Source organism: Solea solea, chromosome 14, assembly GCF_958295425.1.
Source record: "Solea solea chromosome 14, fSolSol10.1, whole genome shotgun sequence".
Classification (NCBI taxonomy): Eukaryota; Metazoa; Chordata; class Actinopteri; order Pleuronectiformes; family Soleidae; genus Solea; species Solea solea.
Genome location: NC_081147.1, coordinates 7,102,675 through 7,174,763, shown reverse-complemented (window position 1 = coordinate 7,174,763; position 72,089 = coordinate 7,102,675). Strand labels below are relative to the sequence as shown.

General features: G+C 42.1%; 1 protein-coding gene and 1 long non-coding RNA gene across 2 annotated transcripts; one reads left to right on the top strand and one right to left on the bottom strand.

Moving 5' to 3' along the window:
• Positions 1 to 13,592: 13,592 nt before the first annotated feature.
• LOC131472732 (uncharacterized) lies at positions 13,593 to 19,877 on the top strand. Its single transcript, XR_009242121.1, has 3 exons — positions 13,593 to 13,867; positions 15,152 to 15,695; positions 19,790 to 19,877. It is a non-coding gene; the product is annotated as an uncharacterized LOC131472732 (long non-coding RNA).
• Positions 19,878 to 39,601: 19,724 nt separating this feature from the next.
• Positions 39,602 to 68,543, bottom strand: slc7a11 (solute carrier family 7 member 11). Its single transcript, XM_058650157.1, has 12 exons — positions 68,089 to 68,543; positions 61,149 to 61,275; positions 53,811 to 53,926; positions 51,330 to 51,455; positions 50,701 to 50,800; positions 50,516 to 50,560; positions 49,089 to 49,212; positions 46,725 to 46,828; positions 42,993 to 43,089; positions 42,744 to 42,893; positions 41,606 to 41,783; positions 39,602 to 39,938 (listed from the first exon to the last, which is right to left on the bottom strand). The coding sequence occupies exons 1-12, from the start codon at positions 68,375 to 68,377 to the stop codon at positions 39,883 to 39,885; spliced, it is 1,512 nt and encodes a 503-aa protein (XP_058506140.1). The 5' UTR covers positions 68,378 to 68,543; the 3' UTR covers positions 39,602 to 39,882.
• Between the last annotated feature and the right edge of the window lie 3,546 nt (positions 68,544 to 72,089).

The window sequence follows — 72,089 nt, the reverse complement described above, 5'->3', positions numbered from 1 at the left end:
ATGTAATTTAAGATGTGTTATATTTGTCATGTTGTGATTTAAGTGTTTATATATTTGGGGTTGGTTGTTTGTTTGTGTATTTACTTTCTCAGTATTATTTTCGAGTAATTTAGTTCCTTTTTCTTTTTTTTGTTTAACAGGTGCTGTGGGTCGACACGTGCGGCAGCCCAACTCCCTGGTGGTGGTATCTTTTCACGAGTCCGTGTTTGGTGTGTTGTGTCACGGGTGGTGTTGGATTTGCCCTTTTTGATTTTCTGCCGCCGTGGTAAGCCCCAGTCCTGTTCTTATATTGATTATTGGTTGTGCCTTTGGAATCATTGTTTTTATTGTGAGGAAACGTTATATGTTGTTAAATAAAATAAATTATATTTTGTAACATAGAAGCCGCTCTCTGTCCTGTGTGTCGACGAACCTGTGTTGCCCTTTTCAATATATTAATCTACAATTCCTGGGGGCGAAATTCCCCCAGGTGGCGTTGTCGCTGGTCTTCTCCCCTTGGTCCTGCCCCAACAGCTTATCACAGGAATTGCATTTGACGTAGCCAATGCTGCTGTCGTCTACTGCACTAACTACCTCACAGAAATTGTCCCAAACATGAGATTTAGCAGCTTGGCCTTCTTTTCTTTTAACTCTGTATTCTGCCGACCGTAATCTTTCCCTCACTTCTTCTTCCATCTTCCCGATTCTTTTGATTCTGGTTTGTTGTGGCCGCTGCTTGGCGCTTTTTGTGACGTCGGGTCCACCAATATGTCTGGTGGATTTACCAGACATATTTAATCCTTCATGTCCCGCCCCACCCGCCCCGCCAATAAAGTGAACATTTCTTGACCCGACCCAACCTGACCCGCGGGTTACGGGTCGGCCTGCGCATCACTACAGTGTATGACTGTTGTTGATTTGCTGCAGTAAAGACAGTCAAATGTCTGTCACTTACCCAGACCTCTCCTGACTTCTGTCTGCATCAGCACTGTCAGTGCAAGGCTAGGTTGAAATAAAAAGGCCGTCCGTGGTCACCTGGTCAAACAGCATTCTGAAAGTGTAATTACAAACATTTTAATTTCATAGGGTTATCATGCTATATAACACTGATTGTTGTCAACAATTATCACTTATGTTCAAAACAGTAATATAATGGACATGCCTATCAATAAAGTGAAAGGAATTATTTGAAATGTAAAGACACACACATTGTTACCTTCTTTGGTTTTCAGCATCGTCTGTTCCTGTGGACATTGTAGGCAAGTGCAGTAAGCAGAATTCTGGCCTCATACACTGGACAACTGAAGACACAGTTGATCTGGATGAAACAAAAGAATACAAGAAAAAGAGTTGAATAGTTTAGTACAGCTATGTAAAAGTTACTGCACAACTCCAGTAACTTACCTTTCTGCTCACATACACAAACACAGACCCACTGGAACAAGACTAGGTCAAAAAATGTACAATGTAACACAAAATGCTTGCAAAATCATGAATGTTATTATGTCAGAGTAGAATATTTGAGGAGTTTACGATGTTTCCATTCATACAGAGTTGAGGTGGCTCACGTTATGTGCAGTAGTAACTATACCCATGAAATAGAAACACAAGCACTGCTCTGTGTTCTAGTTAGAGACATAAAACTACACATAACATTTAGACAAGTACGTTAAATTACCTGTTCAGCAGGAAGCACGCAACATCAGCATCACTTTGTAGAAATGTGTCCCTCATCAGTGATTCCACTCGGTAACAGTGATGTTTACTCTTGTTATCTCCCGGCGTCTGCCGTGAACACGTTTTTCTGCGCCGTATATCCAGGTGCTGGTGCTCTTTCTTCAGCAACACAATAAATATCACCCTCCATCCTCAAAAACGCTAAAAACATGCTGTGTTTAACTCCTCTCAGCCCACTCTCCCTCTCCATCATCACTATAATTTCCTCCTCGTTCACGTGACATAATTTGTTCTTCATGGCTGGAGTTGGCTTTCCCAGTGTGGCATTCTGTGTTTTTGTCCCATGGATGTATTATACGAACTGGATAGAGCACCGCCCCTCTGCTTCTGTTCATTCCTATGGAGTTGCTCAACCAGCGCATATCATGGATGTATTATAAGAACTTGATAGAGCACTGCCTTGAAGGCAATTTTGTAATGATGGCCACTTCCAGAGTGACGTCACAGCTGTGTACGAGCACAGCAAAGCGTGGACAAAAGCCTTAATTTCAACATGTTAAAGCATCTGGAATTATAACAACGTTAATAACGTTTGTAAGAAACCAAACCATTTGTAAATCCGTCATGATTTCAGCGAGATAAGAGTATTTGCGTTTGTGCAGATCACTGACCTTACCTCAGGTTCCACAAATCCCACCAGAGAGATTGATTGTGGCAAGATGGCCGCCAGTGCAGACGTTTGACACTCCGCTGTAAGACATCTACCCTTTATATATCTATGGTGTGGCGATCATGGAGGACTTTGCGGTAGCGGCCCATGTTTTTTTTTAATTATAAATTGCCTTTTCTAAGGCATTATCATAGTTCTTACATTTATATCATATTCACATAATGATAATGTTAAAAGTAGTTTTACAACTCCACATTCTTTCACTCAACATGTTTATCTTCAACTCTAATTCATGTCTTCATTTCATTTTAATTTTCCATAAAGTTTTCATATCGTACAGTTCCCTGACGCCGTTCCTGAGACGCCTCATGACCGGGCTTTGCTGTGCTGGTACACACCTGTGACGTCACTCAGGGAAATAAGATTTTTCTGGGCTTTTAGGAAGGAAGCCTTTAGGAAGGAATTAAAAATGTTGAATATAAAGATCTATAAATGCCTATGTCCATGTCTCGAGGTGTCCTGTGGACAGTTTTACAGGCGTCTCTTTTACTATTGTGGTCTATATTTGTTGCAATACCACAAGTGGCCACTGGAAAAAATTAGCTGCAAAACACTGGTGGTGGAGCTCTATCCAGTACTTATAATACATCCATTGCAGGACTACACATCATCTCCTCCCGCTAAACTGAAGCTGCTGCCAGCTTATAGTAACAATTGCAAATGCTGATTTGGGCGACACAACGACCAAACTCGAACCCCCTCCTGCTTTGAACTATTTTGCATTCCCATGGGTTTTGTTAAAAAACGTCCACATTGTCAACACAAAAACCACGGTATGTAAACTATGTTGTGAGTGTGTAGGAAAGCACAGGGCAGGTGCAGAAGCAGTAAATTGTTTTGTTAAAAAACAAAGTCATGACTCAGTCTCAATAGCATCCTTTCTAAATGTCTGATCTTTTCTCTGACAGTTTAATGTTCAAACTATTACCAGAAATAATCTTCTCAATGCCATGATTCAGAATAACTGTTTTTGTTTGTTTATTTGGTTGGTTGGTTTTTATGATGTCACTTTGGCTTATAACCATTTGCATGACTACTCTTTTTGCGACAGAGCATTGACTTCCATTCATTTGGATACCATAAACAAAGCATTCTCCCTAATCTTAACCATAACCAGTTAGTGACTAACCCTAACCTTACCTGAACCACCATTCAAATCTTAGACCTCTTAGGTCCTATAGGTCTTAGACTTATCCAGTTCCCCAGAAATAAGGCTACCTCATAAGAACCAGTTTTTTGTCTCCATGAGGACTACTTGTCCTGACAACGTCAGTGTTTATGCCAGAAGGTCCTAAAGAGTTAACAAAATAGGAAAACTCACACACACACACACACACACGCACACGCACACACACACTCATAAACACAGCCCTCCCTCTCATTCACCATGTTGTTGTGAGAGAGGAAAATTAAATCATGTGTGCCCTGCGTTTGGCTGCCAATGGACTTATGTCTGCAAAAAAGTATTCACTTTTGACAAGACCTCATCTGTTTCCAATTTCCAGACTGTGGAAATATTTCTCTCCTTGCTCTTCACTTGTGTATTAATGTGTTTCCATCACCACTCTGGGCTTGCTTGTGCAGATACACACACACACACACACACACACACACAGGGAGAGCGAGAGAAAGAGACTAAGTGCTGGAGCTTAATTCCATAGAAAATCATATTGAAACAGCCAAGTTCCAGACTACTTTATCTTTTTGCCTCCACAGTAAACTATTGTGCATCAGAGCAAGACTGAGGAGAAATCTGGCAGAAGCCATTCTCTGATTTAACTGTACAAAGAGCTTGATGCAGCTAATTCATGAGAGAATGCACATATTTGGTGTCAAAGTATTTGCATAATTATGTAAAACAAAATGTGTGTTGCAAAAATTAGGATGTTTCAGTGCTAAAATAGGCCCAACACTGTCTCTTAGAAATATGAATCCCATACAGCTAAACATGTATGCAGTTATTCCTTTATTTTTTACATTTCTAATGAATGTTCTATACCCATGTGTTTAACTTTTGGTGGTGTTTTTTGTAGCATAAATGAGGAAAAGGGTGTGGTGGTAAAAATGTGTTTGGTCAGGGGCTTCCTGTCATGTAATGATGGCTATTCAGGATGTTAAGAGAGAGATACGCAACTTTTCTGGGCGCATGGACAAAGCCAAAGCACACATCAGCAGCATTGATGGAGATGCAGAAAAAATTAAGACAGAGAAGTTCAACAAGTGGCTATGCTAACCAACAAGCTAGACGACCTGGAAAATCGCTCAAGAAGATCTGGCTGGTTAATCTACCCGAAAACGTTGAAAAGAAAGACACGGTGGGCTTTCTCAGGCAGTTAAATGGCTGCTTGACACCTCAGTGACGTTCCAGACTCTTCATTAAGCGACCGCACTGGCTCCACGTCAGCCGAGCCTCCACAGGTCAGACCCCAGCACTGAGGGTCTTAATCTGAATTTTCAAGACAAGGTCTGGGTGATGAGTGCAGCGAGGGTGTTTTGATGCCGTGAAAAGAGAACTGAGAGCTCTGAACATTCGCTGCGGAATTGTCTACCTGCAAAGCTCGGATCACAATCGATGGTCAAACTCATGAGTTTCACTCTTCAACAGAAGTGGAAAAGTTAGTTCAAAACCTTAAAAGTTAAAACACTCAGGACAAATATTCTGACGTCACGTCAAGATGAAGGATATTGCCTCCTATAATAAGGGTAACGGTTTAAACACTATTTTAATATTCTATAAATAATATTTGGTTCACGTTTCACTGAGTGTAAAGTTTATTAATTATCTTTGAGTATATATTACGTTGTCGATGTTCTTATTAGTCGTCTTTAGATTAAACAGCTTTGTGTGGTTGATGCATTTCTCATTTATTGCCCAATTAAGTTTGTGAGATCCAGACCTGCTGCCGAGAGGCACAGATTTATTTGGATGGTTATGCTAAAGTAGAGTGAGGAGAATCTCACTGTAGTCTAAATCATCATGGCTGTTCCCTGGCATTGGACCGGCTCCTGCACATGACCAGTTTTCCGAGTGATTGGGTGTGTGGGGGGTAGTTAAGACTGTCTTGTTCAGTTTGATAGTCTTGTTGGACCTTTTTTTTTTTTTTTTGGCAGTATTTGAAAAACATTGTGGACACCATTTATTCTTCAAGTAAACTTAAATATTCCTCACAAAGTGTATATTGCAATATATGTACAATGCACATCATGTTTCTGGAATATTGTCAAAAAAATGCAAAAGAATAAGAAAATAAGGTGTCAACACTTACATCTTGGAATGTAAGGGGAATGTGTAAACTAGTGAAGCTGAAAAAAGTTATGACAAGACTGAAAGAGCTTGGTTACACCATAATATTTCTTCAGGAAACGCATTTAATTAAGGATGATCTAGTGAAGATAAGAAGTAGATGGTTGGGCCAGGTTTATTCCAGTCTTACGTCTCGTTCACAGGGAGTTGTGGTGTTGATTCACAAATCTGTACCATTCCAGGTTTATAATATAATTTCAGACCCAGCAGATAGATACTAGGTGGATTACATTACATGTTTTACATGAATTACAGATTACAGATCACAGATTAAAATTTTCTTTATGTAGCACAGTGATGTAAATAGACACACAGCTGCTGGCGTGAACACATGAACACACGTCAGTCTATAATGTTTTAAACACTCCAAAATAAAGTTACAGACTAATTTGTTGTAAGAAAATGGGACGTGAATGTTGAGTTGAACATTTTTTTTATCCCATTTTAATCCATACGATAACAAAATAACTGCTAAAAAGTTATTCCGCCATCACTGTGTCTTTCATCGGAAGAGAAAAATTTCTTGTTTCTGTTTTGTTTTTTTGTTTTTATTTTTATACATGCCTGTATATTTTTATATTTGTGTATCTATGGGTGCTAGCATCAAAAACAAACAAGGGGAAAGTTGTGTACATCCGTTCTTTGAATACTGCCAGTTGTTCTGTGTGTGTAAAAAATGTTTTGGGTATAGAGTAGGAACATTTTTTTATTTGTTCATAAGGTCAGCATCCAGCGAACTAGATTTATAAAGCACATTTAAAAACAATATTGTTTTTAAGTGTTGTACAATAATCATCAATCAATCAACGTATAACCCAAACAGAGACACACACCAAAAAACAGGAAGTGATGAGGCCTCTTTTATGAGAATTTATACATCATGACTTGATGCGCCGATGGATCCTGTGTTGTACTGGAAGCCAGAAATATGTTCATGCCTGTGTTTTGTTTTTGCAGCATTTGAACAACCTGAAGGTGAACGATGGAAACTTGGTTTACCCCAACAAGAAGAGCATTGCAGTCATCCAGTTGAGTTATAAATGTTTCTGAAAGATAGAGCCCAAGTGAAGCAGATACAATGTGAGTACAAGAGGGACATTATGATTAAACCCTGTAGCACTTGTCAAGCCTGGCTCAGATTACGCAGTGATGGCGTAATGCCACCATCACTACCTTGAAACCCCGCTCCTGCACGCATCTCAGTGAAACTACTCCTGTGTGTCAAAACAAAATCATCTGCTAACTCGGCCGTTAGCGCTGTAGCTGGATCTCTCTCATTTAAATAGGAGCAACATTTTTAAACCGTTCCATTATAATCAGTTCTGACAGATGCTCAAATGTGGTAACTTTCTCCGCGGCACACCAGCGGTGAAAGTGAGTAGATAAGTTACGCACAAATTCAACATTTGTCTGATAAGTTTTGTTCCTTCGAACCTGCTACATCATCTGTAGTTTAGCCTCCTCAAGAGTGATTTTTTGTTTATCACAGCATTTTCATAGCCTGATTATTTCTGTACTTGAGAAGAGGTTCACTAAGATCAGAATCAATAAAGTTTGATTACGAAGTACTTCCTTTGTGTCTGAGTCACTCTGGCCAGTATGGACTCAGCAGAGGCAAAGCCATTGTCAGAGGTTCTACGCAACCAAGAAACCCGCCTCCAGCCCAAGCCGGCCCAAGCCACCATGGCTAATTAAAGAGGGTCATCTCACCTCCCAGGTCCAGGAGCTGATGGATCACCTAATTACCACAGCGGTTCCCCCATCACACCTGGACCTCCTCTTGCAGCACTGAGGTGCTCTAACCGGTTCTCCGTCTCCCTTTCTTACAGGCCGGGGTCCCGGAATGTGGAGCCGGAGGTTCGGGAGTATGTGAGAGCATGTTCGGTCTGTGCCAGGAACAAATCGTCCTTGAAGTCACGCATGGGGTTACAGCCACTCCCCATATCCTCCAGACCGTGGGCAGAGATATCCAAGGACTTTGTTACAGGACTCCCGACGTCCCAAGGACACACTATGATACTTACGGTAGTGGACAGATTTTCCAAAATGGCCAGGTGTATTGCTCTACCCAAATTACCTTCTGCCAAAGAAACCGCTGAAATCATGATAAACAATGTTTTTAAAGTCCAAGTTTGTGTCCCAGTTCTGGAGGGAATTCAGTCGGCTAATCGGGGGCCAAAGCAAGTCTAACCTCGGGATACCATCCAGATTCCAACGGCCAGACCGAACGCCTGAATCAACAACTGGAAACCAGTCTCCGGTGCCTGGTGTCCCAAAACTCCTGCTCATGGAGTAAACACCTGGTCTGGGTCGAATACGCCAACAATTCTTTTGTTCTTAGAGTTTTCATAGCCTTTAGCCTCCTCGAGAGTGATTTTTTGTTTATCGTAGCATTTTCAGAGCCTGATTATTTTTGTACTTGAGAAGAGGTTCACCAAGATCAGAATCAATAAGTTTGATTACAAATTACTTCCTCTGCGTCTGAGTCCTGCCTTGAGTCCTAAACCAAGTTTACACTAGTAAATAAAGTTGATCAAACGCAAGTAGATCATGTAGGCCCAACATAATGACTTAATGCTGACAGAAACCCATTTAATCACATGGAAATACTTTCCATTATTTAGGTTTATTCAAAGAATAACTATTGAGTATAAACTTGAATAGTGAGTTTATAAAAATGAATATGACATTTATGAATATGACTTTTTATATGTCATTAACCTTGTTCTTTCCTCCCTCTCTCTCTGTGTCCTCATCTTGCAGGTTGCAGGATCCAGATCCACTTTAGAGGCTATTATTATCAGACATAAAAGTTTAATTTTATTAATCCCCTTAGGGAAAGTATTCCTCTGCATTTGACCCATCCTAGAATTAGGAGCAGTGGGCTGCCACACTGAGTTTGGGTACTTTGCTCAGGGGTACCCCAGCCCTTTTTGGCCAGGTGGGGATTTGAACCGGTGACCCTCCGGTTACAAGTCAAGTTCCCTTTCCACTTGGGCACAGGGTACCCCACAGACATATCATCACCATTATTATTATCTCTAATTAAAAGTCAATATCAGTATAATTTTAACAAACAATCTCTGCTGCTGCTTAAATAAATCATAGTTCTATAAACATGTCATCATTGACTCTAACTGTCCTGTATAATCTTATAACTTGATACAATTGTTTTATATCTGCTCCTGGTCTCCTTCTTCTGTCTCTACCTCATCTCCCTCTTGTCCTTTCTCTCCCCCACCTCTCCTCTGTCCCCCATTTTTCCTTTCACCCCAACCAGTAGAGGCAGATGGCTGCATATCTTTGAGTCTGGTTCTGTCAGAGATTTCTTCCTGTTAAAGAGTATTTTCTCTCCACTGATGCCTAGTGTTTGCTCATTGTGCGAATTGTTGGGTTTCTCTGCTCTCCTTGATGTTCAGAATCAGAATCAGAATCAGAAGAGCTTTATTGCCAAGTACGATTTGCACATACAAGGAAATTGTTCTGTTGTCATTGGTGCATAACAAGCATACACAATTTTAATATACACAGTATATAAATGTTTTTTTTTTTTTTTTAAAGATGAAAAGAGCACTACAGAAAGAGCAGTACAGCTGGGCAGAAGTGAGTAACAGTGAAATATTCACCAGGTGCAAAAGTTCACAGTAATGACGTTAATGTAACGCATAAAAAAGATGTAATGATAAAGTGACATGTAGAGGCAGAGGAGGAGTGTGAGGAGTCAGAGTGTCAGGGGGGGGCTGCGGGCCTTGTTGATAAGGCTAGTAGCAGACGGGAAAAAACTGTTCTTGTGGCGTGAGGTTCTGGTCCTGATGGACCGCAGCCTCCTGCCAGAGGGGAGTGACTCAAAAAGTTTCTGACCGGGGTGGGAGGGATCAGTCATAATCTTTCCTGCACGCCTCAGAGTTCTGGAGGCGAACAGGTCCTGGAGAGATGGAAGATTGCAGCCAATCACCTTCTCTGCAGACCGAATGACACGCTGCAGTCTGCCCTTGTCCTTGGCCGTGGCAGCAGCGTACCAGATGGTGATGGAGGAGGTGAGGATGGACTCAATGATGGAGGAGTAGAAGTGCACCATCATTGTCTTTGGCAGGTTGAATTTCTTCAGCTGCCGCAGGAAGTACATCCTCTGCTGGGCTTTTTTGATGAGAGAGCTGATGTTCAGCTCCCACTTGAGGTCCTGGGAGATGATAGTTCCCAGGAAGCGAAAGGAATCCACAGTGTCAATTGTGGAGTCACAGAGGTTGATGGGTGCAGGTGAGGCTGAGTTCTTCCTGAAGTCCACAACCATCTCCACTGTCTTTAGAGCCTTGAGCTCTAGGTTGTTACGGTTGCACCAAGTGACCAGCTGTTCAACCTCCCACCTGTAGGCGGACTCGTCACCATCAGAGATGAGTCCGATGAGAGTGGTGTCGTCCGCGAACTTCAGGAGCTTGACGGACTGGTGACTGGAGGTGCAGCTGTTTGTGTACAGGGAGAAGAGCAGAGGAGAAAGAACGCAGCCCTGGGGGGATCCGGTGCTGATGACCTGTGAGTCGGAGACATGTTTTCCCAGCTTCACATGCTGCTTCCTGTCAGACAGGAAGTCAGTGATCCACCTGCAGATGGAGTCAGGCACGCTCAGCTGGGAGAGCTTCTCCTGAAGCAGAGCCGGGATGATGGTGTTGAAGGCAGAGCTGAAATCCACAAACAGGATCCTGGCGTAGGTTCCTGCAGAGTCCAGGTGCTGGAGGATTTGGTGGAGGGCCAGATTAATTGCATCGTCTACAGACCTGTTGGCTCTGTAGGCAAACTGCAGTGGGTCCAGGAGGGGGTTGGTGATGGCTTTCAGGTGTGAAAGCACAAGACGCTCAAAGGACTTCATAACCACAGAGGTCAGGGCGACGGGTCTGTAGTCATTAAGTCCTGTGGTCCTTGGCTTTTTGGGAACAGGGATTATTGTCGAGGTCTTGAAGCAGGCTGGCACGTGACATGTCTCCAATGAGGTGTTGAAAATGTCTGTGAACACTGGAGACAGCTGATCAGTAGTCTATGTACAGTGCCTTGAGATAATGTATGTTATGATTTGGCTCAAGGCAAATAAAATTGAATTGAAGTGAAGTGAAGTGAATTGGATAAAACAAATACGAACATGTGGGTGTGCAATCCAACACGTTCAACACAAAGAAAAGTTTAGAAAACACAGATCCTTAAACTAACTCTGCCCAGAACACTTTTGCCTTTTACTGTAAGCTCATAAGAAGGTGTGCGGGTCGTACTTGGCTCCGGTCCAGTGCGTTGGAGCTGCGGAGCGTAGACGCGGCGTTGTTTGGATCACAGTGGACAGCTTTTGATCCTCTGGGTCTCTGGAGTTCGGGTGTCAGGTTTGGAGAGAGGTGTTGGCCATGGACATGCTAACTCATTGCACAGTTGAATCTTACAGCGACCCTCATTAGTGTTTGTACGAATATAAAAGTCAATGCTCCAGTTTCTAACAACCTGTTCAACAAACATAAAGACAAACTTCATTTTCATCATTTTGGTTGCAGTTTAATGTGTGTACACAATCACATCTCTGAAGCTAACAGCACACCATATAGACAGATGATAAACAGTTCTTTCTGTGTCTCAAAACTTCAGTCAGGATTATTTTTTTATTTAACTGACAGTACTGTTTAACTAATGTAATGTTCAGATCAGGGGCCAAAAAAGCTGACTGAAACATTCCCAGCTCCACTGCTTCCATGTCATATGATTAGACTGTCATGACATCACTATGGTGCAACAACGCAGCATGGAGACCTGAGATGTAAGAGCAAAGGCTCAGTGGAAGGAAATGTCTGAACTTACTGGATCTGAGCAGTGCAGTGTGCCGCCTCAGCAGAGTCACTGCCTCAACCAAATGTCACAAGCAACATAAAACCTCAGGGGTCTTTAAAAGAATCAACACTGTGAGAGAGAGAGAGAGAGAGAGAGAGAGAGAGAGAGAGAGCGCGAAATAGAGCCTCTTTCACTGTGAAAATGATGCTGGGAGCCATGTCTCAATAGCATCCTTTGCCTTCTTGACAATAGCCTAAACATGGGGGTTGTTGCTGGTGTGTGTGTCTGTGTTTGTGCAGTGTGTGTTAAGCTGGTCATATTCTGTTTCTCTCTATCATTATGACAAACAACATTTTCCATTCTTCATGTCTGTGCTCTGCAGGCTCTTCCATTAGTTTAGTCATTAAGCAGACTCTTCAGTGTGCCTCCTCTTCTATACTCATATTATAATTTTAGATTCATTATTGGCCCCCTTTGATTTCAGATTCAGATCATTTTTACCTTTAGTGAGTAATGTTTCCATTTCCTGAAATGGAAACATTAAATAATTAATTTATATATAAAAGACATATAATTAGTATATATTTTTTATATAATTATGGCTTACGATTATAGCAAGAGAGCATTATCTAGAACTATGGACTGCAACAGAGCTTCAAGGCGAGTGGAGCATTTTCAAACATCAGGACCTGGACACACACACAGAGTCTGTCCTCCTCTACATCAAGTAGAAAACGTTGCAGAGGAAAAACACATCTGGGTTTTTCAAAACAGGAAGCCCTGGATGACAAACGAAGTCCAGGCCTGATCAGAGCTCACCACTCGGCCTTCAGGGTGTGGGACAGCGCACTCTACAGCACTCCCAGAGCCAACCTGAGGAGGGGCATCTGCAATTGTGACACACCATCTGACCCAGACAATTTCTCATCCTGAAAACACAAACCTCTACAAGAGAATGTCAGATGTCGGGTCAGAATGGGTTTGATTTTTTACTGAGCTCTCAACAATGAATATTAGAGTTGAACCTTGTTTGGTTTCACAACACTGAAGATGATTTGTTCCCAACATCACCTGTTCAGCCACTGCCAAAACCAGTCTTTACAAGGTGACGTCATGTTTTGCTGTATTTTGTCTTCCTCTGCCATAGTGGGTTAACACGGTGGAATTTCATTTTGCAATTAATGCAACAGCCCTAATGGAGGTATTCAGATTTTAAATGTATTTTCTACTTTTCTTCATTGTGCACTCATTTTTTAATTCCTTCTTAAAATGCAGACAATAAATAACAAACTTAAATTCATCATTTCAACTTCCCATTCCTACGAATTCAATTCAATGCAACATACCATATGCCAGGCATTTTCTTCAAGTGGAGAGGACAGAAGATGCTTTTGGAAGAGCTGGGATTTCAAGAACTTCTTGAAGATAGACAGTGACGCCCCTGTTCTAGTAGCGAATAGTAGGTCATTTAGGAGAGCATTTAAGTAGGTGGGAGCAGACCCATAGAGCACTTTGTAGGCTAGCATCAGTGATTTGAATTTGATGTGGGTGCTGCCGCGTTCTGGACAATCTGTAGTAATTTCACAGCACAGGTCGGTAGGCCTGTTAGCAGGGCGTTGCAATAGTCAAGGCAGGAGATGACCAAAGCCTGTACTAGGAGCTGGGTAGTCTGTTGAGTTAGGTACGGGCTGATGCAAAGCGACATGACCGGGCGACAGAGGCAAAATGATCTGTAAAGGTCAACTGGTCACCAATCCTGACACCCAAGTTTCTTGCTATCTTGGAAGGAGCCAGAGATAGGGAGTCAATATTAATGCAGATGTTATGATGTATCATTGGCTTGGCTGGGAAGACCAGCAGTTCAGTTTTGGAGAGGTTTAGCTGGAGGTGATGGGTTTTCATCCATGCAGATATGTCAGAGAGACAATCTGATTTCCATATGTCTGTTCCATTTTTTGGCACCCAAGGTCAGGATGAAGATAGACCGGCTCCACCCTCAACAGTCAGCTGATTGGACAACAGAAAAACACCACTCCTTTTTTTGGACTGTCTTTCTCTTCAATGCCTATTCTGTACTGATACAAAGCTTGACGTCTTGTTAAGACAAACAGTCACAGACTAAGCAGGAAGAAAAGAGCTGCTGGATGTTCTTCATTGTTGTCTGTTGTATTATGTTCCATGTTGTCCACCACCGCTAAGATGTCACGCTACCTATCACGCTGATGCTGCCATCAGGAAAAGCTCACCCTACCTACCAAGTAAAGGTATTGTTCTCAGTCAAAATGCAAGTCTGTCCCAGGACTTTCCAAACCAAACCATGATGGAAACCAAACCAGGTCCTAATGAAACAGAACCTCATTACTAAGGAAGTGGATAAGGTAAGGGCTAATATTGAATTGTGATTAAGGTTAGAGTAAGGCATTAACTGGTGTGTGTGTGTGTGTGTGTGTGTGTGTGTGTCTGTCTGAGAGAGAAAGGGAGCGAGACAGAGGGAGTAACAATATACTGGTATTTAGTATGCTAATGTCGCACGGTTCTTCTGACTCCTTGAGATGAACCAAAATTATGGCACATTCGACTGACTTGGGTGAAGGCCCCTTTTAATGTCCAGACTTCCCAAAAATATTTACAATATTTAGAACACAAAATAGGGAAAATATTCAAAATGCTATTTACAAAAAAATATACTAGCAAAGCATTCCATAAACTTAACACACACTGACTTCTGAGGCTCTTAGCTTTAAATATCTTGCCCCTCCCATCAGGCTTAAAAAAATTAATGAAAAACACATGATAAGATTCTCTTAATTGTGCTCCCTCTACCTACATCTCTGTTAAAATAGAGGATATTTTATTCACAACATGAATAAACGATGAACAGGAAATTACCTTGGTCACCCACAAAGTTACGCTACTTTAACACGGAAGTAAAAAATGATCAGGTCTGACAGACGGTAGGAGGTGGGATGGAGTGGTGATGTGCTGGGATGATACCTACGTACATTCCAAAAAACTTTTAGTAAGATATGACAAAATAATTTAAAGCATGTCAGTCAAAGAAGAGTGGGAGTTTATCACTGCTGAACATAAAATATTATGACATGTCCAAGCTTACAGGACATTGGGACAGAGCTGATGCTGGTCTGGATGCATGCGACTCCGTGTTGAATGAGCTGATCCCAACTATTGGGTCCTCATTGAGCTGAAATTCAATCATAACATACATTATCTCAAGGCACTGTACACTGAAAAAAGTAAAACAAAGTTGTCATTCGAGTTTTTTTCTCATTTTTTTCATTTTGATCAAAGCATTTTTATTTGATTCAGTATTGCACATGTGCAGTGTTTGAAACGTGGCTTTATTTGTGTTTGGTTGCTTGTGTGTTGTGTGTTTATTTTTGACTAAGTTGTTTGATTTGAACAAATGCATGTTCTCTCGTTTTGATTCATTTGGTTTGATTATTTTGTTTTGCCTTGACAAATGATTTAGATTGTGTTTGTGCATGTTATTGTTTTGTTTCTTTGTAATCTGTTTATTTGTATGTTTATTTTGATTTATTCTATTCCATATTGTAATAGTGAGTTGGGTATGTGGGTGTAGTTGTGAGCTGCTCGAGTTGACTACACTGATCATTTCTGTCTCTTTGCTATCTGTGGGGCAGATAGCGGCTGGTCCCCTGGTGGTGGTGTCCGTCATTGGTCCCTCGACCGAATCCGGATGGTTGATGGTAATCACTGTGGTGTACATTAGGACCCCTTTTTCTTCTCAGATTTTCTCCAGCCTCACTAGGCCCCCAGCCCTGGCCCGGGCTTCATGTTTTGTTTGGCAGGCAACTTTGCAGGCAGGTAGAGTAGTTTGTGCAAATACAGTGTCACAAATTAATTTTTTTATCGATGGGTATTTTTAATAATTGTGAATAAAATATTTGCTTATTATGTTTCAGGTTTTGTGTGTGCTCAACAGTAGTGGAGAAACATGTCTGAGAGAACCTGTTTGATGCACTGATCATTTCTCTCCAAGCCTTAAGGACCTGTTTAGTAAGAAGAAAGGCAGTTGAGCTTTTACGTCAGGCAAAGGTGCTTTCACTTGTTTCTTTATGTCTTGTTCTTCCAGAGCACTGAGCCAACAGTCATCAGGTCCCTTTGTCTCCAGGGACTGCCGATCATCTTGGGAGATGACCCCCTACCTTCTTCAAGACCTACATCGTAAGTAACTTAATTTGTTATAAAATATTTAAACATACTATACAATATATATATTTTTGTCAAATAACAATTAATATCCATTCCTCCTAACTTTGTAATTGATCATTTAGACAACTTAATTATTGATTTCACACAAACAAAAAATAAGGTTGTTAAAGGGCAAGGAAAAAACAATACACTACACCAAGCGTATTCTGTTCAGTTTTTTCCCCTCTGATAAAAAACTGACACTGAAACATGCACATCTAAAAAAAGGCATTCAGTGATACATAACACAGTAAAAGTGATGCACAAATGAGTAAAATGTATGACGCAATACATAGCAGCTTATCTTAATCTTAAATCCCCTGACAGGCTTCACAGATGTGTATACATGTTCTTCCAGTCCCTACCTAAATGCTCACTTCCCACAGTACAATGGTGCCACCTATAGACCATGTTGGTGTACTGTAAATATTTTGGGGGATCACTATTTTGCATATCAATACTTCATTGAACCCAATATGGCAGTAAGAGAATAGTCATTTTATACAGGTATGTTCTTTTCCATAATTACTCAATGTACATGTATTTTTTGTCATTAACTGATCAGTGATCAGAAGTATATTCTACTGGGCAGTGTTGCTTTATCTAACTGGCAGGGTTTTGTCCTCTCTGTCAATCTTTCTCTTTGTTAAGATGCATGTGGCAAGGACTACAGTAGGGCAGTGTGGTAATGGATGAACTCATTTATGGTCTTCATCTGTATTCAGCAGGTCATCTTCAACCTTTTCAAAAGTTTCCAGTGTAAAACAGGGTTCTGAAAAGCACTGGTCTTTCAGGTATTGGTAACTAATATTAATGTTGCACTGAGAAAACATCTTTACTGTTAAAATACAGTTGTCTAAATAGACCGAGTAAATTCATCCTCCTCCTCTTCTTCACATGTGACCAGCCATGGAAAAACCAGCAACCAGCAAAGTAGGCAGAGAGACATTTTAAATTAGTTACAGATTACGAAAGTTTTTTTCTAAGATGAAAATATTTGAAGAAGATATGGCCATTTGAATGTAGGCACTCCTCAAACTGGTTTAGGGAGAAATTATGTCCTACTTAGGGAGCCAGTGGGTTCCCAGAGAAAGGAATTAATATAGTTAATGTTAATGTAGTGTTATTTGCCTTAAGCACTTCAGTGGACTGGTAAGAATCGGAATTTACTTTATTGATCCCCAGAGGGAAATTCTTCTGTTACAAAAAGCACTTGAATAAAAATGAAAAACAAGACGAGGTAATATACTTAAGAATTAGAAGGATCAAAAATAGATACATTTTCTAATATCAAATAAAATAAAATACATTTAAGTGGCTCTGTGGTGTAGTGTGGATGGATCAGCCTGTTGCTGAATGAGGTGAGCGATGATGATGTGCTAATTCTCAGCTAGTTGCTAAATCATTAGCATCACATTCAATACTTCATACCCAAAGCTGTCATTCACACAATATTCAAGCACATCAGGTTGGTTATGAATAATAATAGCAGATGCTCACATGCTTCCGATACAGCAGGGGTGTCCAAAAATCTTTTTAACGAGGGCCAGATATGATAATGTGAATATGTCTGGGGACCTTTTTTTTTAACAGTAACTTTTACATACAAATTACATTACATTACATGTCATTTATCCAAAGCGACTTACAATTGCAACAAGTGCATTTCAACATTTGTGTACAAACAAGAGCTAGTAAGCTAGTAAGCCAATCTATAAAGTGCTAGTCATCGTTGTTGTCTTAGTCGAGGTAGACTCGAAAGAGTTTTGTTTTTAGTCGGTGGCAAAAGATGTGGAGGCTTTCTGCTGTCCGGATGTCGATTGGGAGTTCGTTCCACCATTTGGGAGACAGGACAGTGAACAGTCGTGAGTTTGGCGAATGCCTCTGCGAGGCTGTGGAGTGGGCGGGCTGGGGTGAAGGTTTTGATTATGTCCTGGATGTTGGCTGGACCGGATCCGTTTGTAGCATGGAACACAAGCACTAGAGTCTTGAAGCGGATGCGAGCAGCTACAGGAAGCCAGTGAAGGGAGTGGAGGAGCAGTGTAGTATGAGACAAATGCACTGTTTAATTCAAATTTAATTTTCATTGTCACAATTATCATTTTTTAAACGGCAATGTAACCACATCTAGGTCACACAGGAGTGAAAAAAGAAAGAAAAGAAACACAATATTGATAAAGTCCACTATCTTAAATGCTAACGTAATACTGATAAAGTCCGCTAACTTAAATGCTAACATGTTAGCGATAAAGTCCGCTAGGAAAGCAGAAGTGAGATCGGCGTTGGCATGACCAGAAGCCTTTGTCTTCATTAAGAAGTACAGCCAAGTATTTGCACTGTAACAGCCACAGTTTAGTTCTTCTGCAATGCGTGATCCATCTTTAGTCACAATGAAAACATATAATTTACACACTGGTATAGTGACATTAGATTAAGATGGAGCAAGAGATAAGGTGACTCGTTTTTATGGGGGTGGAGTGGCTCAGTGGTTAAGACCGGTACCCCTGTGTGCAGAATCTGTGTATCGTTTGTTCATTCGTTTTTCAAAATAAAACCTGAAATAAAAAAACGACTTGTTTTCTCAATATTCGTTTAGAAAAAATCAAAATGAAAAAATGGATAACGACTCGTTTTTCCAATTGCCATGACGTAGTTTTCTACGCGACACAAACACACAAACTAGTGACTTGTAAAGCAATTGTTTTGGGTGTAACTGAGTCATTAGAATCACTTAATTTAAAAGATTTGTTCACGGAATCCTTTAGGCTGACTCCATCGGACACAGTCACTGAAATGAAATACAGCAGCAGGGTTTGTGATACAGTTTGCCGGTCGCAATCGCAGGCTTTCAGCAGTGCTGTCGCTAATACACCAGACTCCTCTGTTAATTTATGAGTTTTTAGACATTTCCTTGGTAATTTTGGAGATTAACGCATGTTTTCTGGATTTTTAAGTCTTTTTAACTGATCTACAGTTCGGCATTGTTCACTTTGATTCTGACCAATCAGTGGCCGGTAGTCTGTTGACTACATTCTACATCAGACATTTAAAAGGTAAGCTGGCCAGGAGTCTGTCCATACTTTGGAGGGCACAAAAACTATTAAACCAGAAGGCACTATACTTGTTGTATTGCGCACTAGTCTCTCCACACCTGCAATACTGTACAGAGGTTTGGGGACACACTTACAAAACCACTACTTATCCCCTGTTTATACTCCAAAAAAGAGCCTTGAGAATTCTACATTATGCCAGTTACAGACAACATACAAATGAACTATTTATCAAATCAAAAATACTCAAATTATATGACTTAATAAAATACTGCACAGTGCAGATGATGTACAGGGCTGCCAACAAAAGCCTTCCTCACAATCTACAGATATTATTCCTGACCAGAGGGGAAGGACACAATCTAAGAGGGAACATGATGTTCAGGCAGAGAAGGGTAAGAACTACATTAAAATCCTTTACCGTATCGGTCACGGGTGTCAGACAGTGGAACAATCTGGATGAGGAGATGAACAAATCAGCAAAATGGAGTGTATTTAAAAAGAAGTATGTAGAGATGACTATTAATCGATACAGAATGACCCAGGAGGAAAGTATGACAAAGGTCAGAGACAGAAATCTGTAGACACTGTGTGGAGACGGCAGTGGAAGCAAATGTAACCAAACAAAAACAAGAAGCGAATGTACCCAAACAACAGCTGACATTGATAAGCACAAATGTCAACACATGAGAAGTATTTAGCTGCCCCTGTGAATCGAGTCACTACGGAGAATCAATTGATCCAAGATGGAACTGCTAAGCTGATCACTGAATGCGATCGACAGAGTGTTCTCAACAAGAAGTGCAGGTTCTGGTGAACCTAGTTGCCCAGCAAGTAGACTTCTGTGTCTCCCCTCATCCTGCCATCCCACTCACCTTGGTCCCGCTGGCAAGCTCAATCACGTGGTCCTTAGGTCCGAAGCTCCTGTCAACTGTTTTGAACTTTGTGGCGTCATTGATCATGTGTGTTGTGGCGCCTCAATCAACCATTAAACCCTTCTTATTTCCTTTTGTGTAGGACAATCACTCATCTGGAAGAAACAAAAAGATATAGGCTCCGCCACAGTGTCTTCACAGTGTCTTCATCAGCTTTCTCCACATGGTCACGGCCTTGTCCTTGACCACATCCCCTTCCTCGCTGTGGTGTGTCCCATTTACTTCCTCTCTTCTCGCCTGGGATTTGCCAGGACATGTTCTTGCCATGGGCCACACGGTTGGTGTAGTGGTTAGCGCTCTTGCCTTTGCAGCAAGAAGACCCGGGTCTTGGTCCCCAGTTGGAACAAGGGCCGTTCTGGATGGAGTTTGCATGTTCTCCCCGTGTGTGCATGGGTTTTCTCCGGGTTCTCCGGCTTCCTCCCACAGTGGAAAAACATGTAATATGGGGATTGGGTAAATTGGACACTCTAAATTGACCATAGGTGTGAGAGTGAATGGTTTATGGGGATGATGATAAAGCGGTAGATGATGATGATGATGTTCTAGCCATGTGTCCTGTGAGAAAGCCCAACAGGTGAAGCACCATCTACTGGTCAAAGGCAGTAGCAAGTAACAAGTCAGGACATGCCCAGTCACACTGACAAGCAGCAGAACAGACTGTGTGAAGCTGCATGGACTTTCTGTGTGTTTCTCATATCATGTGTGCATTCTTGAGGAAAGTTCTTGAGGTTTATTCCATCACTGATACATTTTTGTTGTTATATTATGCTTAAGTAGCAGTTTTTAGCTGTATAGAAATGCTTATTGATTTAACTAAAGAATAATATTCTGTGCATTTTTGTGACACATTTTATTGCTTTTATCTTAATTTCAGACCATACACACACACATAAACAAATACAACTAAATACACACTACTAACTACAAACTCACAACACAGGGTTTGTCCTTTTCCGCATAGTGCTCGCAGAGAATCTCCCAGTGCTCTTCTTCATCACATTTTGCGTCCCTCATTACCAATGACAAACCCTTGTTGACAAACATTGCACTAGCTCTGCCTCACCGTTCTTTGACTCATCTTCCGAGAGAGCCGCTTTGTGTTTCTCGTCTATCTGTGGTTCCTCCAAGATAACTCCTCTGAGGCCGAGTAACTCCATGTGTGCGAGGAACCTCATTTCCCAGAGTTCATAATTTTTCTCATCACCATTGAATAAAAGTCTGAACCATCTTTGGCCTGCATGACTGGGCCCATAACCTGTAGCGTTAGACATTTCTGCAGCAGTCTATTGTTATCACAGTCAATAAAGTGGTTAGCTAGCGCCTGCTAGTGGCTAATATTCACGGGAGAAAAAGGACAGGCACTCAGCGTCTCTTTGGTCTGGGAACTCACAGACTATTTATTCTACGTGTTGCCGAATAGGTTCCTCCGCCTCACTGGCAGTGATTGACAGGCAGAGTGGCGTACAAATACGGCTAGGTTGAGATCGTGCGCCCCTTATGCTTCCGGCGAGCGACATCCGGTTCGTGTTGGTGCGGTGAATTGTTTGGCGTGCCGTGTACAGCGCGCCTCTGTGTCCTGTCTCCGCTAATATCAGGTAGGTGCCTGTGCACTTCCCTTGCCTGTAGATACCCGCACAGCATGGCACACTTAGCGAGTATTGTTTTGCCCTCTTGTAGCGTAACTGGTGCAGCTGCGGAGCGCTCCGCGTCGGGGGTTGCCTGGGTGACAGTGGGTACTCTCTGTGAGGTAAGCCGCTCGTTATCAATCAGCTGTTGGTTTGTTTACACCATAACGTTACCTGAGACTTGTTCTGCTGTACATAAAAGCGGTGGGCTTGGCGATCGGGCCTCCCGCTACCTTAGAGGCTGCACCTCTATTCGCCACCTCTGTGCCCAGGGTTTTGCCGGTCATCGGCCGCCACGTCCGGAACAGAACTGCTGTTTTTGGTTAGACTGTTTTAATTAAGACTGTGCCGCTTCGAGTGGAGGTGAAGCCAACTGACTCTGCTGCTCTTGTGGCTGCATTGTGTATAGTAGTGGTGTCGTTGACTAATCCTTTTATTTCAGACCGGGGTAGAAAGCTCCACTGAGCTTCAAAGATGTTTATAAACATGTAGCTTGTGTGGACGCTACCGCACTACTTGGTCAATAAAAGAGCTAAGTGTGGAGGGTGATGGGTGGCTCCTGTCGTCAGCCTCAATATCAGGATGCTGGCTGCTGCTTGATGAAGCTGGTGATGCTGAGCAGAGACCATGGCAGGCCCCCACAGCTGCATCCTGTGTCTTTGATGGTGTGTCCCACAGGTTGAGAGGGTTTTGTGGATGTCAACTACCCCCACTAGAGGTTGCTCTGGGGGTCTGGTGGTGAGGACCTATGTGGCTAGGTTGTCGATTAGGTTGTCGGTAGTCTCCCCTGGTCATGACAAGGTTCACTGCTGGGACTGGTCTTCAGACACAGTACAGGGGCATGAGGCTCTGCATGGCCTCCTGGAGAGTTTCTGGTGGTGTCTCCCTGGACGATGAAGCACCTGAAAGTCATACTCAGCCAGTTTCTCCAGCCAACAGGGCGGCTGCCTCTCTGGCTCTCTCAGCCTGATCAGCTAGTGCAGGCTGCTGTGGTCAGTCCGTACTTTGTATGGTGTCTCAAGTAGATACTGTCTGAAATGGGACGTGAACTCCACAACTGCCAGGAGCTCGCATCATCGGTGGTGCAGTAGATTTGCTCTGTGGAAGATAGTCTTCGGCTGCCATATGCCAGAACTCTCTCCTCTCCCCCTTGCAGCTGAGAGAGGACAGCGCCTATCCCCCAGTTGCTAGCGTCAGGAAGAATTTGCCGCTGTCAAGGGGGTAGGCGAGAACAGGTGCTGACGTCAGTTGTCTTTTCAGTTCCTCGAATGCCTCCTCTATGATTGCATGATTGATGAATAACTAAAGAAAATAATAAACCTATATAACACTACATAAACGTTACTTTAAAAAACTAATTAGTTATAGTTACTCACTACTTGTTATCCTGCACTTCAAATATTATCTTTGTAAGAAAAGTAAACAGTTACACCATATAAAGTGCATTGAACTCCAGCAAATTAAATCAAACTCTCTCAACCTGAGACAACTGGTCAAGTAAACAACCTGTACTTCCAAGTGTTTTGTTCACAACAAAAGAAGACATTCTGTACTTCAAGTATTTTCTTCAAAAGTAAACAGTTAAATAATGCAAAGTGTGTTTGCATTAACTGTAGCAAATTAAATAAATCAAACTCTAACAATCTGAGATAAATAGTCTGGAAGACATAGGCTGCTGTATTTCTTTATCTTCATTAAAAAAGTAAACAGTTTAACAAGATGGAGTGCTTTTAAAGATTGAACTTTAGCTCCTAGATATTCATCTACCCATCCAAACATTCCTTCTAAAACACTCAACTATTCATGTGTCCGTCGTGTATCCGACATACCCATTTAGCCCACCCTTCAAACCACTGATTGTATCTAAGAAGCAGCAGCATTTCAAACCTCTTGTCAGCCTGTTTCTCTTTGGGGTGAAAACCAGCTTCCCCAGGCTAAATAGTCTCTCCACTGGGGCACTGGATGGAGTGGCTGCATTGTATTTGAGTGAAATTTTCTTTATTAGTGGGAATCCGTTTAGAGCAGACCTGGGCATTTTGCGGTCCGCGGGCCACATCTGGCCCTTTGTGCGTCCCTGTCCGTCCCGCGTGAGGCCAATCATAAATTACAAAATACATTTTAAAAAGTATCTATGTCGAGTGTGCAATACGACGGTGCTGCTTTTGTTTTGAAAAGCGTTATTTGTATTACTTCCGTGTGGACGTATGCGCGTGCGTGATTGTGAGTGAATGTGAACAGCGGCAATCACAAATTACAAAATAAATTTTAAAAAACATCTATGTCGTGCGTGCAATACAACTGTGCTGCTTTTTTTTTTAAAAGTGTCATATATGGACGTATGTCCGTGTGTAACCTGTGAGTGAAGGTGCACAGCGACAAGTGATGCCCGGTTACTCCCGAGATGTCAGCTCACGCTAAAAAAAGAAAAGTTGATGACGAATGCCGTGTTTTCAACAAGACATGGACTGCCAAGTATTTCTTTACAGAAATTAAAGGTAAAGCCGTGTGCTTAATTTGTGGTACACAGGTTGCTGTGTTTAAAGAATATAATTTGAATCGCCACTACACGACGAAGCACGAGGAAAAATACCGGAATCTGTCTGATGAAGAGCGCGCAAGGGAGGCTGATGCGTTGATGGTAAAACTGCAAACCCAATAAGGACTTTTTGCCAAATTTCACACCCCCAGAGATGCAGCCGTCAGGACAAGTTTCGTCATTTCTCACAAAATCGCCAGAAAAAGTAAGGCGTTTTCTGACAGAGAGTTTATTAAGGAGTGCTTATTGGACTCCGTTACGCTGATATGCCCGGAGAAGAGGGGCGCATTTGAGAACGTGTCACTCTCCCGACGCACTGTAACGAGGCGGGTTGAGACCATCGCTGGAAACTTGGAGCTTCAGCTGAAGAACAGAGCGGCCGACTTTGACTGTTTTTCGCTGGCTTTGGATGAGAGCTGCGATGTCCGTGACACCGCCCAGCTGCTCATCTTCTTACGTGGGATAGCTGCAGACTTTCAAATCACAGAGGAGCTGGCAGCCATGCAGTCAATTAAAGGGACAACCACAGGTAATGACTTGTTCACAGAGGTAAATGCGTGTTTGGACATGTTAGGACTGAAATGGGACAAGCTGGCAGGTGTGACAACAGATGGTTGTCCAAATCTGACGGGGAAAAATGTTGGACTTTTAAAGAGGATGCAGGATAAAGTGACAGAAATTAACCCTGTGCAGAAATTGACATTTTTGCATTGTATTACACATCAGGAAGTGTTGTGTAAGACAGTGTTAAAAATTAATCATGTTGTTGATGCTGTAAGTCAAACAGTTAACTTTATCAGAGTGAAAGCATTAAATCATAGACAAGTGCATTGTTGCACTTTTGGAGGAAAATGAGAGTGAACATGGTGACATAAGCTACCACAGCAATGTCAGGTGGCTCAGCCTGGGCAAAGTACTGAAAAGTGTCTGGGACCTGAGAGACCAGATTCAGAATTTCTGTGGGAAGAAAGGACATGAAATCCCAGAACTTTCAGATGAAGACTGGGTGGCAGACCTCGGATTCGCTGTGGATGTGACTGCACTCATGAACGAACTGAATGTCAAACTGCAGCGCAAGGGCCTTTTTGTGCAGTGACGGCTTTCATGAGAAAGTTGCAGCTTCTCTCAAGCCAAGTGAAGGACAACATTCTGACCCACTTGCCAACACTAAAGGAAGCCACAAGATCAGCCGATCACCTCCACAAGTACTCAAGCAAGTTAGAAGCACTGCATGGAGAGTTTTCGAGGCGATTTCAAGATTTGCTCAATAATATTGAGCAACATTTAACATTAATTGAACATTATGAGCTAAGAGATATACATTTCATTTTACTCTGATTTCATAATTAATACATATTTTATGTAAGGGAGTATGTATTCAATGTATTTGAAGAAATACTAGCTCTTACCTTGACAACAGCCTCTGGAAGGTCACCAAGGATTTGGAGGCCAGTTTTCAAGTCCAGGGTCTTGGAGATCAATGTCTCCAGTGTGGGTAGGAGGGTGCCATAGAAACAATTGTTTTCGCCCTGAAGAATGTCAAGGGCTACTGTTAGTGGCTTCATCACTCTGCAGTATTCTCTGAGGAACTGGTACTCCCGATCTGTGATGGCCTTCAATCCAAAATTGTAGGAAATGGTGTTCAGCTCGGCGATTGGGAATTCACAGACATGAGCAACGGCATCATGAAAGGAGTTCCATCGGGTCGTACATGGGACAAGGAGCTTCCTTTCAAGGACTTCATCCACCATCTCTGCAGCCACTGTGGAACGGCTGACCTTGTTCCACAAAGCTGTGCATTTGGAGGTGGCACTTCTGTACACAACTTTTATGCCTGGCCTTGAAAGTAGCCACTTGTCTACATCAGAGCATGAGATAAGGTTTGCTGTGTGCGATGCAAAATCACAACATCCTCTTCCACATTCATGTTTTGTAAGGCATCATGAAGGTCGACAAAAGTCACATCATCATTATCCTCCTCCTCCTCAGAGTCATCATCCTGAATGGGCTAGTAAACTTTAAAGGCTTTCACAAAATTCGAACCATTGTCTGTGACAGTAGCTGTGATTTTGTTAGAAATACTAAAGGATGAGTGGATATTATCCAGTTCAGTAGCAATGCTGTCATATGTATGACGGCCCTTGAAACGTCTGCAGGCCAAGGCTGCTTTCTTTCGCTCTAGGATGTGTGGATCTAACCAGTGGGCAATCACGCCGAGGTAACTGCGGTTGTGCGCAGTCCAAATATATGCAGTTGTAGACAAAAAGTCCAAGTCTTCAAAACTCTTTTTAAGCTCTGTGTTCATTTTGGCGTACTCAGCATCTAGGTATTTAGTAAACGTCTTTGAGCATGGCGTACAGGCCCCTACTTTCTTAGGTATTTTAGCAATAATGGCTCGGAATTAATCATCCTCCACCGTTGATAATGGCAACATACTTCCAACAACATAAATGCCTATCATACGGTTAACTTCAGCCTGTGTCATAGGCTTTTGTTGTGAGGCAGAAAAATCTAGCTTTTGAGTCCTTCGGAGCTAGTGGATGGCAAGCTATCATCTGTGGTGGTGGAGGTATCGGTGTTTTTGGCAACTAACTTTGTAGATGCGTGTGCCGTTGTGAGATGCTTCATTAAATTAGAATGACTTACAACGGATGTTGACAAAGTTTTTGCTCCGGGACATAATGTACACATTACATGTACGTTCTTGTCTTTGATCACAATTAACTAGAAGTAGTGGTTATATTGCCACTTTCAAAATGCCAACTTTACATCGGAGTCCTGACTCGCCATCTCTGCTGCTTCATCGATTCTCTGTTAAGCTGTGTGTGTGTGTGCGTGTGTGTGTGTGTGTCTCGCGTGTGCTGCAATGCGTGAAACGTGACTCTGCCTTGGCCAATCATAATCGCTTACCTCGTTATCAACCGCCTCCTCACTAGCTGTGAGCCAGGCGTGCGTTCGGATTACACAGTTTATTCAATCAATGCATAGTAACGCACCGCATTTTATGTCCAGTAACGTTAACGGCGTTGTAACGACGGGAAAAGTAATTAGTTAGATTTCCCTGTTAGTGGAAAAAATAACGTCGTTACCTAACGCCGTTCTTTTAAACGGCGTTATTTCAAACACTGAAGCTGACATCGAATGCTCGTATTGCACATATATGTTAATTATGGAGGTCTACTTACATATATTAACATGTTTTCATGGTCAAAAACCTGCTAGTCGTTGCAAACGAGCCGATCGAAATATCTCCTCACTGACGCTCTCGTCAGCCTCGCTGTTTCAGACCAAAATCACACCCTCAGAACGCGGACTGTCCTGTGATTGGCCAGGTACCTGGAAGTGATGTAATTAGCACGTGAACTCTCAGATACGGAGCTCCCCCTCTGGCACGAGAGTTTCTTCTTCTCCTGCGGTTGAATGTACGCAACCTGATGTGCCCGGACTAGTGCCCGCACCAGGAGGAGCTAGGGTGGTGAGAGGAGTGATGAGGTTTCCTGATGATATCATCAGCAAACAGAAGTGCCTTTCTGCTTTGCAGAGCCCAGGAAAACAATAAAACCCTGTTTTCTCAGCAGTGGCTGAACTGTTTGTTCTGAAACTTTGGGTTTCATAAACGAGGTAATGACACAGATACTCACACAAAAGCAGTGTTAATTGGAGCTTCCAGTCTATGTCGCCTTTAAATAAAATGAACCAAAATAAATCTCAGAAATCAAAACAAACAAAAGGGCAGGTGTAATAACAAAAACAAGTTAATAAACAAAAACAAAATAAACCTAAACTAAGATGTCAGAATGAAATAAAGAAGGAAAAGCCATAAAAGCCAAGGCAGTGGCCCTGAAACACCAGAAGCAAAGCGGTGGCAGAGACACAGTCGCAAGACAGCAACAGTGAACAAATCCATTAAGCGGAGCAGAATCAAGTCAAGACAAAGCTGCAGCAGACAGCTGATAGTGAGGTCATCCAGGTCACAGTTCTATCAGCCAGGTGGCCAACATTTATCTCAAAAATACAAAATTAGCACTCTTATTATGAAGGTAAAACAATATTTTTAAATGCCGCAATAAAAACAATAACATACCTTGTTGTTGAGTACGATGCCCACACAACACATAGGGGGAGACAAATCGCTAACACGTTAGCATTTAAGATAGCGGACTTAATCGCTAATGCGGATGGATTATTTAGCAGCCGAAAGAGAGTGGCAGGACATGAAAATAATTGGTCACCTTGAGGCGAAAGGACACAGTAATTACTTCTGAGATGACAACATGACATATTTCTAATATCAACTGACGGGGCGGTAACGTATTGTGTCACTTCCTGTGCTTCCACTGGTGTTACGCTGTGTGTCTCCTGCGATTTTCTATATACTGGAACGATCGATTAACTGATCGATTAACTGATCGATTAACTGTACAAACACTTATTTTATTACTAATACTAGTACTAATACTTTCACCTGCTACTTTTGCTTAAACTCTATCGTTTACGTAGATCACGTACGGTGTTTCTTTCTTTGCTAGTGTAAAGTTAGCTTAGCAGCGATGACTTCTCCCTCTCCCTCTCCTTCTCCTGCTCTCTCCTGTGTTGTGTGCCACATGTTTAGCTACTCCTCTGCCTCCTTTAGTGATAAAAGTACTTGTAAAAAGTGTAGCTTACTGGCTCGGGTGGAGGCGAGGCTCCACAACTCGGCTCCGCACCATAGAAGCTAAATCAGTTAGCCAGTCCCCTGTAGTCGATGCGGACCACATAGCATTAGCTCCCTCAGCAGCTCCCGTGCAGCCGGGAGACAAACAGGGCAGCTGGGTGACTGTCCGCAGTAAGAGGCGTAGTGTTAAGCCTAAGAGTCCTGTCCACCACCAACCTGTTCACACCTCAAACAAGTTTTCCCCTCTCAGCACCACACAGACTGAGAAACCAACTCTGGTAATTGGTGACTCCATCCTGAGGAACGTGAAAATAGCTACGCCAGCGACCACAGTCAGGTGTTTTCCCGGGGCCAGAGCGGGCGACATAGTGTCTTATCTGAAACGGCTGGCTACAGATAATCTTAAATTCAGTAAAGTTATTATTCACGTCAGCAGTAATGACACTCGATTACGCCAATCGGAGGTCACAAAAGTTAATGTTGAGTCTGTGTGTAGGTACGCACAATCTATGTCTGACAACGTAATCTTCTCTGGTCCTTTGCCCAATGTAACCAGTGATGACATGTATAGCCGCATGTCGTCATTCAATCGCTGGTTGTCAAGGTGGTGTCCAGAAAACAACATTGGGTTTTTAGATAACTGGCAAACCTTCTGGGGGAAACCTGGTCTCATGAGGAGAGACGGCGTCCATCCTACTTTGGATGGAGCAGCTCTCTTATCTAGCAGCTTAGGACATTTTATGAGAAACCCATGACAATCCAGAGTTGAGACCAGGACACAGAGTTGCAGTCTTTCATGCTTCTCTGTGCTTCTTTTCGAGCAGTCACCAATTAAAAACCCTATAGAGACTGTGTCTATCCCTCGATCTACTAAAGCAAAAACTAAAGTAAATAAATCAATAACAAACAGAAGAGGAGTTAGACATTCTAACTTAATAAAGATTAATACCAACAATAAAATAGAGTCAAATAATACCACTTTTACTATTGTGTACTATTAAATATAAGGTCACTCTCCTCAAAATTTTTTAATAAATGATCTAATTTCTGACAATTGTATTGATTTATTCTGTGTAACTGAAACTTGGTTACATGAAGACGATTACGTTAGTCTAAATGAGTCAACTCCACCCACTCATGCTAACACCCATATTCCTAGAAGCTCAGGCCGAGGAGGAGGTGTAGCAGCCATTTTTAATACTGTAGATGTTGACCGTGATAGTCTTAGCTGCGCATTTAACTCGCTGTTGGAAACAATTGGTTTTATTCATCACGTTAATAAACCAACTCATTGCCTTAATCCTCCATCATATTGGGACTGACTCATCTTTTAGCAAATTAGCTTTAGAAGCACCAGTTGCACAGTTGGACAGTTTCTCCCCTATAGATCTCCCTGAGTTACATTACATTACATATGTCATTTAGCAGACACTAAGAAAGAGCTTCAAGTAAGCCAAACTATGAAGTGCTAGTCATAAGTGCGATGTTGTGGCGGGCACTCAGAGGTGTGTTCTCTCACCCAGTGGGTTTCTGGGTAAGGGGTGGTTCTGTATATATATATATCTGCTGTATGGGGCACATGTGCTCTCGCTGTTAACTGATACTGAATAAACCTGTGAAACTCACCTAAGTCTCAGCCTTTCCTCATCCTGCCACATTGGTGACCCTGTTTTGAACATGTTCGACGAAGCAGAGGAGTGTGATTCCTCTTCGGCAAACAGTGGACATGCCTCCTCTTCAGCCATGGCCCAACTCCCGCCGGCCGGCTTTACCGGGCCGGTGAAGCTTCCGGAGTTTTGGCAGAGTGACCCTGCTCCATGGTTTGAGCACATCGAGGCGCTTTTCCACCTGCGAGGAATAACGGCTGACGACTCCAGGTATTATTTGGTGGTCGCGGCACTGGATCAGCAGTCCACTCGCCGCGTGATGCAGCTCCTGCGCGCCCCGCCGCGGCACGGAAAGTACGCCGCGCTCAAGCAGTTTCTCCTCCGGCGCTACAGCCTGTCTCCCGCGGAAAGAGCGGATAAGCTGCTTTCGCTTCCCGGTTTGGGCGATGGTTCGGCGGTGGACCTGATGGATGGTATGCTGTCGTTACTGGGCACGGAGGACGGTGGTTTCCTTTTCCCGCATATCTTCCTGCGCCAACTCCCGCTGCCGGTGCGCACAGCCCTGGCGAACTCCCCGTGCCTGGCCACTGGCGACTTCCGCGGTTTGGCTGAGGAAGCGGATCGGATCCTGCTGACTTCCAGACGTGTTTCCGTACAGATTGTGGCGTCGGATTACCTGCAGCCCACGGTGGAGGGCGCGGATTCGGCGATGACGGCTGGAGTCTCCACCAGAAGGCGGCGAGGAGACCTGTGTTTCTTCCACCAGCGTTTTGGCGGCAAGGCTCGGCGCTGCGTTCCTCCGTGCGCGTTCGAGGCACCGGGAAACGGCGGAGCCGGCGCTCAATAGCAGCTGTGGGCGCTGGTGATCGAGAGGAGCTGCTTTTTGTTAAAGACACACTGTCAGGTGGACGGTTTCTGGTGGACTCCGGCTCCCAGAAGAGTCTTCTTCCCCCCGCACCAGCGGACCTGTCGGCCCGTGGCAGCGGCCCACGGTTGAGTGCAGCCAACGGCTCCTCTATCGAGACATTTGGTACCAGGTCTGTGACTGTTTGTTTCAATGGACGCAAATTTCAGTTTGACTTTGTGTTAGCCTCCATTACAGTTCCCATTATCGGGGCAGATTTTCTCTGTACTAATGGTTTGCTAGTGGATGTCGCTAATCGCCGTTTGATTGATGCTGTGTCTTTTGCTACCTTTCCATGTCAGACAGGGGGCTCCGGGCCGTTAACACACGCTAACTTTTCGGCATCGGGTGATGTTTTTCAGCGTTTACTGGCAGATTTTCCGTCTTTAACGACCCCCGCGTTTTCTACGGCGGTTACTAAGCACGGCGTAGAACACTTCATTCCGACTACAGGTCCGCCAGTTTTCGCACGCGCGCGGCGCCTTGACACTGTTAAATTAGCTACGGCTAAGGAGGAGTTCGCTACCATGGAGCGTTTAGGGATCGTGAGGCGTTCGAACAGCCCGTGGGCCTCGCCGCTCCATATGGTGCCCAAGGCGGATGGGTCTTGGCGGCCGTGTGGTGACTTTCGCCGCCTGAATAACATTACTGCACATGACCGTTATCCCATTCCGCACATTCAGGATTTTTCGGTCCGCCTGGCGGGAATGACGATTTTCTCTAAGGTGGATCTGGTGCGTGGTTATCATCAGGTTCCCGTGCGCGCGGAGGACGTGGCCAAAACCGCGGTGATTACGCCATTCGGGCTTTTCGAGTTCCTGCGCATGCCGTTTGGCCTCAAGGGCGCGGCACAAACATTTCAGAGGCTGATGGACTCGGTGTTGCGTGACCTCGCGTTCGTTTTCGTCTATCTGGATGACATTTTGGTGGCCAGCCCGTCGGCTGATGAGCACCTGTCGCACCTTAAGCAAGTTTTCCGGCGCCTCGATGAACATGGCTTGATTGTCAACACAGCAAAATGTCAGTTTGGACTGCCGGTGATAGATTTCTTGGGCCATCGCATTTCGTCGCAGGGTGCGGTTCCTTTGCCTTCTAAGGTGCAAGTGGTGGCGGATTTTCCCCGTCCGGTCTCGGTCAAGTCCTTGCAGGAGTTTTTGGGCATGGTGAACTTCTATAACCGTTTCCTACCTCGTGCTGCCCACCTCTTGTTGCCTCTATATGGGGCCCTGAGGCTGAAGAAGGCCAACGACCAGGTCGACTGGACCCCTGAACGCATTCAGGCCTTTGATGGGGCTAAGTCTGCCCTGGCAAACGCGGCGCTCCTAGCGCATCCTGCGTCTCGGGCGTCCATTGCTCTCACAACCGATGCGTCGGACGTGGCTGTGGGGGCGGTGGTCGAGCAGCGTGTGGCTGGTGCATGGCAGCCTCTCGCGTTTTTTAGCTGCAGTTTGCGAGACAATGAGCGCAAATACAGCGTTTTTGACCGGGAACTGTTAGCGCTTTACCTGGCTACCCGCCATTTCCGTTTCCTGCTGGAGGGCCGCTCTTTCACGGCTTATGTCGACCACAAACCGTTAACGTTTGCTATGGCGAAGATGACTGAGCCGTGGTCTGCTCGCCAGCAGCGCCACTTGGCAGCCATCTCCGAGTTCACGACAGACATTCAGCATGTGGCGGGTAAAGCGAACCCTGTTGCGGATTGCCTGTCGCGGGTGCTGGTGTGTCCTGTGCATCTAGGGGTTGATTTTTCCGCTATGGCTGCCGATCAGCCTGGTGATCCCGATATCCTTGCGCTTAGGTCCACCAGTACCGGTCTCACATTGGAGGAGGCGGTGGTGCAAGACGGTGGTCCCGCCCTCCTTTGCGATGTCTCAACTGGCCGTCCCCGCCCGGTCGTGCCAGTCATTTGGCGCCGTCGAGTTTTCGATATGGTTCATTCACTCTCTCATCCAGGGGTCCGGGCGTCGGTGCGGTTGGTGGCGTCTAAGTTTGTCTGGCCTGGCCTGCGCAAAGAGGTCAAGGAGTGGGCAGCCGCGTGTGTGGCTTGTCAGCACGCTAAAGTTCACCAACACACTAGGGCGCCCCTCGAGCCGTTTTCGATTCCGGCCAGGCGTTTTGATCATGTGCATGTTGACCTGGTGGGACCTCTACCTCCCTCACAGGGTTTCACGCACCTGCTCACAATGGTGGATCGGACCACCAGGTGGCCAGAGGCGGTTCCTCTGTCCTCCACGACATCCGCGGACGTGGCACGCGCGTTTCTTTCTGCTTGGGTCGCGCGTTTCGGTTCCCCATCGGACATCACCTCTGACAGGGGCTCTCAGTTCGTTTCGGACCTCTGGTCTGCATTGGCAAAGTCTCTGGGGACGCAGGTTCACCGTACTACCGCGTACCATCCTCAGGCTAACGGCTTGTGTGAACGCTTTCACCGGTCGCTTAAAGCGTCGTTGCGTGCTGCACTCTCTGATGCTAACTGGGTGGATCGTTTGCCTTGGGTGATGCTTGGGTTGCGCTCAGCTCCTAAGGAGGACCTGGATGCTTCACCCGCAGAGTTGGTCCTCGGACAGCCGCTCCGTGTTCCAGGGGAGTTTTTGCCTGCGAGCTCGGCCCCCTGTTCCTTTCCTGTTGCGTGTCCTCCGTCTGATGCCGCTTTTGCTCCGGTGCCGGTTCACCACTTTTCTCCTCGGTCATTTGTGCCTGCGGAGCTCGGGACGGCCCGTTTTGTTTTTGTACGGCATGACGCTCACCGGTCGCCCCTCCAGCCTCCTTACGATGGCCCGTTTAGGGTGCTGGAGGCGGGCTCGAAAAGTTTTGTGCTGGATATGGGCGGGCGTCGAGAGCGTGTTTCGTTGGATAGACTCAAGCCGGCTCATTTCGTGGCCGGTGAAGAAGTGTTACCGGCCCGGGTTCCCCGTCGGGGTCGCCCCCCTTCCAAGGCCCCTGTTGTGGTCGATTTCTCTCCTGCATGTCGCCCCCCTGTGGTTTCGGACGTGGGGCGGCGTACCCGTTATGGCAGACTGGTTAAGCCTCCTGTGAGGTACTGATTCTTACCCTGGGGTTTCCCTCTGGATGTTCGGGGGGGGGCTGTGTGGCGGGCACTCAGAGGTGTGTTCTCTCACCCAGTGGGTTTCTGGGTAAGGGGTGGTTCTGTATATATATATATCTGCTGTATGGGGCACATGTGCTCTCGCTGTTAACTGATACTGAATAAACCTGTGAAACTCACCTAAGTCTCAGCCTTTCCTCATCCTGCCACAATGTATAAGTTTTTTTTTTGTTTGTTTTTTTTCCCGTCGTCGTCTTAGTCAAGGTAAAGTCGGAAGAAATGTGTTTTTAGTCGCCGGCAGAAGATGTGGAGGCTTTCCGCTGTCCGGATGTCGATGGGGAGCTCGTTCCACCATTTGGGAGCTAGGACAGTGAACAGTCGCGAGTTCTGCGAATGCCTCTGCGATCCTCTCAGTGAGGGGGCAGCGAGCCGGTTTGCTGATGCAGAGCGGAGTGGGCGGGCTGGGGTGTAGGTTTTGATCATATCCTGGATGTAGGCTGGACCGAATCCGTTTGTAGCATGGAACGCAAGCACTAGAGTCTTGAAGCGGATGCGAGCAGCTACAGGAAGCCAGTGAAGGGAGCGGAGGAGCGGTGTAGTGTGGGAGAATTTTGGTAAGTTGAAGACGAGTCGAGCTGCTGCATTCTGGATGAGTTGCAGAGGTCGTATGGCACACGCAGGGAGACCAGCCAGGAGGGAGTTGCAGTAGTCCAAGCGTGAGATGAAAAGAGCCTGGACCAGAACCTGTGCCGCCTTCTGGGTTAGAAGAGGCCGTATCCTTCTAATGTTGTGCAACATGTATCTGCAAGATCGAGCTGTTGCAGCAATGTTGGCAGTGAGGGAGAGATGGTCATCAAGTGTCACACCCAGGTTACTTGCGGTATGAGAAGGAGTTACCACAGAGTTGTCGAGGGTGATGGTCAGGTCTGTGGTGGGAGAGCCCTTTCCTGGAAGAAAAAGACCTTCAACCCGTTAGTTAGATCCTATCCCCACCAAACTGTTTAAAGATGTGTTTCCTTTAACAGCTCTATATTGACTCAAATTAATCTATCCTTATTAACTGGATATGTGCCCCAAACGTTTAAAATAGCAGTTATTAAACCCCTTCTCAAAAAAGCGACCCTTGACCCAGATATTTTAGCTAATTATCGACCTATATCTAATCTTCCCTTTGTTTCTAAAATCTTAGAAAAGGCAGTTGCTAATCAATTATGTGAATATTTGCACATTAATGGCCTGTTTGAAGATTTTCAGTCAGGTTTTAGATTAAACCATAGCACAGAAACAGCACTAGTTAAAGTTAGTAACGATCTTCTCTTGGCTTTATGAAAATAAGAAACATTCTGTCTTTTAATAATCCTCTATGCATTTTAGAACGTAATGTGGCTACATTGTTATTAGCTAGCTCAGTATTGTCGTTTTAAAATGCAAATGATGTGCACATCGAATATTCTTTTCGATCAGATGATCGTATTATGAGATGCAACGGGAGCATGTGAGCATCTGCTATTAATATGAATAACAAATCAACCTGATGTGCTTGAATAATGTGTGAATGATACAGCTGTGTGTATGAAGTATTGACTGTGATGATTTAGAAAATATCTGAGCCAGGAGCTCATTCAGCTGATTCAGCAACAGACTGATCCATCCACACTACAACACAGAGCCACTTAAATATATTTTGTTGATTTTTTTTATCTATATTTGATCCTTCTAACTCTTAAGTATATTAATATATATATATTTCTTGTTTTTCATTTTTAGGATTATTTCATATTTCATTTTATATTTCTATGGGAAATATAAAATGATCCCAAGAGGTCTTCAAAGACCTCTTGGGGTCCATAGACCTGTTATTGATAACCATTGTTCAAACTACTACAATAGTTTCTGTCCTGTGGGCTAACAGATATCAGATGTCACTGACAGCTAGACCAGGAGGGGGTTGGGCTATGTAAATGTGATGATACTGTCACTTGGCTCCCAGAAGGTGTATATCTTTGAGGCTAAAATGTTCCCTAAAGCAGTTTGAAGAGTGCCTACATTCAAATGGCCACATCTTCTTCAAATAAAAATATAAATAAATAAATAAATAAAAAATGCCCATCAGCATACTTGTTCCTGGTTTTTCCATGACTGGGCACAAATTACTCTAAAACACAGAAGAACAATGGCAACTGCAGCAGCATAGGAGGAGGAAAATAACAGAAAAAAAGGAAAAGTGCACAATCAACGAATTTATCTATGATGTATAATCTGAAGAAATATATTATTTAGTTTTTTGGAATTAGTGATAAAAACAAATGAACTGAATGTCAGGGTCACAGCGGCTGCTCTCATATTAATATTGATGTTCACAAAACTGGCTGTGCTTTGATAGTTGATCCTGTGCATGTTGTTTTTGATGTAACATGTATGCTTAGACACGACTTATCCATGTGAGCTGAATTTACAGATCGTTTCAACAATCTATAAATTTGACAGTGTCACACGTCATGATTCAGTTGAACACACATTACACACAGAATAAGCTGACAGAGCTCACATTTTTAGACATGCCATCACGTGCATGAAAGCAAGTGTACGCCATGCCTGTTGATGGAGATCAGGAGCAAATTTATTGTCCTCCTCCATGTCACTTTTAAAGCCCACATAGACCGGAAGCTCCAATTAACGCTGCATTTGTGTGTGTATCTGCGTCATTACCTCGTTTATGAAACCCTAAAGTTTCAGAACAAACCGTTCAGCCACTGCTGAGAAAATATCATCATCAGAAATCCTCACCACTCCTCTCATCACCGTAGCGCCTCCCGGTGCGGGCACTAGTCCGGGCACATCCGGTTGCGTACATTCAACCGCAGAAGAAGAAGAAGAACTACTCTCGTTGTAGCTGCTGAGATGCAGAGCATCCACCGTGCCAGAGGGGGAGCTGTGTATCTGAGAGCTGGCCTATCTATTACGTCACTTCCAGGTACCTGGCCAATCACAGGACAGTGGGAAAGCTCTCGTTGGCTGGCCAATCACAACACAGTCCACATTCTGGGGGTGTGGTTTTGGTCTGAAACAGCGTGGCTGACGAGAGCGTCAGTGAGAAGATATTTTGATCGGCTCGTTTGCAGCAATTAGGAGGTTTTTAACCGTGAAAACAAGTTAATATATGTAAGTAGACCTCCATAACTAACATATATGTGTGATACAAGCATTCTATGTCGCCTTTAAAACGTCACTCTTGTTTTTATTGATTGTTTCATTGTTTTAATTTCATACTTTGATTTTTGGGCCACACGGTGGTGTAGTGGTTTGCACTCTCTCCTTGCAGCGAGAAGACCCGGGTTCGAGCCCCGGTTGGAGAGAGCCTTTCTGCATGGAGTTTGCATGTTCTCCCCGTGTGTGCGTGGGTTCTCTCCGGGTTCTCCGGCTTCCTCCCACAGTCCAAAAACATGCAATGTGGGGATAGGTAAATTGGACACTCTAAATTGACCTTAGGAGTGTGTGTGAGAGTGAATGGTTGTTTGTCTCTATCTGTGTGTGGCCCTGCGATGGACTGGCGAACTGTCCAGGGTGTACCCCGCCTATCGCCCGATGTAGCTGAGATTGGCACAGCACCCCCTGCGACCCTCTGGCAGAGGATAAAGCAGTAGATGATGACTGACTTTGATTTTTGCTAATGACACAGACATAGTCACTCAGCTTCAGAATGATGAGTCAAACCAGTCATGATAGACTTTGTGAAGTGGTCTAAAAATGTTAAGGAAATAAAATACATAATAGGAAATTCTCCACAGCCACCTCTGAAAATATTAAATATTTGTAGGAATTGTACAATTTCAACTTCCTCACAGTGAATTACGCTAGTTGAGGTGTGTGGCTTAACTTTTCTGAAATCAATAACAATTTCCATTTTTTAAAACATTTAAATCGTCACACCACTTAACAAAGGTAGTAGTAGTCAGTATGTGAACCGTACTTGCATACTCCCGTACTTGTGAAATGTCATCAGCCAAGTACCGTTCCAATTCATAAGTACACAAGCAATGAGTGTGGTTCTCATACCCGGAAGTGTTCTTGTTCCGAACATTTTTCCCAGTATACATGACTTGAGCGTACTTGGGAAACCCATGTATCCCCAAAAGCATAACATAAGCAGAGAAAACAAATATAAATGTGAAATAAACTGTTTTCTGTGTCCGTGTTTTGTGTTTGAGATGACTGAGAAATGATACTGTATGGTCATTATCAAACATAACAACAAATCTAACACACAGTTCTGTATGAAGGTATTATTATTATTATTATTATTATTATTATTATTAATAATTTCATTTTTATTATTGACAATTCTAACAGTGTTTCTACCCACTATAACACACAATATAGAGCATAGAGCAAAGAGGAGGCCAGGTGCAGAGCAGGAATGAAAGAGGCTCCATTGTCCCTATGTCAAGCCAGTGAGCCATCAACTTGATTTTGTATGGAGCACAGTGACAGTAAATTGAGGTACTGAAAATAAATTTTAACTGAAAGATAAAACACAAACATTAAAAAATGTTTATGCATGATGATGTTTTTTTCAATTTCAATCTTCAGATTTTTTCTTGATGTTTGTCTTTTTTCAATGGCAGTTTTCTTTCTGTCAGGGTTTATACAATGTCACTGGTTTTTAGTTTCAACTTGCTGGGAACGGTGGTGCTCACCACTCCGCGTCCCGGCTGCTACTGAATCGCGCATGCGTATGGCCGCCACCGTTCCCGCCCTCCTCCTCTCTGCTCTGACTGAGGAGGCTAGTGTGAGACTGACCGCCTGTGAGTGCTTTGGGTGGGGAGGGGATCCGTGAGCACCGCAGTGTGATACGTGCTTTCACGTGAGAGTCTCCAAACACCACAAAAGTCTCCAATAACACCAGAAAAAGTGGCCAGATTTAGTGACAAAGTCGCCAAGTTGGCAACACTGACACACGGACCACAGTAACCTCCGCTGCAGTCAGAGCAGAGACGAGACCCTCACCACTCCGTGTCCAGGCTGCTAATGCGCATGGCCGCACTCGCGCCCTCGTCGTCCCTCCCATCAAGCCCCTCCTCTACACGTCAAAAGAGTGACAGCAAGTTGAAACTTAAAACCAGTGACATCGTAAATACCCTGACAGCATAAAAAAACTGTCATTGAAAAAAGACAGACATCAAGAAAAAATCTGAAGATTGAAATTAAAAAACATCATCATGCATAAAAATATCAAAATGAAATAAAACGATTGTGATTGTAAGATTGCTTTATCTTTAAGTTGAACATTTTTTCAATGCCAATATTTATCAGTTTACTGTCACTGTTCTAGCTCCATAATTTTGAAGCAGTTACATTAAGGGTAAAAAATCTGTAGTGTTTAGTAGAGTAACTACATACACAGTCTGTACACTGTAACACAAAAAGCATAAAGCATCTTCATTTCACAGTGTTTGCCATTTAACACCGACATTGAACTGTGTGTACATCAGGGGAACAGCGGTGGCATTAAACAAACCTGGTCAGTCTCATAACATTTAATCAAACTCCTTAAGATCAGACACTTTGTGTGTCATGTGCATTGAATACAGTAAATATGGGTTATCGAGAAGAACATGGTCATCAGATTGTGTTACAAAATAATCCCAGTTTGAAAAAAGATTTGGACACTAAATATATGTTGTACTTTCCTTTACATCTATTTCTGGATACTGTTAATAAATTGCATTATCAATAAAATCACATTCAGAAATGACAGAATTGATTCTTAGTCCCAAACTATTCATACAGTGTTTGAGTGTTGTTACTGCTCAGCAGGGACAACCTCCAGGATGACTTGTAGTGATCTGTTGAAGGAATCTAAGGAAAAAAAAAAAACATTTGACAATGATGATAATAATTTTCATTTGTAAAGCACTTGCCACAACAATTTTTTTTTTTTAAATAAGTGAGTTTTAAAAAGGGATTTTAAAATTAGAATAAGATTTTGCTATAGGGAGGAATTCCACAAATTAGTGATGGGAACAACATTTTTTTTCAGTGTACTGAATCTTTAGAGTCAGTTCACTAAAAAGATTTGTGCAAAAGATTTGTTCATCGAATCGTTAATGCAGACTCTGTCTGACTCACTGAGACACTGAACGGAAACAATACACCAAACCCCTCTGTTTAAAGAGAGATTTTAGAAATGTCCCTGCTAAATATTGGAGTTTAACACATATTTTCTGAAATTTTAGGTCTTTTGAACTGATCTAGTTCGGCACCACAAATGAGGGGCTTGGACCAAAAAGGCCTAGTCCTCCTTACTAACTCAACATGGGAACTACTTAATGTTAGTTAAAAGAAACCCCCAGTTAGTTATAAGAAACACCTGAGTGGTGCAGCTTGGACATATCCACAGTGATGAACATTGCATTGTCCAACTTGTTTCCTCTTTGTGCAGCACAACTTGGTCTGGTGGATCTTCAGACCATTTAGGTTATTCTTGTTGTCTCGTTGCAACACAGGGCACCCCGGGGCTATTTTTCAGTAGGGCTTTCTGTAGCTTAGATTGGGTGCTCCCTCATGCAGGCTGCAGCTCGGGGGGCTAACCCCTGCCCTTCAGGTTAAATAAGGGATTTGCTTTCTTTTTTGTAAGGAGAGCCTTAAAGGGTGTTAATACAATGTCTAAATCAAATCAAATTTCCCCCAGTAGGACTGCAAAGCCAGACAGGACCAAGGTGTAGTGATTTTAGAAGAATAGTCATCAAGGTGTGAGGACATATCAGGAAGACTGGAAAATAAATGTTAAATAAAATATATATATATATATATATATATATATATATATAAATAAATAAAAAAAAACTGATCTCGATTGTAAATCAAGTATTGATCAAAATGATTACGAGTGAGAGCATAGAGTGCGTTTCTCATCAAGTCCGAGCAAGTCTTGAAATAATTGGGCAATAAAATCAGTGGGTCAGGGTCCCTCCAGGCCCTGGAGAAAATAAGAACTTCACACTGGTCTTGCGTTGTCAGCTTGCCAACAGTAGCCTCCAACTTGCCCAACCAAGTACCGTTTGTAATGATAAGAGTACACATTAATATAAAGATAAATATTACCCCCAACCACTAGGTGGCTGCACCTCTAAGCATAGTAACTATAGCTACCAGGATTCAGATTTATTAGATGAAGAGCATGCTTGAATAACATGTTCACAGAGTTTACCAAATAAATCCATCTGTTCATAAAGTTCAGTTTATGCTTAATGTAGTAACATTACACCGTTGTCTGTGGCCTCTTGCTCAAGCTGACACACCATTACTGCATCCACTGCACACTGGAGTGGCTCAAGTGAGTGTTTAAGCTCTTGTCTCACAGACGATATTTCTGAACATAAACTTGTAGACATCAGTTGAAAAATGCTCCAGAAAGTGATCTCCCACCCTACCTTTAACTGAGTGTCATACAACAAAGTATTGTCTTTTATGATTTGAATGATGATATGAATCTAAAGCTCCAATTTATTCATAACTATAGTTACCTAAAGACCTCTGAAGCCACTTTGGTCTGTCATTGAAGTAGATGAAGATGAAGTATGCTGGGATGCCAGTGAGGGAAATGGCAAATCCAATCCCTGTATTAACAGGGTCCGAGTACAGAGACAGAAAGACCATGAAGAAACTTGCCAGGCAGAATACCACTGGAATGAAGAGCGGGACCTAGAGGCAAGTCAGAAGAGACGTCACATACTTTTTATGCACTGTATATACAGTAACATTGAAAACATTCATGTTCACATTTGGAACCAGCAGGGTGCTTAACAGAGTTGGCTCTTCTGCCAAAGAACTAATCAGCCACATATAACAGGTTTTAAAGCCCTAGAAGAAGAATGCTGTGCAAGGACTACATGTCAGCACTCCATTAGTCAGGAGTTTACCACCACTGCTCAGCACCTATTACCAAGCTAATGCTATTGTGGGGTTCCTTATTGTAAGGGACAGGGCGACTGCTCAGAACTAAGGGTACAATAAATGCAACAAAACACAAAGAGAAGAAAATCCAGACTCAGGAGAAACAATGATCCAAACTATACAGCCAAAAGCAGATTTTCTGGCCTGACTTTATTTTAATATTGTATGATTACTATAATTAATTATAATGATAAGTTAGCTTTATCTGTAAACCACCTACAAAAACAGTTAGAAATTTGAACTTTGAAATTTAAATCAAAATACAATCATGTGCTGCCATTGTACACTTTTTTACAACCACAGATTCATGTTCATTTCTGAACCTAAATGATGTCAGTCATTTACATGTCTACTGATGTGCACATCCATTTTTTAACCACTTTCGTTTCTTTGGGCTGAAATGCAGAAATTAAGGTGATTATTAGATTTAGGCAAACAAACAGGTTTCTAGTAAGGGCGGGAAAAAGTTAATGTTTTTTTCCTCCATGGTGTCGCAACATCCTCTCCACAAAAAGGTGGATGTCTCACTCAAATATTATGTCATTTCACTTCGTCATGAAAAAGCACTTAAGGGAATGGACTGACTCCTTTATGTAAGGCTGTTTAAAGAGCATTTAGCTTTTTAATGGATAAACTCACATTTATCTTTTGCAAACCTTTTTCTGAGCTTGTCAAACTGATGTGAGATGAATGAGAGAAGATACTGACCTTAAAGGGGCGGGGCAGGTTTGGTTTCTTGTATCGGAGGTAGATTAAACCCAGCACCACCACACCAATGAAGAGCCATCGCAGGAAGCTCATAAAGTTCAGCAGGCTGTAGATGTCTCCCACAAACAGCTGGAACATGGTCATAGGGTACTGCACAGAGATAGTGTTAGAGATATTGCATTCAGTCTGTGTTGTCTAATTAGGAGTAATTGAGTGTTGACATTGTTGTTGTTGTTGCAGTAAACTCACCAGTATGAAAACAGCAGGCAGGGGAGTGTTTCTGCGGACATGGATCATTGACAAAACCTCAGGCAGTTGTCCTTCCCGCGATGCCACGAGGAACATTCTTGTGAACACAAATTTATTAGCACACACAGGAGATAGCTGCCCACCACGACCCAAGCACGACAATATATTTTTATACTCCAGTGAAACTTAACACATCCTGCTTTACAGCCATAATGAGTCGCAATCTGTGGCATATGCCACAAATCCAACACTTCATCTCTACGTTTCCAGTTCCCTGAGTCCATATTTGCAGATGAGCAGATTCACATTTAAGAGTCCTGGTGTTTCATTCTTTACAGAGCAATATTTAAATGTATTAGGGATGAAGGATATTGGAATTTTTGCAGATAACCGAGACCAATATGTGTAAGTTTTTCCCTGCGCAGTCATATTAGATAGATATAGTCATATCTACATATCTACAGATCCTGGTGTGTTTGCCAATATCTGATAATACATTTTAAAGCCAATATCTGCCGATACTGATATTGTGGTGATAATATCATGCATCCCTATATATAATGGCATTATCAAGGCAAACGATGAGAAAAAACATAGCAGCAGCTCCATGTGTGAACAACAGTGAGTGAAAAACACATTCCAGTAAGAGATGAGGAGGGAGGAAACATAGATTGATGATAAGTCCATGGGCCAGACCAGATTCCGGAACCATTCAAGGTGGCAAAGCTTATTAATAACTTACTATAAATTCCATGTTAAACATTGGTGAATATTATGGTTTAGCTCATGACCGGGTCATTTTTCAATTACTTATAATATTTTGTTTGGTATAATTTTAAAGGGCAGCTTATTTACTTTCATTTAACACCATTATGGATATGTTCACACAGTAATTACTTCACTTTAGCTCTTTAAACAGTGAATGACACACATTTTTTCAATGTACTTTGTATTTTAGCCCTGCGACATCTAGACACATTAGAGAGACATAAGGTCCCTCCATAAGGTTTCATTGTAACATGTTAATATGGGGCATAAATAAAATAAACAATTTACCCTCGGGGATGAATAAAGTATTTATATTCTATTCTATTCTAAATTAATCAAATCCAGAAAGGTTTTATATAATTGTTTGGTAACACAATGACAATATATGTCAATAAGGATTATAAGGTTAATGACGGTTTGAATATGAATTAATATTATAAGCATTAGAATATTCTAACATTTGTTGATGCTGTCAGAGATTTCTTCTTGTTAAGAGTGTTTTCTCTCCACTGATGCCTAGTGTTTGCTCATTGTGTGAACTGTTGGGGTTCTCTGCTCTCCTTGATGTTGTCTATGCCTTGAGATAATGTATGTTATGATTTGGCACTATACAAATAAAATTGAATTGAAAAATGTAATTGAATTTGTAAATAAATTTGACACCACACCTCATCAAACTGCTTGTCTCTCTCTAACCTGTATGAACCCATTCGACATGCATATACAGTGTGGCATTTTGCATAAACAAATATTGTGTGCCATGTTATTCCTTTGAACATAGTCTGATATTCCTCACCTACACACATAAAATGTCATGTTGTTACATATTATTACAGTACATATTAGTCACGCAAGGTTGATCACACACTGCTGAGATTGTACACTCAGGAGAACGGTGTAGTTTTATTTAACCCCAGTTCTAGTTCTGAAAACAACATACCATCACTGTTTTAGTTTTCTAATGGTTTCAAAATGTATCTAAGGTCTGCATTATCTGCTAAACCACGCAATATTGATTTCAAACTATTTCTATTCAATATATTTATTGAATAGAAATAATAGGTTTCTGCTCAACACCATAAAAACTAAGAGAGATGACGATAGACTTCAGCAGGCACAGAGGAGAACTCTCCTCTCCCCCTTACCCTCTCTGGAGGACATCTCCAGCATGTGGTGTCTCAGGAGAGCTGAGAAAATTGTTGCCAACCCATCACACCCAGGACAGGACCTGTTCAACCTCATGCCCTCTGGCATAGGAGGTACAGGTGTTTAAAAATCAGGACAGCTTTTAAAGCCATCAGAACACTGAACACAAGACCCAGTGTGTGAACCCTGATTAGCTCCAGGACAATACCTGGACTATAACCACTTCATCCAATCATTTATGGTTAGAGTTTGAACTCCCATTCCCACTCCCACTCATTTAGTGCAGAGGAGTCCATAAAGCAGTTTATTCAACTCACCATTACTGATATAGGCAACATACATGCAACAGGTCAAATGCTTAATTTTCTCAAACAGTGAGTCAATCCTTCATTGCCTGATTTGACATATATTTTTTGTCAGGATATACAATATATAATTTTGCCAGGAAGTGTCCTCTCTCATCATTTTTCGGGCATTCAGCTTTACTCACTCACTCACTCACTCATCTTCTACCACTATGTTCTCCACATGAAGGTGTTAAGGTGAAAGATTGTTGTTGCTGTTTTGACCTAGTTTCTATTGAACCATCACCATCACCAGATGTTAAGTTTCATTGGCTACAGGGAAGTGGCCAACACAGCTGTAACCAACCAGCTCCTAATCAGGTGTTTTATAAAAAGCAGCATTCACTTTGAAGTGGCAGCTTCAGTGGCAGACACTTCAGACCATGCCTGGACTTCCTTGCTCTCACTGAGACTTGGATTACACCGTCCAACACATCCACCCTCATTATTACATTACATTACATGTCATTTAGCAGACGCTTTTATCCAAAGCAACTTACAATGGAATCAAATAACCAGGGGTGGAATCGAACTGGCGGCCATGATGTCTTTCGTACACAAGGTAGGGTCTTAACCACTGAGCCACTCCACCCCCTCCCATCCTCTCTCCTCCACCCACTCTTTCCACACACACTCAGATCCACTGGCAGAGGTGGCGGGACTGGTCTGCTCATCAACCCCAACTGGACTTTCACTCTTTACCCACAGCCACACTTTTCTTCATGGTCGTTTGAATTTCATGCAGTAACTGTGACTCATCCAGTAAAACTAACCATTGTCAACTACCATCCACCAGGCCCATTGGGGGAATTCTTGGATGAACTAGATGTTCTTGTTTCAAACATCCCAGAAAATGGCCAACCACTTCAACATCCAGTCAGAGAAGTCATCTGATTTACTTCTTTTACTTTCCTGACTTTCTCTCTCACTCACTATTTCTCCACATACTCACAAAGCTGGCAACCACCTAATTTCTTAATTTCTTCATATCCTAAACTCTCCCACTCTACCAATCTGATGACCTCATCTCATCAGATACTGCCCTCATCTCTGAGGGGGCTTGCTGATGGTGGTACGAGCTCCCCATCGTCATCCGGACAGCAGAAACCCTCCACATCTTTCGTGGCCGACTAAAAACACATTTCTTTTGACACTAACTCGACTAAGACAACGGTGACAACGGTTCCAAACCGTACCTCACAGTTTTCAATCTGAACTACATCATGATGGAAACACAGCTAAAGAGTCAAGCAAACATTCACTCTCACGTACAGTCAATTTGGACTGTCCAATTTGCTAACCAGATCATTCTCACCAGGACACAAAAGATTGAGACAGTTACTCTCTGACTCTCACTGAAGGCTACCTGCAAAAAGCTACAGGTGGATAATAAAGGCTACATTCATTGGTGTGTGACCATTTACTGTGAGTACACAGATGAGAGCTGAAGGAATGTAAAGAGGAACATCCTTACCTTGACAAGGCAAATATGCAGCCATTCATGGAGCCAAAGCAAGACAAGGCCACAAACACAGGAACAGCCATGGAAAACTTCCCCATCAACTTCTCTGCAAACACCTGTGACAGATACAGATGACAGAAAACCAAGTAAGTCTTCTGATGATGTATCACTGCAAAAGGTGACCAGCATGTGAGTGTATCTGTATAAGCTTTATATACTGTAAGTTAAATGTCCAGTCATTATACACAGCATTATTCAAATGACCTTTTAAGAAGAAAGACAACATATTAAAACTCCTTCAGGACTCAAGTAATGAGTAGGAGATTCCAAACTACTGTATTTAATTAAAGGGATAGTTAAACACCTAGTTGCTTTGTACCAGATACAAGGCATAACAATTATGCCACCATACAACAATACAAGATGCTGCTGTTCAATGCAAGTACGTAATTGATAATCCCAATTTGTGTTGTATCCTAAACATTTCAGGGTTAGGGTTAGACATATGGTGCTTTTCCAATATACGGTTCCAGCATGGCACACCTTGCCTCTGCTCGGCTCGCCACGGCATGACTCGACTTAACTCTACATGGTTTGGTATGGTTTTGTATTACTTTTGCTCCTCCTCAACGTGGGCGGAGTCATCATATCACGGCTGCATGAAACTGTGGTGACGTGGTTTTCTACGCGACACAAACACAAAAACTAGAGACTTGTAAAGTAGTTGTTTTTGGTGTAACTGAATCATTAGCAAAAGTTGATTTAAAAGATTTTTTTCACAGAATCGTTCAGTACTTCCTGCATGACCAGAGCAGACTCCACCTGACACAATTACTGAACTGAAATACCACTGAATGGGGATGTGAGCTGACTCATGATCGCAAGCTTTCTGAAGTGCTGTTGCTAAAAACAGTGGACTCTGTTAAATATTGACATTTTCTTTGCTAAATGTTGGAGTTTTTTTAACTGCATTGTTCAGTTTGACTAGTGTTGGACATCGCTTTCATGACTCTTCCAGTGACGACACTCCTCCAGAGGAAGAGGCTTAAAACAACAACTATCAACCACCTAGAACACTGTCCTGAGCTCTTTTCACTCACACAGAAACAGTGTTGAGCACATGTTACTAGTAATTACATGTTAGAGTGAATAACTCAGTTACTGCATTGTTAAAGTAACTAGTTAACAGGGAAAGTAACATTTCATAACTTTTTTTAAAAAAATGTTCAAATATGTGACCAGCCACGAGAAAACCAGCAACAATCGGCCCAGCACAAATCGAAAAAACAAAGAAAAATCTTCTTTTTTTTCAGAAAATCAGAGATTTTCATTTTTTACAGAATATGCAAGATAACAGATATCAGATGCCACTGACAGCTAGACTGGGAGGGGGTTGGACTTTATAAATATGATGATACTGTCCCTTGGTTCCCAGAAGGTGTACGTTTTTGAGGTTTAAATTCTCCCTAAAGCAGATTGAAGAGTGCAGACATTCAAATGGCCACATCTTCTTCAAATATTTTCATGTGTTAGATGTTGTTGGAAAGCTTAGAAATCACACTTTCAGAATCTGTAAATAACTCAAAATGCCCCTTTCCATGGCTGGGCACATACTGTATGTCACAGAATTTGCAATGTAACATCTTCAACTTAACATAACAAATCCAGTTGTCTTCAGCTCACTACGTATACTAATATACGTATACTTGTTTCACTTAACTTTTTTTAAAAATGTTGTATGCTTGTTACGCACCAATGACACCAGAACAAATTCCTTGTATGTGCAAATCATACTTGGCAATAAAGCTCTTCTGATTGTGATTCTGATTCTGACTACTGAAGAAGGAGCGTGTGTGAAAGTGCATTATAAAGTCTGAGATGTTCTGTCTTTATCTATGAGAGGAAAAGAAAACAGAACACATAAAGGCTGCATTCCATAGCTACAGTATAGACTTTCAGCACTGATGCTCTGATACACAATGGTGGTGGTTGTTAGTGGATGTGTAAGGTGATTAGCAGGAAAAAAGCTGGAACAATCACATAACAGCTGCTGTAGGCCACGCTATCACACACACTGTTAATAATTACATTGTAAGTGCAGTAAGGCAACTGTGGAGCTCACATTAAAGATCACTGACAGAAGAGAACGATCAAGGCTATCAGTATTACACTTCATTACAGAGGCATTTTGCTTTCTGAAAAAATAATAAGAAATAATTATACGTTGTAGTCATTATAGCTCTGCTGAAATAAAACAAAGAAACCAGATTTGGGTGATATTGTATTGCAAATGTTTAATTTGGGTCCGAGCACACAAGGTGCAGAGGACCCTTTTTAAACTAGAGGAGTTATTATTAATAAAGTTGTTTTACTTACCACAGCAACAGCATCCGTGGTCAGGATCTCTTCTGCTGACATCACTGTGTAATATGCCACATTGGTGAGCACATAACAGCAGGTCACAATCGCCATGGACAAACATATAGCTAATGGCAAAGTCCTGAGGAAAGGAGGAATAACAAAATTATGTCATTGTCAACTCACATTTTCTTCTTTCACATTTACATTATTAATGCACAGCTGCACTACAGCCATGTCAGTTTCTTAATAATTTAATTTATTGCACATACAAGATGTCAAGAGAAAATATGACTTTTTTCACAAGAACACTGACGGGATGTGACCATCACTGTATAGTAGTAAATATAATATAGTAAATATACTGCAATCCAGTGGGGTTGGTAGCATGTTGAGGAGAAAAGCACATATCAAGTTGAACACAGCAACACAACAATAGAGACGGCGTATATTGTGCTACTCAAGAGTGACAATTATTATTCACCTCCTCCATGACATGAAATAACTAAATACACACACTGTTACATGTCTCTCTTCATGGAAATGGCTGATGTGTGTAATCACAACTGGTGCACTGTTTTCTATGTTCAACTTTCATTTATTTATAGCTTATTTTAAGTCACTGCACTTAACTCCACAACGTTAATTGAATACATCATTAGAATTCAATCCAAAGACCAAATCAAAATGAGTGTGATTAATTGCTTCGAGTTCCTGTGCCAAACAGATAGCGTGCTACTGTTTTACCTTTAGGATTTTCTTTAGCTGGTATGCTTTTGATTTGCCTTATTTCTTTATTTTTTTAGGTGTAATCACTGAGTTCTTCAGAGGCTTTCTTGGGATATCATTATGTATGAATGGGTATGAAAGATGAGAAAAAAAATGTGTTGTACATAGATGCGCTGTATGAAAGTGTGAGTGAATGTATGTGAATGGATGAATGGCAAAACTGCAGTGTAAAACAGCTTTGAGCATCATCATTAATATTATTGTAAATTCATAACAACATTTGAATGTGCTACAGGGTTTGTAACTTACTCTACTCCAAATTGTTATTATACTTCTGTATACTTTAATGTGGAAGCAATTATGAAGTCCATCGATGTGTTTTTATCTTTAATTAAACCTCCTCCCACATTTTTGCTCTATTGACAACAAAACTTTTTTGATTGTAAGTACTGCTGTAAACATATACTGAAAAAATGACAACATTTACCGAATATCAAATCCATTTTTGTAATGTGAACATGTCTATGCTGTCAAAGGGTAAGTTGTCAGAATAAAAAATCAGATGATATCCTGCCCTCTGGTGGTTCAGTCATAGTCACAGTCATTTTATTTTTATTTTTTTACTTTTGTGCAACTATTAAGACCATTTAAACATTTTCCTTTACATCAACAAAAAGCTATACACGATCAATACATTACTAGCATGTATTTCTCACCTCTCAGGTTTTTCTAGTTCCTCTGTCACAAAATTCAGATAGAACCTGAAAGATTAAAACGTCTACAAATTAATGTTTACAAATGGAATTTTTTTTTCTAGAAATGTAAAATGACTGAAACAATCCATATGTATTCACAATATCATGTTTCTGTGTGGCTGGGTAGGTGTGATGACCATACCTACCATCCAGCATATGCATACATCCCAGAGTAGAATGCCAGTGGCATACCATGCAGCTTCATATTACTGAACTCAAAGGCATTGTCAAAGTTTCTGGTATTCCCTACACACACACACACACACAGAGAGAGAGAGAGAGCGTGAGTAGCACTCCAGCTAAAGCAGTTTCACATGTGGATCTTCTGTTAATGGGCATGTCGATATGGGGAGTGGACTCTGCAGCCACAGGTTGTGGAACAGGTATGGGTGTGTTACAACTAGGCCATGATAGATTTGTCAGAATTGTCATTTCCGCCTGAAAGGCTGGAATGCTCTGCAGGGCATAGACGTGCTAGCACATGTGATATCCCTTTCTACGCACTGCAGAGATTCAGATCCTCTAAACATCACTTCCAGCTGTCTGGACGTTGTGAAATACTCATGCTGTGACTTGCTGTGACCAGCTGTGTGTCATGGGTTGCAATGCTTCAAGGTCATATTATTAGTGCATGTTGTTGTGTGAGATAAAATAAGTTAATGTTAGTAGTTGCAGCTGCACTGTGTATAGTCTGGAAATGATCCTGGACATCATTGACACCTGGACTCTGGAGATTTGTTGAGGCTCCAGTATGTGACCTATGATGATGTCTTACCTCTAAAGAGCTGGTACAGCCCAGGTACTATGATGATGGCAATGGCGAGCAGCTTGCTGATGGTAAGGAAGATTTGAATCCTGGCTGACCAGGTCACACTCGTGCTGTTCAGGGACATGACAGTAGCTGTGAAACAAGCATATTTATGAATGTTATAGGGTTGGTGCTTGGGCTGTGTGTGGGCCTTTACACTGGGTATTAACATAGTCTCCAGTGTCCACATCAAGATCTGATTACTCTCTACTCACAGTTTTACCCCAACCCACGAGAAGGAGGAATTACCTATAAACCCAGTGATAGGAGCAAGGCACTTAGTGAACTCTACCAAGCCATCAATGAACAACAGACTGCTGGGGACTTCTACCACGCAGATTTGAAGGTTTTAGTGCCCAAACTACATCAACATGTTTACTTTCCAACAAGAGGAGACATTGGACTTTGTCTACCGCTTTATTCTACACATGAGGGTGCTGTTGCCAAACCTAGCTGACATAGGGCGAAAGGCAGGATACTACCCAATCACAGCAAAATCATCACTGTGTGTCAACCAGACAGGAGATGTTCACAGGCTCATGATTGAGGGCTAGGGACGCAGCTTTTAGGGCCAGGGACACTGGAGGTCTAGCAACATTGCTGTATTGATGTTTTTCTTCCCTGATTCCACGGGTCAGGCTAGCTCTGACCCGTGGAATCATGGAAGAAAAACATCAATACAGCAAGAAAATATCTGGGCAATTCAGCAAAATTGGATATGTACAGACTCTCTGGCAGGGCATGCAAACCCTCACAGACTTGCGGCAGTGACATTTCTTCGCTAAACTGCCTCAATGACTTCTTCGGCAACTTTGAAACACACAACACACCGGCACATGAAACCAATCATCCCGCAGGCGAGCAGTGACACTCTTCAGGATCAACCCAAGCAAAGCAGCTGGACCGGATGACATACCTGGTTGTATTTTAAAGGACTGTGCCGAGGAGCTCACATCTTCAACATCTCCCTGAGCCAATCGATTGTCCCCATGTGTTTCAAAACCACCACAATAATACCAGTTCTGACAATGATTACAATGACTACTGGCCTGTAGTAGTGACTTCCATAATGAGGGAGTGCTTCGAGCAACTGCTCTTGCAGAACACTACGTCCATCCTTCCTCCCTCCCATGACCCGTTTTAGTTTGCATACAGGCCAAACGAAGTCCATAGAAGACACCATTTCCACTGCTCTCCATCCAGCCTTCATCCACCTGGACTCAAAGAACTCGCATGTGCAGATGCTGTTCCTGGACTTCAGATCAGCATTCAACACAATCAAAAACCTCTCTCTTGAAATGGGTGCTGGATATTCTTACAGGAAGGCCACAAAATTTGAGGGTTGGCAGCAATGTCTCCATGACCATCAAGCTGAGCACAGGGGCTCTGCAGGGGTGTGTGCTGAGCCCACAGCTCTTCACACTTATGACCCTTGACTATGTGCCAACTTACAGCCTCAACCACATCATCAATTTAGCAGATAACACAACTGTGGTGGGCCTCATTACCAACAATGATGAAACCAACTACAAGAGTGAGGTAAACTAACTGGTCCAGTGGTGCAAGGACAATAATCTCTAACTCAATGTGAGGAAGACTAAAGAGATTGTTATGGACTTCGGGAAAAGACCTCCACAGCATCCCCCACTGACCACCAACTGTGGAGAGAGTACCAAGTTCCTGGGGGTGCACATTTCCGAGGACCTCTCCTGGACCAACAACACCACATCACTGGCCAAGAAAGCACAAACACTCTTATACTTCCTCCGCAAACTGAAGAGAGCACGAGTCCCACACCACTTCACGTGTACTTTGAGTGTGTCATCACTGGTTGCATCACCGTGTGGTACAGAGGCTGCCTCCTGCCAAAATACTCTGCAATACATCATAAATACAGCCAGCAAGGTCATCAGTGCTTCTTCACGGACATTTTCAATACCCGTCTCACCCACAGAGCAAATCAGCATTGCTGGTGACACCTCTTTGTCAGCTGGGATTGGCACCAACAGCCCCATTACCCCCAAGTGGAGGATCAAGCAGTAGACAATGGATGGATGGATGACCGTGATGTAAGCAGGATATAAAGACATTTGGTGATTATTTGGTTGGAATCTGTGATTCAATCCAAGGCTTCAATCCAGATTCCCAGCTCCGCTAATCTATATGCCAATGGGTTTCTGGGCAAGACCCCAAGTTGTTGCCGATGGTTGTGCCAACAGCATATGTATGACAGATGTGTGACAGAATAAGTGCTGTACATAGATGCACTAATGGGTGAATAGTATATAAGCACTATATTTACAATTTGTCAAATTGCTTTCTCTTTTATCTCAATCATTGAATTCCTCTTATTATAAGCTTATGTCATTTAGAGAGCAGGCAATAACTTTACATATCATTATCCTGACACACAGTCACACTGATGTGTAATTTTAAAGACAGTTATACTTAAGCCGATGGCAGTAGCCAGTTTGACAGCTACAGGAGGAATAGGACAGGGCATGAACAGAGGCTCCAGGATGTACTGTCCAAAGGCCAGAGAAATGACTGCCATCCCAGCCGGTCTGTAGGGGACACACACACAAATGCACAAAAACACAAACATATCAGTATGAATACTTCCATACCATGTCAAATCCTTTTCAATTTCCAAGAATTAATATGATATGTTTAATTGTGGCCTCATTTTGGATCCTTGAAAATTGCTGTCTCCATCTAATCTGACTGAGCATGAGCTACTAAGAATAACGGCCAACCTTTCAGTCTCTTTGCAGCTGGTAGATACTAACTACAAAACGAGGTTCTACAAAATATTATATTATTTTCACATTTAAATAGGTTTGAAAACCATGTAATATTTTCACCCTACTTTAAATTTTGGCATTATTTTGTGTTGGTCTATTACATAAAACCAAGAAAATATTTTAAATCACATTTGTGATTGTAACATGACAATTGAGGAAAAGTTCCAGGGGGATGAATCCTTGCACTCACACAAAAGACTATGAAATGTTAAAATGAGCTTACTCAACAGTGTTTCCCCTAGTATTATATTATAAGGGCACCCCCCAATTTGATTTTCTATAAAACTAAATAAATAGCCTTATGTTATGTATCTTATTTACATGATAGCATGTAATGTATGTCTCTACATGGTCGCACATTTCCAATTCTCTACTGCTCTCTATATCACACCCCGATGCACACACACAGGTGGGTGAGCACACTCACACCAGTGGACAGAGAGTGCGTGTCAGAAAATATGTTGCGTTAATCACCTGAATAGGTCCCAGGGTTGTAAAGAACAGCAAGAGTAGTTCTCCTGCTCTGGGTATGATTTTAGTAATGTCCATGCTCATGGTGTCATCTAACCTGGCACCTCATCATCCTACAAAGTGGTTAACAAAGAAACACACCAGCCATGTGCAGGGCTGGACTGGGACCAAAAAAACGGCCCTGGTATTTTTGGCCATGGCGGCCCACCATGATTATTTATATGATATGTGGAGGCACATGGAATACCAGAGGATATATGTGTTGTTTCAAAAATTAAAATAAAGCACAGTAGCCTACATGGAAGAGAGTAACCATGTGGAAACCATGATGGTCTCAAATGTCTTCTCAGTTTTAATGATTTTTTTTGTCTAAAGAAAATATTCACATTTAAGCATTTTGATGATTAATCAATCATCAAAATCGTTACAGCCCTACTGGTTACCCACCAATGATTAATCATCCATTTCAGCAAAGCAATGTTTCATTAATATTACATGATAATAATAACTGTAAGCTGTAACACCTGCAAACTATTTTTATGGCAAGCTAAAATAACACAAGTTGGACACCAAGTCTACCCATAGCATTATTTGAAAACAAAGGCTATAAACACAATTCTCACACACATACACACAGATATGTACTCACACAGACACACAGACAGACAGACAGACTGTGTGTGTGCGTGTGCGTGTGTTGTTTGACTTATGCTTGGTTTTCAAAAGAATCAGATAAGGTTCATCTGCTCCACTGTCTCATCCTTCAGCAGGGAAATCTCTCTCTCTCATTCTTGTTTCCTTTCTCTGACTCTGTCTCTGTTCATTTCCCATGGTCTCTCTTCAATGATGTTAACCTAAGGCCAGTTTGGAATTGTGCAGCTCAGGATGGCCACTATCCTGTTTATACAGCATTACCTTGGCTGTGTACACACATTACTGCACATGGAGTTTGTTCTACCCACAGAGCATACCACAAGGTCACAGCAGACACTGTTTGCTTAGTGTGGTCCTCTCTGTCACCAAACATTATTTCATGAGTCCCTGACTCTCACCCGGTGTGGTTGTGAGGAATATGTTGCTTCAATTTCACATCTGATGGAACAGTCACACCTTTAGTGAGAAAGATTCTGTTCTTCAGTACATTTCAAGCTACAGGTGGAGAGTGTTTCACCATTACTGGTGTCCTGGTTTTTCAACTTTGAATATTTTGATCATTTAGATTATGTTGATGCATAAATGTTGCCAAGGGTGTGGATTTAAAAAAAAAAAAAAAAAAACTTCTTTCATACTGTAGCATGAAATGGATGTTTTCCTTCACATGCAGTATGAATTTATTTGAACGCCTATGGTAGCTATACATTGTAGGTGGAATGGACTATAAATGTGGGAGTTCTCCCAATGCCTCACTTTTTGTATTCCTTTCCAATGTGTCCGGTCAGAGTGTTTGGCTCTCAGTGAGTAGGACTGTGCCCTGCTTCACTTCTCTGATGGTTATCCACCTGTGTGCTTAAGGCATTTTTGTTGTACTGCAGACAGGCTGGGGTAGCATGCCTCACTCAGGGTGTGCTATCTACTCAGCTTGCGGTGGTAAGTGTCCTCTCCCTCTGCATCATCCTGCTTGGTGCCTAATGGCTAACACTGGTTGCAGGTGAATGCCGGTAGTAGCATGAGTACCCAGCCCCCCACCCTCCCACGTGGTGTGCATGCATCATACTCGGCAACAAGGTATGTTATTTCTTTTTTTATTGTGGCACTTAAAAAAATATTGTTTTAGCTTTGAGTGCTAATTTTGTATCTTTTAGATAATGTTGGTCACCTGGCTGATCGAACTGTGACCTGGTTGACGTAACAATCAGCTGTCCACTGCTACTACTGTCTCGGCTTTATTTCTACTGCTTGTCGCTGCTTTTTTATTTGGGCACATTGGGCAGCTGTGAGAGACAAAGCAGCAGTGGTTTTCAGCGGATCGTCGGGTCGGCTTGTTACCTGTCACTCTCACCAAGGATGTTCTGACCCAAGTCCATCAGGAGCATGGGCATCAGGGGGTTGAACAAACTTTGCATGACATGTCATATGGCATGTCCTCTGATGTGGCTCAACGGTGGCATGCATGTGAGAGGTGTCAGGTTGCACAAAATGTCTACCCAATAGCTTGCAGCTATATGGGCAATCTGTTGGCATTATGTCCCAATTAAACTTTTGCCATCGACTACACTTTTAAGTCTGTCCAGAATGGTGTTGAAAATGTCTTTTGTAGTAAGTTTAACCAAAGCTGTCCCAGTTGCTTTGGGACATCCTGGGATCAGTGTGTCTCCACGGTGGCCAAGGTCCTGGTGTCAGAGGGATTTTATAAGTTTGTTGTCCCCACTTTGTTACACACAGACCAGGGCCGTAACTTCAAGAGCTTGCTTATATGGCAACTTAGTAGTCTGTACGACATTGTGAAAGCCTTAGGGGTATGGTCAGTGTGAGTGGTTAACATTGTTATAACATGGAGCTACTGGAGAGTCTCCCCCTTCCTGATGTTTGGCCAGGAGCCGGCTGCCACTATATTTAATTGTCATTGTCTTAAAGCTGCTAAGCTGCTGTTTTGTTGAGAATAGTTGCACTTTACTACTTAAAAAAAGTTTCACAGTAATAAGTGGTTACTGTGTGTTGCACTGAATATTTTTTATTGCTGGGTGCCTGGGTGTTTGTTACAATAGTGTGACTGTGATAACTGATTAATGTTTGCACGGGAGTTCAGGAATTGCCGTGTCTTAGAGCTGCTATTTTATTGTGTGTAAAAAAAAAATGATGGTCACTCCTGGAAAAAGTTGTCTGTTATTGCGCTCTTTAATTTCAAATGGTTCTAAAGCAGGAGCAAGAGAAACATTTCTCATTCAAAGCACTGAAAGCAGTGATTTGTGTTTTCTTTTTCAGGTTTGAAAATGCCATATCCAGGTACCTGTACCATTCAATTTTATTTAATGACATGTATGTTAAAGATAGAGGAGAGTGATAATACACACATAGCAGCCAATAAAATCTGTTGTTCAATATCTGACTGCTTGTATTGCCTCATGACTGATGAAAAATTTGCCTTGTTGTGTGCAGTAGAATTTTGATGCATCGCAATACATCATAGAATCGAATTGAATCAAATCGTTACCTGGTGAATCGTAATGGAATCGAATTGTGAGGGCAGTGCCAATTCACACCCCTAGTATCCAATGCAGTGTCTGAATTATTTAGACCTTGGAGTAGCTTGAGGTTGATTTGTCCATCGTCGGCATGACGATGCAAGAAGCAGGGGTAGAATGTAGCACTGACAAGCACCACAATGTCTATTAGGGATGCAACAATATTCAGTATGCGCCCTGTTCAATTCAATACACACCAGCAAACAACAGTATTTCTGTACGTTTTGGCCTGTCACAGAACTTTATCAAAACTTTGTACAGTCGCGTATCCTGTGCGATTAGACCCACTCAGCAGCAGAGACATGAGAGAGGCGCTGCACTGTTCAGGCTCAGTGCTCATGCCGCCTTCAGAGCCAATCCGAACATCGCTGAATTTCCCCAGAGCCAATCAGCGTAGAAACAATGGCGAGTGAACAAGACTCCAAAAAAAGAAAGTTTGAAGAGGTCTTCGTTGAAGTCGGCTGTGTGGGATCATTTTGGATTCAGTGTAGACTGTGATGAGAAATGGATGGGCCGCATGCTGGATTACCCGCTGGTACCTGTTCATGCAGCCGTACCACTTTACCTTCAACCATATCCCTGGACGGAGCAATGACACACAGACGCTCCCACACACACACACACACACACACACATACATACGAGGACGCTGACAGCCTTGTCATGTTCACATTTGGTTATATTTGTAGTTGTTGTGTTAAGTAGCTTCTGTGAATGGGTTAATATGTTGTTAATTTTTATTGGACAGTACTGAACTTTATATTTATATTTCATTTGTGTGGTTTTATGTTTGCTGTTTAATTTGATCGGATAGTGCACTATTGTTTAAATAAAGTTTGTGGTTTGATGATATCTGTGCTTTTAATTATTTTTACAATGCAATATTGCCTTTGCTAGTCTGAGTAGTTTTATATTAAGATATCGAAACTGGCACAAAAACCGCGATGCATACTGCACCATGGGAAAACTACTGTTGCATCAATGCCTATAATACACTACTGTAAAACTAAAATACTCCTCAGCACCGTAGAGTCCAAACAGGTTCAGTGAAACCCACTGAAAGTGCATCTTAACCCTCTGCTAGATGTAAAATCATGCATTCCATGTTAAAATGCCTAGTTTTATTTTGGTGGTTTTCAACAATAATTTGTCTCTGTCAGTGTGGGCATAGTAAAGTGATACACTGTTGAAAAAATTGTTTGAAAAGTATTATTATTAGTGAGTAGTATGGTCTGATATTTTTGCCAGTTTTGAGAACTCGATGGTGATATGGGTCACTGTGGTGCATTGTTGCCAAGAAGGTCACTGGTTCAAATCTCAGTTCAACTGAGGGCCTCTCTCTGTGGAGTTTGCATGTTCTCGCCATGTGCGTGAGCATTCTTTCTGGGTTCTCCAGCTGTCTGTAGGTGTGAGAAAGAATGGTTGTTTTTTCTCAGTATGTTGGTCCTGTGATGAACCGGTGACCTTTACAGTCGACTACTGTGGTGTACCCTGAGCTTGGTACTAAGACTGATGCCCCTTCTCTCTTAGATGTTCTGATGGAGACTCCCAAAGATGCAGGCTGGCCTTGGCAATTCTGCAATTCACTTCCTCGTTGATGTTTACCTGACATGACAGTGTACTGCCCAAGTATGTAAACATACTATGCTTCTCACCTGCACCACTCTTTCCACTTACTGCCTTCAGACAGACGGTATAATGTACTACTAACCCAGAAAAACATCTAAAATAAATATTTCCCCTTTGAAATGCTGCTGCTTCTTAGGCGCATGGACTTACAATATATATACATATAAAGGTAAGACCATACACGATTTACACAAAAAATAAAATAAAATAAAAACTCTGAACTCTGTGCTTTTACCGTTTTGTGTTATGTTTGGTGTGGTGTTTAATATTATTAGTGTGATTATTCTTAGTTTGCACCATTAGCTCTTTGTTGCAGAGTTTAGATTATCTTCAGCCTAACTTTTAGCTTCAACACGTTTTAGCTTTGACAGCTAAGTTCTTTGCAAGCTACATGTTTTGAGGCCCAGTGTATTACACCATTACCAATGATATTGCACATGCCTTTACATTAAAGAGTTATAGATAGGCCTGCACAGATCATTGCCTTGGTAGTTTGTTCTATTTTTTCTATTTGAGTTTCTCTAAGTAACTTAATTTTCTCTTGTCCAGTTCACTGAAACACTAACCTTTTTGTCACAACATAATAATTGGTAATAGTCTGCCTGGAAAAATGGATTGGAATCAAAGGCTTGGCTCTTAAATGGTGTTGTTTTAACCTTTCTATCAGAACACTTTCTGAGGAAATTGGCAGTGCATTATTTTTCTCTGCTACTTTCTATGTAAGCAAACCGTTGCCTAGCAACCAGAAAACAACATCAGCATTATGGTGACTTTGAGGTCTGTTTTGGTCTCCACCATATTCTTGTTATGTATTATTAGAACATACACTGTGTAATGTATTGCTTAAAAGAAGACTCTTTAAGTATCCCAGTAGGAAGAAGTAATAATGTGAGTTGAGGAATCAAAGCTCATGAAGGAAATATCTGGCTCATTAGCTGCTGCTGTGGAAACCACAGTAGAAAGTGTACAGAGGATTTATCAAAGCTTTTCTCTGATAGAAAAGAGCTGCACACAGCTGGAGAGTTATCACACGAGAGAGGAGAGTACAGCTGCAGGGTGTCACACCGCGGTGAGACCTGTCCTGTTCTTATATTGTGACTTCTTGTGTTTTATTTTGAAAGTAACTTTCCTCTCATTTCAGACCACTTGCCCTTCCTGTTACCAGCCTGATCACCTCCCTTGATTGGCCCGATTGTTTCCACCTGCTGCCCCACCCTCATGTGTATTTAGTTTCTGCATCTTCCTTTGCCTAGTGCCAGAGTGTCATCATTCATGCCACATCCAGCCTTTGTCCATGTCATTGCCTAATTTCACGCTCCTTGCCATGGTTCTGATTTTATGCCCTCGTTTTCAAGTGAGTTTTTTGTTGATAAATTGTGTTATGTCGAACCTGTTACGTTATCTGTAGTTTAGTCTCCTTAGGTTCACTAAGATCAGAATCAATAAAATTTGATTAAAAAGTACTTCCTCTGCGTCTGAGTGCTGCCTCGAGCCCTGACCTGACACAGGGCATCAAATCCAAAAATGCAGAAATGATATACTGATTTCTGGGGATTTTGAATACATTCTACTGAGTCATTACTTTAAGCAACGCTTCTTTCATTACATATGCCAACTTGTCCCATTGTCAGTGTAGAAAAGTTAATTAGTGCTACTAAAAGATAAACATCAATAAATGTCAGTAAAAAGTCAAACATTACCGTATTGCAATGAGATCAACCCACAGCCTTAGGAAAGCCATCTGAGGTCCATAGATTTCCATTATATATGTGTAATGTCCACCAGACTTCTTAATACATGTCCCCAGCTCAGCATAGGACAGGGCTCCTGCAGTGACAGAGGTGACACATTAGTTCTGGCTCTGAAACAAAGTGGGAACAGAACAGATCCAGTGCTATTAAACTGTCTGAGGAAATCACCCCCATACAGTATATCAGTGTGAGAGTCTTTGAGCATCTCAACCCCTAAGACAGACACATTTAGGTGGATGAATTTCAATTATGTACACATCTGTACCACCTGCCAGAGGACATACAGAAAGTGTGAACAGACTGTGCTGGAGGTGGGTGGAGTCTTCATGATGATGAAGCTGGTCAGGATGCTCTCAGTGATGCAGCTGTAGAAGATGCTGAGCATCTTTGTTGACATGCCATGTTTACGCAGCCTTCTCAGATTGTACAGCTGCTGTGTCATGGTGAGGTCCCTGTTATGTCCACTGCTGTGCAAAAGTCTTAGGGCGCCATCAGCGTTGTTGGTTTTAGGTCTTATGTATTTATATACAGTATCAATGGCATTTGGATTGGAATTATGTGACTGAACTTGGTCTTATATATGGGCAAAACGTTTAAAATTATGCAGTATGTGAATGTAATGATGAAACATGTTTTGAATAAACCTGTTGTAATAGACCTTTTTCACAGCAGATATATTTAAATGAAATTGGACGAACAGAGTCATGCAAGGGTGAGCGCCTTCAAACTCTTGGGTATCTACAGAATAGTGGTCTGCAGATGTTGTTTTAGCAATGCAACATTAATGACCATAAAGTATCATTGTTTCTCAATAACTCTATTGGAGTACAGCCATAAAATATGGGAGATATGTATGCAATTTTTAAAAAAAACACATTTTTGAGAAAAAGTGGCTCTCTTAAACCTAAAGTGGAACTCTAATTAATTTGGTAAAACCTGGAATCCAAATGCCAAACCTTTGAACAAAACGGCAAGTACTACCACCTCAGCATGGACCTTAGATCTGTCATATGATTATTTCCTATAGAATGTTAACTAATATTGCATTTCTTAATGTAATAATCTATGATAAATGTGATGAGTCATGTAAAATACTTTGATTAAATGTAGTCTATCATTATCAAAAATGTAGGCAAGGCAACTTTATGTAGCATATTTTAGCACAAGGTGATTCAAACTGCTTTACATAAAATAAAATGAAAATACAACAATTCAACATATAGCATCTGCGACAAAATACAGAAGTAGCACAAATACAGCATGTAAAAATGAAAGGTTTAAATGAAAATGATATAAATTCTATACCATTAAACAGAGCAATTGGCCATGCAGGAACTAAGTTAACGCTATTCCATCGATTTGCATAACAATCAGTTGATAAATGTGATGAATATCACTTCCTAACATTACTACTAGGGCTGCCAAATGATAAAATATGGAGAATTTCACGTAAATTGCAGTGAAACAATAATGCTATTTTAATTATGTTCATATGAATGTTACTTATTTATTTATTAATTAATTTATTTATATGTTTATTTCGGTCATGTCAGTTAGATCACTCATCATCACACATCATCTTAGTGTAGTTCACACAATACAAATAACCGAAAGGGAAAGCGGGAGAAGCAAAAGCTTATCTAGTCCCGCCCCCATTACCCACAGAATACATATTTTCATCGTACAATACATAATTTTTCTTTTTGTTATGACATTTTGACAAAAACATGTTTCAGCATCAGGTAGCACTCAGAGATGCAGTCTAGCTCTAGACAGTCAATCAGACTCCATGTATGTCTGTACATGTGTCCATAATATTCCGTCGTGAGTATTAGGGCTGTCTTTTAGTTCTTTTTTCTCAGATTTTCCTTTTAATTTTAGGGATTTGGTTGCATTAATAGGTCCACATAATTGATTAGTTTAAAACAAAAACAATCAAGAAATTGTCTACATATATTTTGTCCCTTTGATGGGGGATTTATATAACATGATGATGCTGATATACTTAATTTTCTTTGTCACTTACGCATTCAGCCTGTCAGAAATATTCTGCCACACCACATCCCTCGCTTTATTGATTGCCGCAGTATTGCCCTTCTTTCGGATTATGTGGCTGTAATCCTCATATACCTCCATGAGGAGGGTTTTCTCCGCTGCAGAGAACATCTCTGCGCGCTCTTTTCCCTTGCTTTTCGGCATTTTTCACAGTTTTCCGGAGTCATCAGGAATACCAGGAGTGTAGCTTGATGATTTTCTCGGAGTCATGGCTACACACAGATGTTCCTGACCACAATGCTTCCACCAAGGGTTTCCACACTGTCCGGGCTGACAGGGACTGCACTAAGAGCGATAAGCATAAAGGAGGTGGGCTTGCTGTTTTTGTGAACAACAGGTGGTGCAATCCTGGTCACATCACCGGGAAAGACCGCATCTGCAGCCCGGCTATTGAACTGTAAGCTGTGGGTCTCCGCCCTTATTATTTACCCCGTGAATTCTCACATGCTATTGTAGTGGCTGTGTATATTCCCCTAACCCGACGTCGGCATGTAATCCACTCTACAATAGCTGGACTACAGACTGCGCACCCGAGTGCTCTCATTATAATCGCGGGTGACTTCAACCATGTCTCCTTTAAAAAAACACCAGAGAGGAGAAGACCCTGGACCTGCTGTATGCTAATGTAAAAGACCCTTCCCCTGCTGGGAAGATCAGATCACAACTTGGTGTTTCTCACCCCCTGCTATGTGCCTCATTACATTACATGTCATTTAGCAGACACTTTTATCCAACATGACTTACAATGGAATTGAGTACAATCAGCCAGGGGTGGAGTCAAACTTGCGACCATGATGTCCTTCGCACACAGGGTACCGGTCTTAACCACTGAGCCACTCCACCCCAGCTCTAGTGAAGAGGCTGCCTGTGACCACAAAGACAGTGAGGACATGGTCAGATGACTGCTATGAGGCACTGCAGGGCTGTTTCGAGGTGACTGACTGGAATGTACTCTGTGAGAGGATATTGATGGGCTTACTGAGTGTATTACAGACTACATCAATTTCTGTGTGGACAGCATCGTCCCAGCAAGGACAGTGCGCTGTTATCCAAATAACAAGCCTTGGGTAGATAAAAAACATCAAAGCCATACTTAACCAGAAGGAGAGGGCAATAGGGAGGAGCTGAGGGACATTAGGAGGGACCTCAATAACAACATCAAAGAGGCTAAGGATGGCTACAGAAGGAAACTGGAGAGGAAACTTCACCAGAATGACACAAGGGAAGTCTGGAGTGGTATGAGACCATCACTGGTTTCAGAGCATAATATATTGCCCTCGTCACAGATTTAATTGAAAACACAACTTCATCAACTGTGTTTTATCTCAATTACTGCAATAAAACACATATTTATGAAACCTCTGACGGCAATTTGACAAGCAGTCTTTCATTTTAACAAGGCTTATACTTAGGGCTTGTTCAGGCCTGTTCTGGCTCTGTTATGCTGCCGTAGACTTAGACTACAACCCCTGGCAAATATTATGGAATCACCAGTCTTGGAGGATTCAGTTGTTTAATTTTGTAGAAAAAAAGCAGATCACAGACATGACACAAAACTCAAGTCATTTCAAATGGCAACTTTATGGAAAAATCATGGAATCACTCAATTCTGAGGAAAGAATTATGGAATCACTCAAAAAAAGTAACTGTTACTAAAAAAGTAACTGTTACTAACTACCACAATTTCTTTTCTTGATTTCTTTTAGTGTTTCTTAAAGCCAGAAAGTTGCCATTTTAAATGACTTTAGTTTTGTGTCATGTCTTTGATCTGCTTTTTTTCTACAAAATTGAACAACTGAATGAACATCCTCCAAGACTGGTGATTCCATAATTTTTCAAGGGGTTGTATACCTAAGCTTCTCTCTTATATTATCCATGACCTAGTTTATGTCATAAATGCTGATCACTGACTCAACTTCTTCCCCAGAGTCATATGCATAGAAGTCCTCTACTGTCAGAGAATTTGGTATATATTACCAGTAGAAAGTCAGACTCATTTTATGGACAGAATTTCAATGTACAGTCACAGGTGGCACAGGGATTCAGGTTTGGTAATCCTAGTATTCCATCTGTGTTTCTTGTGGATGCTCCTGCTGGTATTGTCATACTGTAACCTCTAGCTAATACTGGGATAGTTTGCAGCTGAGTGTGATGCAACTGGGATGAGAATCATCCAAGGCCATGGTTCATAGCTGGAAACCTGTCCCCAGTGGAGGAGTTCAAGTATCTCAGAGTCTTGTACATAAGAGGGAAATTGGAGAGACATAAGCTCAGGGCAGCATTGTAGGACAATGATATTTGGTAATATTTGGTGTCTTAAGCCACCTATTCCATCAAATGATCTAAGAACAATGTCTCCAAGATTATTTTGATGGCACATTTACTTACAAAAGGGTGAATGGCCTTTGACCTATGGAACTTCTGGTTTCTGGTCACAAGGTAACTATGCTTCTGTCTCTAGAAGTTTCAAACTTTGATTTATTAGATTTTTTCGATTGTTTATTGTGATTCTCTTATTTGTCTGTTCCTTTTGATAATTTAAGTAAGTGAGAACAATAATCAAATGACCAAAAAGCAAGACAACCATTATTCAGCCTGGTTTAACTTCCCCATTATGCAACAGTGACTTCAGTGAAGAGATGTTATCTTTACTACATTACTAAATCTTAACATTATTGTGTTATACATTTAGCAAAAAAAAAACGATTTCCACATTACAATGTGTTTTGTTTCGCTGTCTTACTTGATTATATCTATATAAGATGTATGTGGAATAAACATTGGTTCCATTTATAAGTTGTTGATATTGTACCTCTTTCTGTGAACCCTGTAAACACAGAGCTGGTCAGGGCACCTGTAAAAGTGCACAACCTGGGACTTTACATGGCAAATAGCTGTACATAGTACTTAGTACTTACATAGTACTGAGTCTGGTTCGGTCTGAGATTTCTTTCTTTTCTTGCCCTACCAGGTAAGACGCCTTGTAATATTTAATAAGGCTTGAATAGACAGTTAAAGGAGACATATTATACCCTATTTCCCCAAGTTAAAATAGTTCCCTGGTGTCCTAATGAACATGTCTGTAACATGCTTTGGTCAAAATACCATAAGGATGAAGCACCATAGCAGTTCAATAACCCTGCCAAAACCGCCCCTTTCAGAACGCTCGGTTTTGTGCATGGTCCCTTTATATGCAAATGAGACACAGGCAAACACACACCCACTTCTTCCAGGGGGTTTCTGATTTCTCCTTTTTACAACACTCACTCGCTCAGCTCCTGTTCCCTCCGCTCCATTCCTCTCCCCCTCCCTCCACTAGTTCTCTGACAATATCAACATGGCAGCGTGCGCGGAAAACAGCGAGACTGCCGTCACAGGAAGAGACGTCCGACACAAGGATCAAGCCAAACACTGCCGAACTGTAAATCAGTTAAAAAGACTTAAGGACAGCACCGCTGATCGCCAGCAGCGAGCTGCATAAACTGCCGCTGTATGTGACTGTATCAGACTGAGTCTGTGCTCCAGTCATGGAGGACGTACTGAACAAATATTTTTAATTAGGACGTGTCAGAATGGTCAGTTATGAGCTCTATTTGACCTTTTCTTAAAAATGTGTGTGTTTGTACGTCAGTGAAATACGTTCGCTGACTAAATACGGCGACCACTGGCCGCAGTCTGATGCGAAGTGGTGCGAACACACGAACACACGTTTGCTGACTTTATCCGGCTTCATATATAAAATCCTCTGAGGCTGGAAGTTTGTGTAAAACACTGTGCTCCACTGTGCAGCCACCAACAGCAAACTTGTCCCTCCACGTTGACATAATACCGCTCTTCCTCCCTCGCCTGCACTCTCGCAGGGACATGGTGGAGCTAAGGTGTAGCTAAGGTGGAGATCTCCAAGTAAACTTACTGGTGGTAACATTCGTGGTGAAATGCGCATGCTTGACGTGAATACTTTTGTGTATCATTATTATTGCTGATGTGATGTATTTAAAGCGTATGTTTGAAGGGGGAAAATATGTATGGATATTTATAAGTATTAGGAGGGGATATTATGGTGTTAACTCTATTGTATATGACTATTATAATGAATGTGCTTGGAGATGTGTTACCTATCCGAGTGAGTTCTCCCAATGAGTAACTGATAGGTAGGCTTATTTAAAGCTAGTGGGGAGACGGGGTGAGGAGAGTGCTTTTCATATGGCTGTAGGTCAGCTTGCTGTGAGGTTGCCTTTTTTTCGTGCCTCTCCAAGGGAGTTTTGTTTTGCCTATGAAGGGCTGGTTTGATTTCTGTGATTTCAAAGTATTTTCTTTATTCTTTTTTTGTTATTATTTTTTTTGTGCACATGCGCACTTGGCAATAAACCAGCCCCATTTTTTCACTTGAACCCTCGAAGCTGTGTCCTGCTTTTTGCACTTTGTTGCGTCCCATCCCGTGTGTGAATCGGGGGTGCAATACACTAAAAACATGACTGAGTATTCTTTTTCCACACTTTGGCGACTGGTTGGGCCTCCAGAGTCCCGAATATAAGTATGGAAATGGTTAAAAAGTAGATTTTGCATAATATGTCCCCTTTAAGCACTTTGTAACATTTGCTGCAATATTCGTTTGTTTTCTTGCATGTAAACTTTCTGCATAGTTTGCTTTGCATATTTAAAAGTTTCAATATAAATTCTAAAAACCTTTTTGTTTTATTTTTTTGTTTTTTTCCTGATGACAATTATTTCCCTTGTGTTGTAACATTGTTGTACTTGTACACCCACCACATACATTTTGTAATTTCCACCAGCATTTAAAAATCACTTTTCTGACAGTTATAAAGAGACTCACCAAAGAGAGACACCACACCACATCCAATCCAAACGATTAGAGACATTCCTATACTGCCGGAGTGCATGAGGATGCCCTTTGGAGAAATGAAGATTCCAGCACCTATAATGGTTCCAATGATGATGGACATCCCTCGGAGCAAAGAAACTTTCTTCCCAAGTCCAACCTTCTTTTTGTCTTCATCCTGCACTTTCCCATCAGTATTGGATTGACTCTCATTTTGGGACATTTTTGGTCCATAATCTGTAACACTAGTATGATTTTGAGAAGATGCACACCTCTTGGTCATATTTTGGAAAACAAAAACCTAACCCTAACAAACGCACAGCTGACCGTTACCTTTACTTACTCAGACTGTGTAGCTTGTGAAGGCAAAAAAAACTTGGAAGGAAGACCTACCCCTTTCTTTCTCTCTCTCTCTCTCTTTCCCTCTCGCTCTCTCTCTTCCCCCCTCTGTCTTTTATTGTCATTCCTGCCCTGCTGACTAATCTCTCACTGTTCAGCCTCGAGCGCTACCTCCTTTTCTCTTCCTACTCTTACTTCAAAGGTTTTTTATGGCCTGAAATAAAGTGCATAGACTGATTTTGGAGTTCCAAGCTTAGATGACAAAGCTCTTGTTTAATAAAAGGTTGAAATTTCATAAATTCAGTTTTTCCAATCTTTATTTGTTCTTTATTGTTGTTGTTTTTTGTCCCACTTTTACCTTTTTTTCCTTTTTTTATTCCCTGTTTTTGTGCAGTCTCTGTGACTGGAATTAAACACGGTTTAAATGATTAAAATGTATTGTATTTCTCTCTGTGCTCAAACATGTTGTTCATGATGTTGATGTGACAGAGGTGATTTTTGGAAAAAAGGCAAATTCCTCATGGTCACAGAAAATCTGACTGAATATGTTCCTGTTTACTGTTGTATTATTAGCTGATGTGTAGCAGTGGATGTAGTTGGTGTTGGAGGAAACACATTTTGTATTTCCCTCTGAATACCTGCAGTCACACTTATTAGTCGGAGTGAAGTATTGTTTTTGTTTTGTCTGTCTGTCTGTCTGTCTGTCTGCGTTTCCTCACTTGCACTTGCCAAGATGACCAACAGAGGCCGACAGAGGCTTGTTGGGGTGAAGTCTGCCATCTCTGATTGCCTTGTTTAAACAAGCAGTTATGCTTATGAACCCATGTCATTGTCAACAATGTGTGCATCTGTGCAAATGCAAGCAGGGAAAGCACTTAAACTCCAGTATACCTTGTTTCTGTATTTTCTTCCTGAAAGCAGGGCCAAGGAGTGAAAACAATTGAAATGTTTCATTGAAGAAAGAAGGAGGGTGTGGAGCAATCTTCTCTTTTCCTCAGGACACAGCCTTAAGTCCCCAAAAGTGTGGGGAGTTACAAACACACTCAGCAGGCAGAATTGTATAATCATATAAAATTTTAATAGATACAATTTAGAATTGTTTAAAATACTGTGGTAGGAAAAACCTTTATGGAAAGATTAGGTGCAAGGAAATGTTTTTTGTGGACAAAAATGTGGAAAAGTCTGGACAAGAAGTGTAACGTGCGGGACTGTACCCAAAATGCAGGACAGGGCTACAGTTCTACATCTACAGTTCAGCGCTGTTCGGCTTGATATGTGTGTGGGAAGTCTCTTCCTGTGACAGCACTATGATGACCTGTGATGACCAATCATCGCATAGAACCTACTCAGCACACTTTTGGAACCTCGCCTGAGCAGGTGCTAAAAATAGTACCTGGTACCAAGTACTATGGTAGTGGAAACGCTACTTAAACCGTGGTGTGGTGTGGCGAACGAGTAGTGCCGGTGGAAATACGCCATTACTGGCGTGTTTTTGAGGCTGCTACCACATATCTGGATGAACTCACTGACACTGTGACATCTTATATCAACTTTTGTGAAGATGTGAGTGTGTGTCTAAGGAGATCAAAGCAGCCAAGAGGTGCAATGCAAAAAAAATCATCATCAACTACAGGGGTCCATCCCCCCACACACTGTCGAGAACTGGCAGAGACCAACTGGCTGACGATCTGAATGTGTTTTACTGCAGATTCAACAAACACCCATCAGCTGCTCTGAAGACTTCAAACAACCCTCAACACTTCCTTTTCTCTCAACACCCCAACTCCCAACCGGGGTCATAGTTTGTGAAACTGAAGTGAGTCTTATGGCGCATTTCTTACTCTAGCTTTACTCGCCCCGCCACGGCACGGTTTAAGTAGCGTTTCCACTAGCCTAGTACCTGGTACCAGGTACTATTTTTAGTACCTGCTCAGACGAGGTTCCAATCGTTGCTTAAAAGCAGGTACTATGCGATGATTGGTCAGACTGCCGGCCGCTGAGTCCTGTCACAGGAAGAGACGTCCCACACACAAATCAAGCCGAACTGTAGATCACTTAAAACTACTTAACAATCCTAACAACGTGGGTTAATCTCCGACAACTACCAGGGAAACCTCTATATTTAAGTGGAGTGGTGTATTTAGGGACAGCGCTGCTGATCCCGAGCCACAGACCGCTGCCACTGTAGTCTGTGGAGTAAGAGGCTGTACTCCGGAGACGTGTGGACATAAATCAAGCCGAACAGTGCTGAATTGTAGATAAATGAACTACTTAACAATCCTAAAAACGTGGGTTAATCTCCAACAACTACAGAAGTGTGGTGTAAAGTCACTAGTCACTCGTGTGTGTGTGTGTGTGTGTGTGTGCGGGTGGGTGTCGCGTATAAAATGAAGTCACCACATAAAACAAGTCACCACAGTTTCACTCAGCCAAGCAGTGATGACTCCGCCCACGTTAAGTAGGTACTTGTTTGTAGTGGAGATGCAACCTAATCGTGCCGTGTCGTGCCGAGGCAAGTAGATGCGGCTAAACAGGTCATGTGGAACGTATGCAAGGACTTCAGCTCAGCTTTCTACGGAAGCCTGGAAGGGACATGGAGGGGAAAAAAACAGTGTAAGTGCACTTTTGCGTTATCTCGCAAAGATTGCGTTATCTTGCAAAGTTTTGTGAGATCTGTGGAATCTCACGATATTTCACAAGACCTCGTCAGACCTGGTCTGGTTCCCGGTTTGTTTTTAGCAACTGCTAGGTTTTAGCTGCTCAATGATCCCTGGACAGTTCCAAGTAAAATGCAAGAGCCATGGAGGAGGACTTGGAAATGTTTCTTTAATCGAGAGAGGTCCCACAAGAGGACATCAGGAAAATGCAAAGAGATAAGGTGGGTGGAAAATTCAGTCAATATCGCCATAAGTAAAGCCGGGGAAAGTGACTTCATGGAAAATTGAGCTAGGGTATACTCCATCTACTGGCAAAAGGGAGCAACAACTCTTGTTTTGTGCTGGAAACAGGAGCCTAATTACTATTTGTAAACATAAAACAGCACATATTAATACACGGGACAGACGCTGTGACGAAATGACATAGTATTAAATAAACAGTATACATATAGGGGGTGGCTTCTTTTATCGATCTCCTGTTATCTTGTATAGAAAAATGAAAATAACATGATCATCAACTCAACTCGTTACGTCTCCAGATTATTTTTACTGCAGGATAAATGTGCTATCACTTGCAGAGCTGTTCATAGAAATGGATATAGTGGACTTTTGTGTTGAGCAAGCCAGACTTCTTTTGTATACTGTCATACTATTAGCTGAGTTCTCCAGGGGATGGCTACCACTTAAACACAAGTTGGATTTGTGTATGTTTCATTCATGTTAAAAATAAGCTTTGCAGCTTGAAATAATTCTTTTGTTATTTTATGTTTGCAGGTTGACAAGGCAGTGTTATCCATCATGACTGATGAACAAATGGCAAAATACATCACTTCATATGGCCTCTCCTTTTGTCAAACCACAAAATGCAGCATGGATAGAGAGACTCTTATACAGAGATTAAGAGAAAAATAGGATCACGGAAAATGAAATCAAAGACAAAAGGACAGCTGTATGGTGCTTTAGGTGTGTTCCATGGTGAAGGGATGGCCAGACATGGTA

Excerpts from the sequence above, each read along its gene's own strand:
- slc7a11 (XM_058650157.1), bottom strand. The coding sequence starts at position 68,377 with ATGACCAAGAGGTGTGCATCTTCTCAAAATCATACTAGTGTTACAGAT. Across the intron at positions 49,213-50,515 it reads GAACTAGAAAAACCTGAGAG|GACTTTGCCATTAGCTATAT; the intron begins GTGAGAAATACA and ends TCCTTTCCTCAG. Across the intron at positions 46,829-49,088 it reads CCACGGATGCTGTTGCTGTG|GTGTTTGCAGAGAAGTTGAT; the intron begins GTAAGTAAAACA and ends TATCTGTCACAG.